At 43.3% G+C, this 71,381-nt stretch overlaps 3 protein-coding genes across 12 annotated transcripts in view; 1 reads left to right on the top strand and 2 right to left on the bottom strand.

Moving 5' to 3' along the window:
* Window positions 1-8,110: 8,110 nt before the first annotated feature.
* LOC109881862 (high mobility group protein B3-like) lies at window positions 8,111-14,503 on the bottom strand. The gene is made up of 5 exons (XM_020473962.2): window positions 14,384-14,503; window positions 11,435-11,656; window positions 10,660-10,799; window positions 10,187-10,361; window positions 8,111-9,641 (listed from the first exon to the last, which is right to left on the bottom strand). The coding sequence occupies exons 2-5, from the start codon at window positions 11,582-11,584 to the stop codon at window positions 9,486-9,488; spliced, it is 621 nt and encodes a 206-aa protein (XP_020329551.1). The 5' UTR covers window positions 11,585-11,656; window positions 14,384-14,503; the 3' UTR covers window positions 8,111-9,485.
* Window positions 14,504-31,729: 17,226 nt separating this feature from the next.
* LOC109881864 (CD99 antigen-like protein 2) lies at window positions 31,730-60,571 on the top strand. Of its 8 annotated transcripts, none has more exons than XM_020473969.2 (10): window positions 31,732-32,145; window positions 38,721-38,783; window positions 43,136-43,171; window positions 44,903-44,977; window positions 48,533-48,613; window positions 50,144-50,206; window positions 52,257-52,301; window positions 52,429-52,548; window positions 52,758-52,823; window positions 55,389-60,571. In XM_020473969.2, the coding sequence occupies exons 1-10, from the start codon at window positions 32,088-32,090 to the stop codon at window positions 55,448-55,450; spliced, it is 669 nt and encodes a 222-aa protein (XP_020329558.2). In that variant the 5' UTR covers window positions 31,732-32,087; the 3' UTR covers window positions 55,451-60,571. The 8 variants fall into 8 exon arrangements, with proteins under 8 accessions (XP_031647668.1, XP_020329558.2, XP_031647667.1 ...); XM_020473967.2 differs by having other exon boundaries at window positions 31,736-32,145; window positions 43,133-43,171; XM_031791808.1 differs by lacking the exon at window positions 44,903-44,977 and having other exon boundaries at window positions 31,730-32,145.
* Window positions 60,572-64,864: 4,293 nt separating this feature from the next.
* Window positions 64,865-71,381, bottom strand: part of LOC109881859 (myotubularin-related protein 1-like) — a 19,721-nt gene continuing 13,204 nt past the window's right edge. For 2 of the 3 annotated variants that reach the window (XM_031791802.1, XM_031791803.1), the window contains 7 exons: window positions 70,853-71,038; window positions 66,860-67,018; window positions 66,371-66,418; window positions 66,190-66,282; window positions 65,965-66,078; window positions 65,257-65,433; window positions 64,865-65,137 (listed from right to left, as the gene is read on the bottom strand). In XM_031791802.1, coding sequence (XP_031647662.1) covers window positions 64,964-65,137; window positions 65,257-65,433; window positions 65,965-66,078; window positions 66,190-66,282; window positions 66,371-66,418; window positions 66,860-67,018; window positions 70,853-71,038 — 951 coding nt within the window. In that variant the 3' untranslated portion in view covers window positions 64,865-64,963. The remainder of the gene's footprint in view (window positions 65,138-65,256; window positions 65,434-65,964; window positions 66,079-66,189; window positions 66,283-66,370; window positions 66,419-66,859; window positions 67,019-70,852; window positions 71,039-71,381) is intronic. The other variant, XM_031791804.1, reaches the window with a different exon arrangement.

Raw genomic sequence — 71,381 nt, 5'->3', positions numbered from 1 at the left:
CAGGTGGAAGTTGAAACTGGAGCAGCAGCATGGCCAGGTGGACTGGGAACAGCAAGGAGTCATCATGTCAGGTAGTCCTGGGGCATGGTCCTAGGGCTCAGGTCCTCCGAGAGAGAGAAAGAAAGAGAGAAGGAGAGAATTAGAGAACGCACACTTAGATTCACACAGGACACCGAATAGGACAGGAGAGGTACTCCAGATATAACAAACTGACCCCAGCCCCTCGACACATAAACTACTGCAGCATAAATACTGGAGGCTGAGACAGGAGGGGTCAGGAGACACTGTGGCCCCATCCGAGGACACCCCCGGACAGGGCCAAACAGGAAGGATATAACCCCACCCACTTTGCCAAAGCACAGCCCCCACACCACTAGAGGGATATCTTCAACCACCAACTTACCATCCTGAGACAAGGCTGAGTATAGCCCACAAAGATCTCCGCCACGGCACAACCCAAGGGGGGGGCGCCAAACCCAGACAGGATGACCACAACAGTGAATCAACCCACTCAGGTGACGCACCCCCTCCAGGGACGGCATGAGAGAGCCCCAGCAAGCCAGTGACTCAGCCCCTGTAATAGGGTTAGAGGCAGAGAATCCCAGTGGAAAGAGGGGAACCGGCCAGGCAGAGACAGCAAGGGCAGTTCGTTGCTCCAGAGCCTTTCCGTTCACCTTCCCACTCCTGGGCCAGACTACACTCAATCATATGACCCACTGAAGAGATGAGTCTTCAGTAAAGACTTAAAGGTTGAGACCGAGTTTGCGTCTCTGACATGGGTAGGCAGACCGTTCCATAAAAATGGAGCTCTATAGGAGAAAGCCCTGCCTCCAGCTGTTTGCTTAGAAATTCTAGGGACAATTAGGAGGCCTGCGTCTTGTGACCGTAGCGTACGTGTAGGTATGTACGGCAGGACCAAATCAGAGAGATAGGTAGGAGCAAGCCCATGTAATGCTTTGTAGGTTAGCAGTAAAACCTTGAAATCAGCCCTTGCTTTGACAGGAAGCCAGTGTAGAGAGGCTAGCACTGGAGTAATATGATCACATTTTTGGGTTCTAGTCAGGATTCTAGCAGCCGTATTTAGCACTAACTGAAGTTTATTTAGTGCTTTATCCGGGTAGCTGGAAAATAGAGCATTGCAGTAGTCTAACCTAGAAGTGACAAAAGCATGGATTAATTTTTCTGCATCATTTTTGGACAGAAAGTTACAGATTTTTGCAATGTTACGTAGATGGAAAAAAGCTGTCCTCGAAATGGTCTTGATATGTTCTTCAAAAGAGAGATCAGGGTCCAGAGTAACGCCGAGGTCCTTCACAGTTTTATTTGAGACGACTGTACAACCATTAAGATTCATTGTCAGATTCAACAGAAGATCTCTTTGTTTCTTGGGACCTAGAACAAGCATCTCTGTTTTGTCCGAGTTTAATAGTAGAAAGTTTGCAGCCATCCACTTCCTTATGTCTGAAACACATGCTTCTAGCGAGATCAATCATTCTTCTAGGAGTAAAGTACAGAGATTAATCATTCTTCTAGGAGAAGAGTTCAATCATTCTTCTAGGAGTACAGAGTTCAATCATTCTTCTAGGAGTAAAGTACAGAGATCAATCATTCTTCTAGGAGAAGAGTTCAATCATTCTTCTAGGAGTACAGAGTTCAATCATTCTTCTAGGAGTAAAGTACAGAGATCAATCATTCTTCTAGGAGAAGAGTTCAATCATTCTTCTAGGAGTACAGAGTTCAATCATTCTTCTAGGAGTAAAGTACAGAGATCAATCATTCTTCTAGGAGAAGAGTTCAATCATTCTTCTAGGAGTACAGAGTTCAATCATTCTTCTAGGAGTAAAGTACAGAGATCAATCATTCTTCTAGGAGAAGAGTTCAATCATTCTTCTAGGAGTACAGAGTTCAATCATTCTTCTAGGAGTAAAGTACAGAGATCAATCATTCTTCTAGGAGAAGAGTTCAATCATTCTTCTAGGAGAAGAGTTCAATCATTCTTCTAGGAGAAGAGTTCAATCATTCTTCTAGGAGTAATGTACAGAGTTCAATCATTCTTCTAGGAGTAAAGTGCAGAGTTCGATCATTCTTCTAGGAGTAAAGTAAAGAGATCAATCATTCTTCTAGGAGTACAGAGTTCAATCATTCTTCTAGGAGTAATGTACAGAGTTGAATCATTCTTCTAAGAACAGAGTGAAGATTTTTTTCATTATTCTTAGAGTAAAGTAGTTCCGTCATTCTGCTAGGTGTAAAGTACAGAGTTCAATCATTCTTCTAGGAGTAAAGTACACTATTCAATCATTCTTCTAGGAGTAAAGTACAAAGATCAATCATTCTTCTAGGAGTAAAGTACAAAGATCAATCATTCTTCTAGGAGAAGAGTTCAATCATTCTTCTAAGAATAGAGTGGGGGAAAAAATAATTATTCTAAGAGTAAAGTACAGAGTTCCATCATTCTGCTTGGTATAAAGTACAGAGTTCTGTCATTCTGCTTGGTATAAAGTACAGAGTTCCATCATTCTGCTTGGTATAAAGTACAGAGTTCTGTCATTCTGCTTGGTATAAAGTACAGAGTTCTGTCATTCTGCTTGGTATAAAGTACAGAGTTCCATCCTTCTGCTTGCTATAAAGTACAGAGTTCTGTCATTCTGCTTGGTATAAAGTACAGAGTTCTGTCATTCTGCTTGGTATAAAGTACAAAGTTCCATCATTCTGCTTGGTATAACGTACAGAGTTCCGTCATTCTGCTTGGTATAAAGTACAGAGTTCCGTCATTCTGCTTGGTATCAAGTACAGAGTTCCATCATTCGGCTAGGTATAAAGTACAGAGTTCCGTCATTCTGCTTGGTATAAAGTACAGAGTTCCGTCATTCTGCTTGGTATAAAGTACAGAGTTCCATCCTTCTGCTTGGTATAAAGTACAGAGTTCCGTCATTCTGCTTGGTATAAAGTACAGAGTTCCGTCATTCTGCTTGGTATAAAGTACAGAGTTCCATCATTCTGCTTGGTATAAAGTACAGAGTTCCATCATTCTGCTTGGTATAAAGTACAGAGTTCCGTCATTCTGCTTGGTATAAAGTACAGAGTTCCGTCATTCTGCTTGGTATAAAGTACAGAGTTCCGTCATTCTGCTTGGTATAAAGTACAGAGTTCAATCATTCTTCTAGGAGTAAAGTAAATCATTCAATAATTCTCCTAGGAGTAAAGTACAGACGTCAATCATTCTTCTAGGAGTAAAGTAAATCATTCATTAATTCTTCTAGTAGTAAAGTACAGAGTTAAATCATTCTTCAAGGAGTAAAAAGTAAATTGTTCATTGATTCTTCTAGGAGTAATGTACAGAGTTCGATCATCCTTCTCAGAGTAAAGTATAGAGTTTAATAATTCCTCTAGGAGTAAAGTACAGAGTTTTGTCATTCTTCTAGGAGTAAAAAGTAAATTGTTCATCATTCTTCTAGGAGTACAGAACAGAGTCCAATCATTCTTCTGGGAGTAAATAGTTCAATCATTCTCCTAAGAGTGAAGTGAAGATTTTTTTTCATTCTTCTAGGAGTAATGTACAGAGTTCAATCAATCTTCTGGGTGTAAACAGGTCAATCATTCTTCTAGGAGTAAAGAGGTCAATCATTCTTCTAGGAGTAAAGAGGTCAATCATTCTTCTGGGTGTACAGAGTTCAATCAATCTTCTGGGTGTAAAGAGGTCAATCATTCTTCTAGGAGTAAAGAGGTCAATCATTCTTCTAGGAGTAAAGAGGTCAATCATTCTTCTAGGAGTAAAGTACAGAGTTCAATCAATCTTCTGGGTGTAAAGAGGTCAATCATTCTTCTAGGAGTAAAGAGGTCAATCATTCTTCTAGGAGTAAAGAGGTCAATCCTTCTTCTAAGAGTAAAGTACAGAGGTCAATCATTCTTCTGGGTGTAAAGAGGTCAATCATTCTTCTAGGAGTAAAGAGGTCAATCCTTCTTCTAAGAGTAAAGTACAGAGGTCAATCATTCTTCTAGGTGTAAAGAGGTCAATCATTCTTCTAGGAGTAAAGAGGTCAATCCTGTCTTCTAAGAGTAAAGTACAGAGTTCAATCAATCTTCTGGGTGTAAAGAGGTCAATCATTCTTCTAGGAGTAAAGAGGTCAATCCTTCTAAGAGTAAAGTACAGAGTTCAATAATTCTTCTAGGTGTAAAGAGGTCAATCAATCTTCTAGGAGTAAAGAGGTCAATCAATCTTCTAGGAGTAAAGTACAGAGTTCAATCAATCTTCTAGGAGTAAAGAGGTCAATCAATCTTCTAGGAGTAAAGTACAGAGTTCAATCATTCTTCTAGGAGTAAAGTACAGAGTTCAATCATTCTTCTAGGAGTAAAGTACAGAGTTCAATAATTCTTCTAGGAGTAAAGAGGTCAATCCTTCTTCTAGGAGTAAAGTACAGAGTTCAATCATTCTTCTAGGTGTAAAGAGGTCAATCATTCTTCTAGGAGTAAAGTACAGAGTTCAATCATTCTTCTAGGTGTAAAGAGGTCAATCATTCTTCTAGGAGTAAAGTACAGAGTTCAATCATTCTTCTAGGAGTAAAGAGGTCAATCCTTCTTCTAGGAGTAAAGTACAGAGTTCAATCATTCTTCTAGGTGTAAAGTACAGAGTTCAATCCTTCTTCTAGGTGTAAAGAGGTCAATCATTCTTCTAGGTGTAAAGAGGTCAATCATTCTTCTAGGTGTAAAGTACAGAGTTCAATCATTCTTCTAGGTGTAAAGTACAGAGTTCAATCATTCTTCTAGGTGTAAAGTACAGAGTTCAATCATTCTTCTAGGTGTAAAGTACAGAGTTCAATCCTTCTTCTAGGTGTAAAGAGGTCAATCATTCTTCTAGGTGTAAAGAGGTCAATCATTCTTCTAGGTGTAAAGTACAGAGTTCAATCATTCTTCTAGGTGTAAAGTACAGAGTTCAATCATTCTTCTAGGTGTAAAGTACAGAGTTCAAGCCTTCTTCTAGGTGTAAAGAGGTCAATCATTCTTCTAGGTGTAAAGAGGTCAATCATTCTTCTAGGTGTAAAGAGGTCAATCATTCTTCTAATAGTAAAGTACAGAGTTCAATCATTCTTCTAATAGTAAAGTACAGAGTTCAATCATTCTTCTAGGTGTAAAGAGGTCAATCATTCTTCTAGGTGTAAAGAGTTCAATCATTCTTCTAGGTGTAAAGTACAGAGTTCAATCATTCTTCTAGGTGTAAAGTACAGAGTTCAATCATTCTTCTAGGTGTAAAGTACAGAGTTCAATCATTCTTCTAGGTGTAAAGTACAGAGGTCAATCATTCTTCTAGGTGTAAAGTACAGAGGTCAATCAATCTTCTAGGTGTAAAGAGGTCAATCCTTCTTCTAGGAGTAAAGTAAAGAGGTCAATCATTCTTCTAGGAGTAAAGTACAGAGGTCAATCCTTCTTCTAGGTGTAAAGAGGTCAATCATTCTTCTAGGAGTAAAGAGGTCAATCATTCTTCTAGGTGTAAAGAGGTCAATCCTTCTTCTAGGAGTAAAGTAAAGAGGTCAATCATTCTTCTAGGTGTACAGTACAGAGGTCAATCCTTCTTCTAGGTGTAAAGAGGTCAATCATTCTTCTAGGAGTAAAGAGGTCAATCCTTCTTCTAGGTGTAAAGAGGTCAATCATTCTTCTGGGTGTACAGAGTTCAATCAATCTTCTGGGTGTAAAGAGGTCAATCATTCTTCTAGGAGTAAAGAGGTCAATCATTCTTCTAGGAGTAAAGAGGTCAATCATTCTTCTAGGAGTAAAGTACAGAGTTCAATCAATCTTCTGGGTGTAAAGAGGTCAATCATTCTTCTAGGAGTAAAGAGGTCAATCATTCTTCTAGGAGTAAAGAGGTCAATCCTTCTTCTAAGAGTAAAGTACAGAGGTCAATCATTCTTCTGGGTGTAAAGAGGTCAATCATTCTTCTAGGAGTAAAGAGGTCAATCCTTCTTCTAAGAGTAAAGTACAGAGGTCAATCATTCTTCTAGGTGTAAAGAGGTCAATCATTCTTCTAGGAGTAAAGAGGTCAATCCTTCTTCTAAGAGTAAAGTACAGAGTTCAATCAATCTTCTGGGTGTAAAGAGGTCAATCATTCTTCTAGGAGTAAAGAGGTCAATCCTTCTAAGAGTAAAGTACAGAGTTCAATAATTCTTCTAGGTGTAAAGAGGTCAATCAATCTTCTAGGAGTAAAGAGGTCAATCAATCTTCTAGGAGTAAAGTACAGAGTTCAATCAATCTTCTAGGAGTAAAGAGGTCAATCAATCTTCTAGGAGTAAAGTACAGAGTTCAATCATTCTTCTAGGAGTAAAGTACAGAGTTCAATCATTCTTCTAGGAGTAAAGTACAGAGTTCAATAATTCTTCTAGGAGTAAAGAGGTCAATCCTTCTTCTAGGAGTAAAGTACAGAGTTCAATCATTCTTCTAGGTGTAAAGAGGTCAATCATTCTTCTAGGAGTAAAGTACAGAGTTCAATCATTCTTCTAGGTGTAAAGAGGTCAATCATTCTTCTAGGAGTAAAGTACAGAGTTCAATCATTCTTCTAGGAGTAAAGAGGTCAATCCTTCTTCTAGGAGTAAAGTACAGAGTTCAATCATTCTTCTAGGTGTAAAGTACAGAGTTCAATCCTTCTTCTAGGTGTAAAGAGGTCAATCATTCTTCTAGGTGTAAAGAGGTCAATCATTCTTCTAGGTGTAAAGTACAGAGTTCAATCATTCTTCTAGGTGTAAAGTACAGAGTTCAATCATTCTTCTAGGTGTAAAGTACAGAGTTCAATCATTCTTCTAGGTGTAAAGTACAGAGTTCAATCCTTCTTCTAGGTGTAAAGAGGTCAATCATTCTTCTAGGTGTAAAGAGGTCAATCATTCTTCTAGGTGTAAAGTACAGAGTTCAATCATTCTTCTAGGTGTAAAGTACAGAGTTCAATCATTCTTCTAGGTGTAAAGTACAGAGTTCAAGCCTTCTTCTAGGTGTAAAGAGGTCAATCATTCTTCTAGGTGTAAAGAGGTCAATCATTCTTCTAGGTGTAAAGAGGTCAATCATTCTTCTAATAGTAAAGTACAGAGTTCAATCATTCTTCTAATAGTAAAGTACAGAGTTCAATCATTCTTCTAGGTGTAAAGAGGTCAATCATTCTTCTAGGTGTAAAGAGTTCAATCATTCTTCTAGGTGTAAAGTACAGAGTTCAATCATTCTTCTAGGTGTAAAGTACAGAGTTCAATCATTCTTCTAGGTGTAAAGTACAGAGTTCAATCATTCTTCTAGGTGTAAAGTACAGAGGTCAATCAATCTTCTAGGTGTAAAGAGGTCAATCCTTCTTCTAGGAGTAAAGTAAAGAGGTCAATCATTCTTCTAGGAGTAAAGTACAGAGGTCAATCCTTCTTCTAGGTGTAAAGAGGTCAATCATTCTTCTAGGAGTAAAGAGGTCAATCATTCTTCTAGGTGTAAAGAGGTCAATCCTTCTTCTAGGAGTAAAGTAAAGAGGTCAATCATTCTTCTAGGTGTACAGTACAGAGGTCAATCCTTCTTCTAGGTGTAAAGAGGTCAATCATTCTTCTAGGAGTAAAGAGGTCAATCCTTCTTCTAGGTGTAAAGTACAGAGTTCAATCATTCTTCTAGGTGTAAAGTACAGAGTTCAATCATTCTTCTAGGTGTAAAGTACAGAGTTCAATCCTTCTTCTAGGTGTAAAGTACAGAGTTCAATCATTCTTCTAGGTGTAAAGTACAGAGTTCAATCCTTCTTCTAGGTGTAAAGTACAGAGTTCAATCATTCTTCTAGGTGTAAAGTACAGAGTTCAATCCTTCTTCTAGGTGTAAAGTACAGAGTTCAATCATTCTTCTAGGTGTAAAGTACAGAGTTCAATCCTTCTTCTAGGTGTAAAGTACAGAGTTCAATCATTCTTCTAGGTGTACAGTATAAGTTCAATGAGAAATGTATGTTCTCTTTATTGCAGATCCACTTTTAGTTATAATAATATTCAGACAACTCTTTTAATAATGATGATATGTGTTTTTTTGGGGGGGGGAGTTTCACGTGACAAGATGAGAAGGTTTTGGTGAGAGAGACTTTCAAGCAGCAAAATGGAAATCATTAATACATAACACCACGTGTAAAAATGTCATACTTTAATAATAATTCCAAACATAGCTTTTTCTAAACATACAAAAAAGAAAACATCTTAGATACAGATAAGTACAGGTTTATTGTCTTCAATAGTCGTGCTTTTTCACTCAGTGTCGTTTTTTGTTTTTCATCATGAGAGATCTTACAACAACGAACGGTTAAAATGCACTTAGCCAAAAAGGAAATGATAGTTTCCATTATATACTGTTGTTTGGATGTTTTCCATCCTCCTCGGTTTCAAAGGAGCGAATCTTAACTTTCACTTAAGTCAAATTTTCACTTTGTCTCCCATTGACATCAATGCATGACTAAGTGAAAATGTGACCGTAGTGGAAGTTACTAAACGACCCTGAACCATAGTATTAAATGACTGTTGGCCAGCATACACTAGCTAACCAGCCACTACTGTTCGTTTACATGGGAGGCTGTTGAACTGGGAGTTAGTTTCACCATGGCAACACTTCCTGGTGCAACAACCAACACACAGCTACACAAACAGCCACCTAGATACAACAACACCACCCCTACTAGATATGTGCAATCAGAAATCACCTTACATCTGGAGGCCTCAGAAAAATAATCATTACAAATTTTAAAAAACAAAAACATGGACTAAAGTCTAAGTCAACCATATACAGTAAAACAACACCTTGCACATTCTTTTTAAAAACAAAGTCCCAGATGGCGCCCTATTCCCTATATAGTGCACTACTTTTAACCAGAGCTCCATGGGATTCCTTATAGGCCCTAGTCAAAAGTAGTGCACTATATAAGGAATAGGGTGTAATTTGGGACGAATCCAAGAAACAAAAAGGTGTTTATATATACTGCAATGCTACCACTGGTTTTAAATGCTTCTCCGTTGAATCGATATAGAGCCTGTTAAAGAGACAATGCTAGGCGGGTTTTGAGGAAGACACTGGACAGTGCTGGTGAGATGGACACGGTAACACAAACACACACACACACGAGCATGAGCACACACACAGCTGTTGGGGGTGGGGTGGGGGTATTAGGGGTCTACTTCGAGTTCAATCACAGTTGCCATAGTAACGTACAGTCTCAACATCTTAACTTGACACAATGTACAAAGAGAACTTTACAGAAGCAGTTAACACAAAATGAACATAATGACAACGTCAAAACAACAAAGAGGTGGAAGGAGGGAATAGAATGAAGGAGGGAATAGAATGAAGGAGGGAAGGGCGCAGAGCAATGTCATTAAGGAACATAAAAAGATATCACCTGTGTTTCTTCTTAACCCTACAAATCGCATTTCAAACTGGAAAGGAAAACGCATGACTTAATAATCATTATCGTCACCATCATAATAAAACACAAAAAACAGAACTCAGGCGATCTACTCGTCATCCTCCTCCTCATCCTCCTCCTCCTCGTCTTCCTCATCGTCGTCATCATCATCGTCGTCCATATTACTCTTCGTCATGGGCTTTGGGGCCATTGCCATGCTCGGAACTACCACCTTGCCCTTACCGGACTTATAGTCAGCAACGTCCTGGGGGGGAGAGAGGGAGGGAGGGAGAGAGAGACAGAGTCAAATGTGTTATTCGACTGGCTGGGACAACATTGGGTGTTGTCCGGGCTACACTGGCTAATCAACAGTGGTGGATATTGGTGTCCAATTTGAGCTTCTCACTTGGGGTCAGGTGACAGAAACACACTGGATTCTATTTAATTTGATTGGTTGATTGGTTGGTAGATGTTTTGATCGGTAGCGATGTTGTCAGGTTATTATTAAAGTGAAAGTTGCTTTTAATAAGGTACCTGGTTGAAGTGTGTGTGTGTGTGTGTGTGTGTGTGTGTGTGTGTGTGTGTGTGTGTGTGTGTGTGTGTGTGTGTGTGTGTGTGTGTGTGTGTGTGTGTGTGTGTGTGTGTGTGTGTGTGTGTGAAAATGTGCAATGTGTGACAGTAAAACGGTGCAGATATCAGATACAAGGTGTAATGTAACCAATCAACTCATCAATCAATATAAATGTTACTTCCTGGTAATTGTCTTTGTGTGTATGTGGTACAATACAATACACAGGTAGGTTAGTTTACCTTCTGGTATTTGTCTTTGAGTTTGTTGGCCTTGATCAGGTAGGGCTGTTTGGTGGCATCAGTCAGGTTGTTCCATTGCTCCCCCAGTTTCTTGGCCACGTCCCCGATGCCCAGGCTGGGGTGCTGGGCCTTGATCTTGGGCCGGTGGTCCGCACAGAAGATGAAGAAACCAGAGCTGTGGAGAAATTATTATTTGATTTATTATTGTGATTTTTCTCCTTCATTTTAGTGTGTCGTGATGTCTGATGTGTGTATTGATATACTTACTGAAAACCAAAACATGGGTGAAGGAGTCTGTGTCTGTGTCTGTCTGTCTGTGTGTCTGTGTGTCTGTCTGTCTGTGTGTCTGTGTCTGTCTGTGTGTCTGTCTGTGTCTGTGTGTCTGTGTGTCTGTGTGTCTGTGTGTCTGTGTGTCTGTCTGTCTGTGACTCCATCCATGTATGTGTGTGCCAGTCTGTGTGTGTGATACGTACGAGGGCCTCTTTGGTGCGTTGGGGTCCTTCTTCCTTCCCTTCTTGCCTCCAGGGGCGAAGTGCATCATCTCGTTGTCGTAACGCACCTTATCCTGCTTCGCCATGTCGTCAAACTTCCCCTTCTCCTTACCAGACATCGTCTGGGGGGAAAAAAATCACAACATTTACACCACTTAAAACCTTCCCAGCAATAGACTTTGAAAGGATGGACACATGGGCAGTGTTCATTTGGTACCATACGGAAAAAAAACATATTCAAACAGAGAGGTCTATTGAAGGTCGCCTAATTGTCATTTAATATAAGAAGCCAGCATGATATGTGGTCTTGTTGCGCCACCTGCAGTACGGAACATGTAACCACACCTTAGTCAACAAATAACTTGCCGTTCTTGATTTGTAAGCTTTAGGCTACCACCCGGTTTGTCCTTTAGGGGAACAATAGATTTGGGAGCAAAAGATTGATTGAATTTAATTGAGGTAAAACTCAATTAAATGAACTTGACCTCTGTCCCAATAACCATTTGTGTGGGCTGCGTAGTGTGATGTATTGGCCAGGCAACACTAAATGGCATGATAGTTAATAATCTCAATCCCATCATCCTCATTATCTCATCTCTAGAACTGTGAAATAAGATGTGAAAATATTTTTTTTTGCATAAAAAACATGATATGTCACCAATCAATTAATCAACTTCATCGTGATAACTAACTAGAAATTGTTATTAATTGTCCTTCAGGGACCAATAAAGTATCTATCCATCCATCCATTCCTCACCTTCCATCTTCCGGAGCACTTCTTGGAGAACTCAGCGAAGTTGACAGGTATCTCAGGAGTCTTCTTCTTGTGCTCCTCACGGCAGGTCTGAACGAAGTAGGCGTAGGAGGACATCTTGCCTTTGGGCTTCCCTGGAGTGCCTTTAGCCATCCTGGTCACTGGGCGGGGCCTAGCTGTGGTCTGGAACTCGTTGATTGGTTAATTGGTTGATTGGGTCAGTATCTGGTGAGAGTGGAGAGAAGATGAAAATGGGTTAATTCAATGTTGTGGTTTGATTTTCTTCTGGGAAAGTGAACCTGTATACTATTTTTTTTCAGGTGATGCAAGTACCAAAGCACATTGACCATGGCATGTTCATTTCAATGAATATTTCAATAAACACTTGATGACATTTGTGAATGGAGAGTCAAACACAATTCATGTTGGAGACTAACTGTGGTCTTTATTGAGAAATTAATTCAGACATAATGTGATTACACAACACCCAACAGATTAATTTAACATCATTGACCACTGGTGATGGGCAACTTCACATTAATGGCAAACCACCTTGATGACACAGTGCTTCGGTCCAAAGACCATTCAAGCCATGAACTTGACAACCCTCTCATGAATTCATGACATCTCATGAATTATGTTGTTGTTTTCTAAATTGCTTGTCTTCTTTTTTTTGTGTTGCTTTAAAGAGCTTTGAGATTCTTTATATAATGAAAAGTACTATAAAAGTTTAATAAATGATGATTATTATGGTAGGTGGTGGAACCATAGAAGGGAACAAGGGAATTAGAATTTAGAAGGAGTTCTAGAATAAGAATCATTTTTAGAATTATAATGAATTCCAATTAGCTCTAGAATAAGAATTGGTTGGAATGCATTTGCATTCTGTAGGTGTGATACGGGAGAAGATGTGGAATTGGCCAAGGAGTCTTAGAATGGAGAAAAATGGGGAATTAAGGAAATGTGGCTAGGAGACTATGTGCTGTTGTAATGTCTGTTTTTACTATGTAATTACAATGGAGTGTAAGGTTTTTATTTTCATTTCTCAAAAATACTTTAAATGATTTAACTAGGCTATTTGAGAAATGTCATTCTTGGGAATGTGAATTGATATTTATATATAAATTCAATTTTGGAAAATAATCTAATTCTAATCTAGATTTAATAACTAGGCTATTTGAGAAATGTCATTCTTGGGAATGTGAATTGATACTTAGATATAAATTCAAATTTGGAAAATAATCGAATTCTAATCTACAAAGTAAATGAGCATTTTTACAAAACACCTCCCATTAGAATCTCAATCAAATAAGAAAGCCCCCACCATATTCTCCCCTCGCCACCGCCCATCTCCTTGTCATTAGCCATTTTCTGCCTTTTATTTTCATATTTTTTAGCTCTCTAAACTTTACTCCATTGCATCCAACGCAACGCGAACTTTACTTTCTTCATACCAGCTATAGTATAGGGAGCGCTCCGACTAGTTACTATGTTGCGATAGAATGAGACGCTTCAACTACACATACAGAGAAAAATAGAGAGGTCATCAACGCGAATTATTCATCTTCCATTTTGTGAAATGCGTCCTCATGAGAGAAACTCCTGTTTATTTTCCACCTTCTTGCCTATTTCAATCTTACTTTGCCAGAAATGTTATTACTTTTTCGGTTTTTAATTCCCCGCTCCGTACGGTAGCTCAGTCCCAGTTCATAGCGCCTAGTATTGGGTAGTGTGGCTGCTATACAGGCGAGGAGAGTGCTGTTCTTCACTGGAGCTCCCATTGAATAAAATGGCTTCTGTAGAGCGAGGGGAAGGCTTACGCGGCTGACTATGTAACAAAGCGATACACACCCCCCTCCGGTTCCAAGAGCTATAACGACTAAATGTGACCGCTAATTAAAAACAAAACAACGTAGTCAGATAAAACAAAGACCGTTCTTTTTATTCGGGTTAATATATTAAAACTGTCATTTCGTATTTCGTGACATTTCACTGTTTTCTGAAGTTATACCCCTGACTGTCGCTTGGTGCATTGCTCTCGGTAACAAAGACAGTGCGCCAGCCATCCTGCTGCAATCGAGAAGTTGCGAAAATGAATAAAAAGGGGAAAATACAAATACTTTAATGCAGAAAGTTAGAGATAAACATTTCGAATGGAAAACGAAAAAGTGCAGTATTTTTCGTCCGTAGATAATTTGTTTTTCTCCAACAATTCCCCGTCCCTTCTCTGCGTTAGCGCTGCCTTTCCTCAATGGTTTAAATCGCCAGCCATTTTACTACATGGTGAGAGCAATCATTTGACTAAGGGCGATAACAAATCTCAAAAACAGCTTTTCGACGATGACATTAACATTTTCTTTACATTGTTGAATAGAGATAAAAGAGTTCAGCGGAAAACAAACGTTTATTCTGAAAATGTATGATTATTTATGTAGATGACATCGAAATCGGGTTGCAATAGAAGAACAGTGTTATTCGTAGACAGGCTATAGCCAGCCATATTCACAGTGTTACACACAGCAGCGATGCGTGTGAGGAATACAAGTCTCAGAAAATTACAGTTGAATAACTTTGGGTTACTTTAAAAATCAGGAAAAAACAGAGTCCACGAGACAACAGTGACATGTTCATTTTCTTTATGATAAATGACCGTGTAAACAATATTAAAATAGATCAAGGCCATTTTCAGCAGATTTCTGTCAATACCACAATAAATCACACATTATGGGGGAAAAAATTATCAAACACTATTTGCCTGCAAAATGAATAACATCTAAGCACATTTAAACCACAATTGCACTAAAATACCACAGAAAGACTTAACAATAACATAATCTCAATTCAAATTATTAAAATAACCATGTCATTTAACACAAGTCAATGTTATAAATTATTCAAATGGTGGTAGTAAAAAATAATGCAATGTTATTATTGTTATAACAAGTAACGTACCTGTATTGTTAAGCAGCAGTCAAGTCAGTCTGGATTCTGGAATCCTACAGTCTCGCCTTTCTCCTGTCTTCTCTATCCATATGTAGACAGCCTCGCGCTAGCTCAATACGAGAACGGCCTGATTGGCTAGCGGCCGGGTCGGTTCAAAACAGCCTCCCAAACTGCTGATTGGACGCTGCTCTACACACATTACGGGTTTCTCGTTGGTGATTGGTCGACAAGGGGAGGCCTTGTCATACCCACGCCTTTGAAAAAGAGCCGCTGAGAAAAGTTTCAGAGTAGTATGAAGAGAAATTCATTGGGTGAGGAAGGTTGGCTGTGTGCAGTAGTACATATGGGTACGGTATATATGATAACATATAAACGTTCAATTGGAGGTGTTTTTAGAAGGTATAAAACTGCTTTTTCTCTCAGGTGAAAGGTTAAAATAGGACACTAGGCTACAGATACAGATCTGTGGACACCTGTCAAGTCATTGGACTTATAAGGGATGGATATTCCTAATAAAATAATACATTTAACTACAGTTTTGTATTCTACCTTATATGTAAGTGAGAAAATGTATAGTGTATTAGAGTTGGTAGGCCTACAAATGATTTCAATAATCACTGTTGGATAATTGCCCGGTTGTAATCATTTAATAAACTTGAGTTAGATGGTGCCTATATATATTTCTCATTCATTTGTGACTGAAACTTGCAGATCTTCAGAACAGAATGTGCTCTTTTGAGGAAAATGGTCAGAATAACTTTCGAGGGAACTATCCCTTGAAAAGAGGGGTCCTTCAGATCCAGTCCTTAAGCTCAACAGTGTATGCTGATTTCAGATCCAGTCCTTAAGCTCAACAGTGTATGTTGATTTCAGATCCAGTCCTTAAGCTCAACAGTGTATGTTGATTTCAGATCCAGTCCTTAAGCTCAACAGTGTATGTTGATTTCAGATCCAGTCCTTAAGCTCGACAGTGTATGTTGATTTCAGATCCAGTCCTTAAGCTCAACAGTGTATGTTGATTTCAGATCCAGTCCTTAAGCTCGACAGTGTATGTTGATTGTCATTCTTTAGAAATGGACTATCCCTTTAAAGGAGGGGTTCATAGGCTGTAGTAGTGTTTGTGGATTTTTATCCTTGACATTTAATCAGAGATTGATTTCAACATGGCAACCAATGTTTAGACTATCAAACCTATCAATGATATTAATTGATGGTTACTAAGTCCTGGGAGGATATGAAAACCAAGCAGAACAACAGCCCTCAAGGCCTGGAGTTGTTTCTCTTTTTTAATATCTTTTAGAAATGTGTTTTAACATACAGTGGGGAGAACAAGTATTTGATACACTGCTGATTTTGCAGGTTTTCCTACTTACAAAGCATGTAGAGGTCTGTAATTTTTTAAATCATAGGTACACTTCAACGATAAGAAACGGAATCTAAAACAAAAATCCAGAAAATCACATTGTATGATTTTTAAGTAATTAATTTGCATTTTATTGCATGACATAAGTATTTGATCACCTACCAACCAGTAAGAATTCTGGCTCTCACAGACTTGTTAGTTTTTCTTTAAGAAGCCCTCCTGTTCTCCACTCATTACCTGTGTTAACTGCACCTGTTTGGACTCGTTACCTGTATAAAAGGCACCTGTCAACACACTCAATCAAACAGACTCCAACCACTCCACAATAGCCAAGACCAGAGGGCTGTGTAAGGACATCAGGGATAAATTGTAGACCTGCACAAGGCTGGGATGGGCTACAGGACAATAGGCAAGCAGCTTGGTGAGAATGCAACAACTGTTGGCGCAATTATTAGAAAATGGAAGAAGTTCAAAATGACGGTCAATCACCCTCGGTCTGGGGCTCCATGCAAGATCTCACCTCGTGGGGCATCAATGATCATGAGGAAGGTGAGGGATCAGCCCAGGACTACACGGCAGGACCTGGTCAATGACCTGAAGAGAGCTAGGACCACAGTCTCAAAGAAAACCATTAGTAACACACTACGCCATCATGGATTAAAATCCTGCAGCACACGCAAGGTCCCCCTGCTCAAGCCAGTGCATGTCCAGGCCCATCTGAAGTTTGCCAATGACCATCTGGATGATTCAGAGGAGGAATGGGAGAAGGTCATGTGGTCTGATGAGACAAAAATATAGCTTTTTGGTCTAAACTCCACTCGCCGTGTTTGGAGGAAGAAGAAGGATGAGTACAACACCAAGAACACCATCCCAACCGTGAAGCATGGAGGTGGAAACATCATTCTTTGGGGATGCTTTTCTGCAAAGGGGACAGGACGACTGCACCGTATTGAGGGGAGGATGGATGGGGCCATGTATTGCGAGATCTTGGCCAACAACCTCCTTCCCTCAGTAAGAGCATTGAAGATGGGTCGTGGCTGGGTCTTCCAGCATGACAACGACCCGAAACACACAGCCAGGGCAACTAAGGAGTGGCTCCGTAAGAAGCATCTCAAGGTCCTGGAGTGGCCTAGCCAGTCTCCAGACCTGAACCCAATAGAAAATCTTTGGAGGGAGCTGAAGGTCCGTATTGCCCAGCGACAGCCCCGAAACCTGAAGGATCTGGAGAAGGTCTGTATGGAGTGGGCCAAAATCCCTGCTGCGGTGTGTGCAAACCTGGTCAAGAACTGCAGGAAACGTATGATGTCTGTAATTGCAAACAAAGGTTTCTGTACCAAATATAAATAAGTTCTGCTTTTCTGATGTATCAAATACTTATGTCATGCAATAAAATGCAAATTAATTACTTAAAAATCACTATAGAGGCCTGTGCTGAACATCCTCAGTATAGAGGCATGTGCTGAACATCCTCAGTATATAGGCCTGTGCTGAACATCCTCAGTATAGAGGCCTGTGTTGAACATCCTGAGTATAGAGGCCTGTGCTGAACATCCTCAGTATAGAGGCATGTGCTGAACATCCTCAGTATAGAGGCCTGTGTTGAACATCCTGAGTATAGAGGCCTGTGCTGAACGTCCTCAGTATAGAGGCATGTGCTGAACATCCTCGGTATAGAGGCCTGTGCTCAACGTCCTCAGTATAGAGGCATGTGCTGAACATCCTCAGTATAGAGGCCTGTGCTGAACATCCTCAGTATAGAGGCCTGTGCTGAGCATCCTCAGTATAGAGGCCTGTGCTGAACATCCTCAGTATAGAGGCCTGTGCTGAACATCCTCAATATAGAGGCCTGTGCTGAACATCCTCAGTATAGAGGCCTGTGCTAAACATCCTCGGTATAGAGGCCTGTGCTGAACATCCTCGGTATAGAGGCCTGTGCTGAACATCCTCGGGATAGAGGCCTGTGCTCAACGTCCTCAGTATAGAGGCATGTGCTGAACATCCTCGGTATAGAGGCCTGTGCTGAACATCCTCGGTCTAGTGGCCTGTGCTGAACATCCTCGGTATAGAGGCCTGTGCTGAACATCCTCGTATAGAGGACTGTGCTGAACATCCTCAGTATAGAGGCCTGTGCTGAACATCCTCAGTATATAGGCCTGTGCTCAACGTCCTCAGTATAGAGGCATGTGCTGAACATCCTCGGTATAGAGGCCTGTGCTGAACATCCTCGGTCTAGAGGCCTGTGCTGAACATCCTCGGTATAGAGGCCTGTGCTGAACATCCTCGTTTAGAGGACTGTGCTGAACATCCTCAGTATAGAGGCCTGTGCTGAACATCGTCAGTATATAGGCCTGTGCTGAACATCCTCAGTATAGAGGCCTGTGCTGAACATCCTCAGTATAGAGGCCTGTGCTGAACATCCTCAGTATAGAGGCCTGTGTTGAACATCCTGAGTATAGAGGCCGGTGCTGAACATCCTCAGTATAGAGGCCTGTGCTGAACATCCTCAGTATAGAGGCCTGTGCTGAACATCCTCAGTATATAGGCCTGTGCTGAACATCCTCAGTATAGAGGCCTGTGCTGAACATCCTCAGTACAGAGGCCTGTGCTGAACATCCTCAGTATAGAGGCCTGTGCTGAACATCCTCAGTATAGAGGCCTGTGCTGAACATTCTCAGTATAGAGGCCTGTGCTGAACATTCTCAGTATAGAGGCCTGTGCTGAACATCCTCAGTATATAGGCCTGTGCTGAACATCCTCAGTATAGAGGCCTGTGCTCAACGTCCTCAGTATAGAGGCATGTGCTGAACATCCTCAGTATATAGGCCTGTGCTGAACATCATCAGTATAGAGGCCTGTGCTGAACATCCTCAGTATAGAGGCCTGTGCAGAAAATCCTCAGTATATAGGCCTGTGCTGAACATCCTCAGTATAGAGGCCTGTGCTGAACATGCTCAGTACAGAGGCCTGTGCTGAACATCCTCAGTATAGAGGCCTGTGCTGAACATTCTCAGTATAGAGGCCTGTGCTGAACATTCTCAGTATATAGGCCTGTGCTGAACATCCTCAGTATAGAGGCCTGTGCTGAACGTCCTCAGTATAGAGGCCTGTGCTCAACGTCCTCAGTATAGAGGCATGTGCTGAACATCCTCGGTATAGAGGCCTGTGCTGAACATCCTCGGTCTAGAGGCCTGTGCTGAACATCCTCGGTATAGAGGCCTGTGCTGAACATCCTCGTATAGAGGACTGTGCTGAACATCCTCAGTATAGAGGCATGTGCTGAACATCCTCGGTATAGAGGCCTGTGCTGAACATCCTCGGTCTAGTGGCCTGTGCTGAACATCCTCGGTATAGAGGCCTGTGCTGAACATCCTCGTATAGAGGACTGTGCTGAACATCCTCAGTATAGAGGCCTGTGCTGAACATCCTCAGTATATAGGCCTGTGCTGAACATCCTCGGTATAGAGGCCTGTGCTGAACATCCTCGGTATAGAGGCCTGTGCTGAACATCCTCGGTCTAGAGGCCTGTGCTGAACATTCTCGGTATAGAGGCCTGTGCTGAACATCCTCGTTTAGAGGACTGTGCTGAACATCCTCAGTATAGAGGCCTGTGCTGAACATCGTCAGTATATAGGCCTGTGCTGAACATCCTCAGTATAGAGGCCTGTGCTGAACATCCTCAGTATAGAGGCCTGTGCTGAACATCCTCAGTATAGAGGCCTGTGCTGAACATCCTCAGTATAGAGGCCTGTGCTGAACATCCTCAGTATAGAGGCCTGTGCTGAACATCCTCAGTACAGAGGCCTGTGCTGAACATCCTCAGTATAGAGGCCTGTGCTGAACATCCTCAGTATAGAGGCCTGTGCTGAACATCCTCAGTATAGAGGCCTGTGCTGAACATCCTCAGTATAGAGGCATGTGCTGAACATCCTCAGTATATAGGCCTGTGCTGAACATCCTCAGTATAGAGGCCTGTGCTGAACATCCTCAGTATAGAGGCCTGTGCTGAACATCCTCAGTATAGAGGCATGTGCTGAACATCCTCAGTATAGAGGCCTGTGCTGAACATCCTCAGTATAGAGACCTGTGCTGAACATCCTCAGTATAGAGGCCTGTGCTGAACATCCTCGGTATAGAGGCCTGTGCTGAACATCCTCGGTATAGAGGCCTGTGCTGAACATCCTCGGTATAGAGGCCTGTGCTCAACGTTCTCAGTATAGAGGCATGTGCTTAACATCCTCGGTATAGAGGCCTGTGCTGAACATCCTCGGTCTAGAGGCCTGTGCTGAACATCCTCGGTATAGAGGCCTGTGCTGAACATCCTCGTTTAGAGGCCTGTGCTGAACATCCTCAGTATAGAGGCCTGTGTTGAACATCCTGAGTATAGAGGCCTGTGCTGAACATCCTCAGTATAGAGGCCTGTGCTGAACATCCTCAGTATACAGGCCTGTGCTGAACATCCTCAGTATATAGGCCTGTGCTGAACATCCTCAGTATAGAGGCCTGTGCTGAACATCCTCAGTATAGAGGCCTGTGCTGAACATCCTCAGTATATAGGCCTGTGCTGAACATCCTCAGTATAGAGGCCTGTGCTGAACATCCTCAGTATATAGGCCTGTGCTGAACATCCTCAGGATAGAGGCCTGTGCTGAACATCCTCGGTATAGAGGCCTGTGCTGAACATCCTCGTTTAGAGGCCTGTGCTGAACATCCTCAGTATAGAGGCCTGTGTTGAACATCCTGAGTATAGAGGCCTGTGCTGAACATCCTCAGTATAGAGGCCTGTGCTGAACATCCTCAGTATACAGGCCTGTGCTGAACATCCTCAGTATATAGGCCTGTGCTGAACATCCTCAGTATATAGGCCTGTGCTGAACATCCTCAGTATAGAGGCCTGTGCTGAACATCCTCAGTATATAGGCCTGTGCTGAACATCCTCAGTATAGAGGCCTGTGCAGAAAATCCTCAGTATATAGGCCTGTGCTGAACATCCTCAGTATAGAGGCCTGTGCTGAACATGCTCAGTACAGAGGCCTGTGCTGAACATCCTCAGTATAGAGGCCTGTGCTGAACATTCTCAGTATAGAGGCCTGTGCTGAACATTCTCAGTATATAGGCCTGTGCTGAACATCCTCAGTATAGAGGCCTGTGCTGAACGTCCTCAGTATAGAGGCCTGTGCTCAACGTCCTCAGTATAGAGGCATGTGCTGAACATCCTCGGTATAGAGGCCTGTGCTGAACATCCTCGGTCTAGAGGCCTGTGCTGAACATCCTCGGTATAGAGGCCTGTGCTGAACATCCTCGTATAGAGGACTGTGCTGAACATCCTCAGTATAGAGGCATGTGCTGAACATCCTCAGTATATAGGCCTGTGCTGAACATCATCAGTATAGAGGCCTGTGCTGAACATCCTCAGTATAGAGGCCTGTGCAGAAAATCCTCAGTATATAGGCCTGTGCTGAACATCCTCAGTATAGAGGCCTGTGCTGAACATGCTCAGTACAGAGGCCTGTGCTGAACATCCTCAGTATAGAGGCCTGTGCTGAACATTCTCAGTATAGAGGCCTGTGCTGAACATTCTCAGTATATAGGCCTGTGCTGAACATCCTCAGTATAGAGGCCTGTGCTGAACGTCCTCAGTATAGAGGCCTGTGCTCAACGTCCTCAGTATAGAGGCATGTGCTGAACATCCTCGGTATAGAGGCCTGTGCTGAACATCCTCGGTCTAGAGGCCTGTGCTGAACATCCTCGGTATAGAGGCCTGTGCTGAACATCCTCGTATAGAGGACTGTGCTGAACATCCTCAGTATAGAGGCATGTGCTGAACATCCTCGGTATAGAGGCCTGTGCTGAACATCCTCGGTCTAGTGGCCTGTGCTGAACATCCTCGGTATAGAGGCCTGTGCTGAACATCCTCGTATAGAGGACTGTGCTGAACATCCTCAGTATAGAGGCCTGTGCTGAACATCCTCAGTATATAGGCCTGTGCTGAACATCCTCGGTATAGAGGCCTGTGCTGAACATCCTCGGTATAGAGGCCTGTGCTGAACATCCTCGGTCTAGAGGCCTGTGCTGAACATTCTCGGTATAGAGGCCTGTGCTGAACATCCTCGTTTAGAGGACTGTGCTGAACATCCTCAGTATAGAGGCCTGTGCTGAACATCGTCAGTATATAGGCCTGTGCTGAACATCCTCAGTATAGAGGCCTGTGCTGAACATCCTCAGTATAGAGGCCTGTGCTGAACATCCTCAGTATAGAGGCCTGTGCTGAACATCCTCAGTATAGAGGCCTGTGCTGAACATCCTCAGTATAGAGGCCTGTGCTGAACATCCTCAGTACAGAGGCCTGTGCTGAACATCCTCAGTATAGAGGCCTGTGCTGAACATCCTCAGTATAGAGGCCTGTGCTGAACATCCTCAGTATAGAGGCCTGTGCTGAACATCCTCAGTATAGAGGCATGTGCTGAACATCCTCAGTATATAGGCCTGTGCTGAACATCCTCAGTATAGAGGCCTGTGCTGAACATCCTCAGTATAGAGGCCTGTGCTGAACATCCTCAGTATAGAGGCATGTGCTGAACATCCTCAGTATAGAGGCCTGTGCTGAACATCCTCAGTATAGAGACCTGTGCTGAACATCCTCAGTATAGAGGCCTGTGCTGAACATCCTCGGTATAGAGGCCTGTGCTGAACATCCTCGGTATAGAGGCCTGTGCTGAACATCCTCGGTATAGAGGCCTGTGCTCAACGTTCTCAGTATAGAGGCATGTGCTTAACATCCTCGGTATAGAGGCCTGTGCTGAACATCCTCGGTCTAGAGGCCTGTGCTGAACATCCTCGGTATAGAGGCCTGTGCTGAACATCCTCGTTTAGAGGCCTGTGCTGAACATCCTCAGTATAGAGGCCTGTGTTGAACATCCTGAGTATAGAGGCCTGTGCTGAACATCCTCAGTATAGAGGCCTGTGCTGAACATCCTCAGTATACAGGCCTGTGCTGAACATCCTCAGTATATAGGCCTGTGCTGAACATCCTCAGTATAGAGGCCTGTGCTGAACATCCTCAGTATAGAGGCCTGTGCTGAACATCCTCAGTATATAGGCCTGTGCTGAACATCCTCAGTATAGAGGCCTGTGCTGAACATCCTCAGTATATAGGCCTGTGCTGAACATCCTCAGGATAGAGGCCTGTGCTGAACATCCTCGGTATAGAGGCCTGTGCTGAACATCCTCGTTTAGAGGCCTGTGCTGAACATCCTCAGTATAGAGGCCTGTGTTGAACATCCTGAGTATAGAGGCCTGTGCTGAACATCCTCAGTATAGAGGCCTGTGCTGAACATCCTCAGTATACAGGCCTGTGCTGAACATCCTCAGTATATAGGCCTGTGCTGAACATCCTCAGTATATAGGCCTGTGCTGAACATCCTCAGTATAGAGGCCTGTGCTGAACATCCTCAGTATATAGGCCTGTGCTGAACATCCTCAGTATAGAGGCCTGTGCAGAAAATCCTCAGTATATAGGCCTGTGCTGAACATCCTCAGTATAGAGGCCTGTGCTGAACATGCTCAGTACAGAGGCCTGTGCTGAACATCCTCAGTATAGAGGCCTGTGCTGAACATTCTCAGTATAGAGGCCTGTGCTGAACATTCTCAGTATATAGGCCTGTGCTGAACATCCTCAGTATAGAGGCCTGTGCTGAACGTCCTCAGTATAGAGGCCTGTGCTCAACGTCCTCAGTATAGAGGCATGTGCTGAACATCCTCGGTATAGAGGCCTGTGCTGAACATCCTCGGTCTAGAGGCCTGTGCTGAACATCCTCGGTATAGAGGCCTGTGCTGAACATCCTCGTATAGAGGACTGTGCTGAACATCCTCAGTATAGAGGCATGTGCTGAACATCCTCGGTATAGAGGCCTGTGCTGAACATCCTCGGTCTAGTGGCCTGTGCTGAACATCCTCGGTATAGAGGCCTGTGCTGAACATCCTCGTGTAGAGGACTGTGCTGAACATCCTCAGTATAGAGGCCTGTGCTGAACATCCTCAGTATATAGGCCTGTGCTCAACGTCTTCAGTATAGAGGCATGTGCTAAACATCCTCGGTATAGAGGCCTGTGCTGAACATCCTCGGTCTAGAGGCCTGTGCTGAACATTCTCGGTATAGAGGCCTGTGCTGAACATCCTCGTTTAGAGGACTGTGCTGAACATCCTCAGTATAGAGGCCTGTGCTGAACATCGTCAGTATATAGGCCTGTGCTGAACATCCTCAGTATAGAGGCCTGTGCTGAACATCCTCAGTATAGAGGCCTGTGCTGAACATCCTCAGTATAGAGGCCTGTGCTGAACATCCTCAGTATAGAGGCCTGTGCTGAACATCCTCAGTATAGAGGCCTGTGCTGAACATCCTCAGTACAGAGGCCTGTGCTGAACATCCTCAGTATAGAGGCCTGTGCTGAACATCCTCAGTATAGAGGCCTGTGCTGAACATCCTCAGTATAGAGGCCTGTGCTGAACATCCTCAGTATAGAGGCATGTGCTGAACATCCTCAGTATATAGGCCTGTGCTGAACATCCTCAGTATAGAGGCCTGTGCTGAACATCCTCAGTATAGAGGCCTGTGCTGAACATCCTCAGTATAGAGGCCTGTGCTGAACATCCTCAGTATAGAGGCCTGTGCTGAACATCCTCAGTATAGAGACCTGTGCTGAACATCCTCAGTATAGAGGCCTGTGCTGAACATCCTCGGTATAGAGGCCTGTGCTGAACATCCTCGGTATAGAGGCCTGTGCTGAACATCCTCGGTATAGAGGCCTGTGCTCAACGTTCTCAGTATAGAGGCATGTGCTTAACATCCTCGGTATAGAGGCCTGTGCTGAACATCCTCGGTCTAGAGGCCTGTGCTGAACATCCTCGGTATAGAGGCCTGTGCTGAACATCCTCGTTTAGAGGCCTGTGCTGAACATCCTCAGTATAGAGGCCTGTGTTGAACATCCTGAGTATAGAGGCCTGTGCTGAACATCCTCAGTATAGAGGCCTGTGCTGAACATCCTCAGTATACAGGCCTGTGCTGAACATCCTCAGTATATAGGCCTGTGCTGAACATCCTCAGTATAGAGGCCTGTGCTGAACATCCTCAGTATAGAGGCCTGTGCTGAACATCCTCAGTATATAGGCCTGTGCTGAACATCCTCAGTATAGAGGCCTGTGCTGAACATCCTCAGTATATAGGCCTGTGCTGAACATCCTCAGGATAGAGGCCTGTGCTGAACATCCTCGGTATAGAGGCCTGTGCTGAACATTCTCGTTTAGAGGCCTGTGCTGAACATCCTCAGTATAGAGGCCTGTGTTGAACATCCTGAGTATAGAGGCCTGTGCTGAACATCCTCAGTATAGAGGCCTGTGCTGAACATCCTCAGTATACAGGCCTGTGCTGAACATCCTCAGTATATAGGCCTGTGCTGAACATCCTCAGTATATAGGCCTGTGCTGAACATCCTCAGTATAGAGGCCTGTGCTGAACATCCTCAGTATATAGGCCTGTGCTGAACATCCTCAGTATAGAGGCCTGTGCTGAACATCCTCAGTATATAGGCCTGTGCTGAACATCCTCAGGATAGAGGCCTGTGCTGAACATCCTCAGTATAGAGGCCTGTTGGGATGTAGCCTACTGGGTTTTTACACCTGAATACGTCTAGACTCTTTCTACTTGTTTTAAAAGCACCATGTTACTTCCATTTTCATTGGTCCTGTTAATGCCAATGAAGAATAAATACATAAATACAAATAGGTCACATTGAAGGGTCACAAATAGGTCACTATAAGACACATTTGTTATTTTGTGCCAAATCATTGCATTGTAGTTAATAGAAAGGTATTTAAAATGTTGCCAATAGACAGTACCAGTCAACAGTTTGGACACACCTACTCATTCCAGGGTTTTTCTTTATTTGGACTATTTCTTTATTTGTACAATTTTCCAAAATGTAGTAGAATAATAGTGAAGACATCAAAACTATGAAAGAACACATATGGAATCATGTAGTAACCAAAGAAGTGCAGCTGAAAAACATCCCCACACTATGATGTTGCCACCACCATGCTTCACCGTAGGGAGGGTGCCAGGTTTCCTCCAGACGTGACGCTTGGCATTCAGGCCAAAGAGTTCAATCTTGGTTTCATCAGACCAGAGAATCTTGTTTCTCATGGTCTGAGAGTCTTTAGGTGCCCTTTGACAAACTCAGGGTGGGCTGTCATGTGCCTTTTACTAAGGAGTGGCTTCTGTCTGGACACTCTACCATAAAGGCCTGTTTGGTGATGTTGTCCTTCTGGAAGGTTCTCCCATCTCCACAGAGGAACTCTAGAGCTCTGTCAGAGTGACCATCAGGTTCTTGGTCATCTCTCTGAGCAAGGCCCTTCTCACACAATTGCTCAGGGTAGAGTCTTGGTGGATCCAAACTTCTTCCATTTAAGAATGATGGAGACCACTGTGTTCTTGGGGACCTTCAATGCTGCAGACATTTTTGGTACCCTTCCCCAGATCTGTGCCTCGACACAATCCTGTCTCGGAGCTCTACGGACAATTTCTTCGACCTCATTGCTTGTTTTTTTGCTCTGACATGCGCTGTCAACTGTGGGACCTTAAATAGACAGGCGTGTGCCTTTCCAAATCATGTCCAAACAATTGAATTTACCACAGGTGGACTCCATTCAAGTTGTCGACACATCTCAAGGATGATCAATGGAAACAGGATGCACCTGAGCTCAATTTCGAGTCTCATAGTAAAGGGTCTGAATACTTACAGTACCAGTCAAAAGTATGGACACACCTACTCATTCAAGATTTTTTCTCTATTTGTACTATTTTCTACATTATAGAATAATAGTGAAAACATCAAAAATATGAAATAATAAATAACACATATGGAATCATGCCGTAACCACAAAAATCTAAATATATTTTATATTTGAGATTCTTCGAAGTAGCCACCCTTTGCCTTGATGACAGCTTTGCACACTCTTGGCATTCTCTCAACCAGCTTCATGAGGTAGTCACTCAGGAATGCATTTCAATTAACAGGTTTGCCTTGTTAACAGTTAATTTGTGGACTTTCTTTCTTTCTTATTGTGTTTGAACCAGTCAGTTGTGTTGTGACAAGGTAGGGGTTGTATACAGAAGATTTGGTAAAATACTTTGTCGATATTATGGCAAGAACAGCTCAAATAAGCAAAGAGAAACGACAGTCCATTATTACTTTAAGACATGAAGGTCAGTTTCTTCAAGTGCAGTCCCGAAAACCATCAAGCACTATGATGAAACTGGCTCTCACGAGGACTGCAACAGAAATGGAAGACCCAGAGTTACCTCTGCTGCAGAGGATAAGTTCATTAGAGTTACCAGCCTCAGAAATTGCACCCCAAATAAATGCTTCAGAGTGTTTAAGTAACAGACACATCTCAACATCAACTGTTCAAAGGAGACTGCGTGAAAGGATGATTTCCATATGTGTGATTCCCACCGTGAAGCATGGAGGAGGAGGTGTGGGGGTGTTTTGCTGATGAAACTGTCAGTGATTTATTTACAATTCAAGGCCCTTTTAACCAGCATGGCTACCACAGCAGTCTGCAGCTATATGCCATCCCAATGACCCAACACACCTCCAGGCTGTATAAGGGCTATTTGATGAAGAAGGAGAGTTTTTAAAAATGTTTTATTTCACCTTTATTTAACCAGCTCTCATTTACAACTGCGACCTGAACAAGATAAAGCAAAGCAGTGCGACACAAACAACAAAACAGAGTTGCACATGTAATAAACAAACATACAGTCAATAGCACAATAGGAAACAAAGTCTATATACAGTGTGTGCAAATGAGGTAGGATAAGGGAGGTAATGCAATAAATAGGCCATAGTGGCAAAATAATTAAAATACAGAAATTAAACACTGGAGTGATAGATGTGCAGAAGATGAATGTGCACGTAGAGACACTGGGGTGCAAAGGAGCAAAAAAATAAAAAACAGTATGGGGATGAGGTAGTTGGATGGGCTATGTACAGATGGGCTATGTACAGGTGCAGTGATCCTGTGAGCTGCTCTGACAGCCGGTGCTTATATTTAGTGAGGGAGATATGAGTCTTCAGCTTCAGTGATTTTTGTAATTCGTTCCAGTCATTTGCAGCAGAGAACTGGAAGGAAAGGCGGTCAAAGTAGGAATTGGCTTTGGGGATGACCAGTGAACTATAACTGCTGGAGCGCGTGCTACGGGTGGGTGCTGCTATGGTGACTAGTGAGCTGAGATAAGGTGGGGCTTTACCCCAAAGACGTATAGATGACCTGGAGCCAGTGGATTTGGTGACGAATATGAAGCGAGGCCCGGCTTTGGTGACAAAACAGATGGCACTGTGATAGACTGCATCCAATTTGCTGAGTAGAGTGTTGGAGGCTATTTTGCAAATTTATTTAACTTGGCAAGTCAGTTAAGAACAAATTCTTATTTTCAATGACAGCCTAGGAACAGTGGGTTAACTGCCTGTTCAGGGGCAGAACAAAATATTTGTACCTTGTCAGCTCGGGGAGTTGAACTTGCAACCTTTCGGTTACTAGTCCAATGCTTTAACCACTAGGCTACCCTGCCACCCCAATGACATCGCCGAAGTCAAGGATCGGTAGGATAGTCAGTTTTACGAGGGTATGTTTGGCAGCATGAGCGAAGGATGCTTTGTTGCAAAATAGGAAGCCTATTCTAGATGTAATTTTGGATTGGAGATGCTTAATGTGAGTCTAGAAGGAGAGTTTACAGTCTAACCAGACACCTAGGTATCTGCATCAGATGACCTGGCATCCACAATCACCCATACTCAAACCAATTGAGATGGTTTGGGATGAGTTGGACCACAGAGTGAAGGAAAAGCAGCTAACACTTGCTCAGCATATGTGTGAAATCCTTCAAGACTATTGGAAAAGCATTCCAGGTGAAGCTGGTTGAGAGAATGCCAAGAGTGTGCAAACCTGTCATCAAGGCAAAGGGAGGCTACTTGGAAGAATCTAAAATCTAAAATATATTTAGATTTTTTAAACACTGTTTTGGTTACTACATGATTCCATATGTGTTATTTCATAGTTTTAATGTCTTCACTATTATTGTACAATGTAGAAAATAGTAAAAATAAAGAAAAACCCTTGAATGAGTAGATGTGTCCAAACTTTTGACTGGTACTGTATACTGTATCAGGAGAAATAATTATGGTCACATGTCTGATGAAGTGAGTTTGAAACCTTTATGTTAGAAGAGATAGTAATGAATGATTAAATGATAGAAGGAAGTGATCAAACAATAGAATTTATCAATCAATGAATTTAATCAATTAGTCAAATCAATGATCAAGCAGAATCATCAGAGACTTTATTGTGATTTTAGTCTGGGGATTTAATTATGTTTTGAGGTAACAATGTTATGATTTAATTATGTGATTTTATAGGCGACAAATACATGGTAGCCTAAATCAAACTAATTCCCCCTGCGAAATGTATAAAGTAGCCTATATTTATTCCATTCTACAGGAGACTAAGGCATATGATCAAGCTGTGAGACAGGGATAGACAGATATCTGTCAGGACTGATCTATCAATAGACCATTCAGGAAAAGGAGAAAATGCAACCAGACAGTGAGTCAGAAGGCTCCCTTCTTACTCTCTCTTTCTTTCAACAGTTCATTTTAACCCATTATATTGTATGGTATTGTATTCTATTCTCTTCTAGCACATCTACAGTTGAAGTCGGAAGTTTACACACACTTAGGTTGGAGTCATTAAAACTAGTTTTTCAACCACTCCACAAATTTCTTGTTAACAAACTATAGTTTTGGCAAGTCGGTTAGGACATCTACTTTGTGCATGACACAAGTCATTTTTCCAACAATTGTTTACAGACAGATTATTTCACTTATAATTCACTGTATCACAATTCCAGTGGATCAGAAGTTTCCATACAATAGGTTGACTGTGCCTTCAAACAGCTTGGAAAATTCCAGAAAAGGATGTCATGGCTTTAGAAGCTTCTGATAGGCTAATTGAATTCATTTGAGTCAATTGGAGGTATTTCAAGGCCTACCTTCAAACTCAGTGCCACTTTGCTTGACATCATGGGAAAATCTAAAGAAATCAGCCAAGACCTCAGAAAAAAAATTGTAGACCACCATAAGTCTGGTTCATCCTTGGGAGCAATTTCCAAGCGCCTGAAGGTACCACGTCAATCTGTACAAACAGTAGTACGCCAGTATAAACACCATGTGACCATGCAGCTGTCATATCGCTCAGGAAGGAGACGTGTTCTGTCTCCTAGAGATGAACGTACTTTGGTGCGAAAAGTGCAAATCAATCCCAAAACAACAGCAAAGGACCTCGTGAAGATGCTGGAGGAAACATGTACAAAAGTATCTATATCCACAGTAAACAAGTCCTATTTCGACATAACCTGAAAGGCCGCTCAGCAAAGAAGAAGCCACTGCTCCAAAACCGCCATAAAAAAAGACAGACTACGGTTTGCAACTCAACTGCACATCGGGACAAAGATCATACTTTCTGGAGAAATGTCCTCTGGTCTGATTAAACAAAAATAGAACTGTTTGGCCATAATGACCATCGTTGTGTTTGGAGGAAAAGAGGAGACGCTTGCAAGCCGAAGAACACCATCCCAACCGTGAAGCACGGGGGTGGCAGCATCATGTTGTGGGGGTGTTTTTCTGCAGGAGGGACTAGTGCATTTCAGACAATAGATGGCCTCATGAGGTAGGAAAATCACGTGGATATATTGAAGCAACATCTCAACACATCAGTCAGGAAGATAAATCTTGGTCGCAAATGGGTCTTCCAAATGGACAATGACCCCAAGCATACTTCCAAAGTTGTGGCAAAATGGCTTAAGGACAACAAAGTCAAGGTATTGGGGTGGCCATCACAAAGCCCTGACTTCAGTCCCATATAAAAAGTGTGGGCACAACCAACCTGACTCAGTTACACCAGCTCTGTCAGGAGGAATGGGCCAAAATTCCCTCAACTTATTGTGGAAAGCTTGTGGAAGGCTACCCGAAACGTTTGACCCAAGTTAAACAATTTAAAGGCAATGCTACCAAATATTCATTGAGTGTATGTAAACTTCTGACCCACTGGGAATGTGATGAAAGAAATAAAAGCTGAAATGAATAATTCTCTCTACTATTATTCTGACATTTCACATTCTTAAAATAAAGTGGTGATCCCACCTGACCTAAAACAGGGTATTGTTACTAGGATTAAATGTCAGGAATTGTGAAAAACTGAGTTTAAATGTATTTGGCTACGGTGTAAACTTCCGACTTCAACTGTATTTCATTCTGATTTCAAGGTTGGTCTAATATGGCTACCTCTTGACTGAGGTTGGTCTAATATGGCTACCTCTTGACTGAATAAGCTACAATAAGTCTGAAGGTCATTATGTCATTATGCATTACGAGCTCATATGAACAACAGTCCTCTGAGTTTATCCCCTCCACATCACCAGACGCCTCTGGCTAAGCAGCTGTAGTCTGTAGCTGTAGGGTAAGTGTAATGGGGTGGCAGGTAGCCTAGCGATTAAGAGCATTGGGACAATAACTGAAAGGTTGCTGGTTTGAATCCACGAGCCATCTAGGTGAAAACATCTGTCTATGTGCCCATGAGCAAGGCACTTGCCCCTAATTGCTCTTGATACCAGCGTCAGCTAAATGACTCAAATGTATATTGAACTTGTACATCATGCATTGTATTACACCCTTTAAAGCCTAGAGGCCAATATGGTAAAACCGTATAATTCATCATAGAGATTATGGAATGGGATATAACTATTAAAATCATCACCATTCTGTCTGCCTGCCTGTCTGTGTAATAGCTGTAGGCTAATGAAAGTTCAACATCATGCATTGTCTATTAGCCTTCACACCCTCACTAAATCACCATTCTGTCTGTCTGTTGTCTGCCTCTGTAAAAACGGAGAGGAACCGCCCTACACCGCCACTGTAATGTGATTCTCGCTGTACCTGCTGCGCCTACCGACCGCTCTCTCGTTTCTCTACATGCGCACAGCGGCACTACTCTCATTCTCACTGCAGACTTTCCGTTCAGTTGTAGCCAACTGTTCGCCACTGTCGCACAGGCGCCGCCAAACAAATATTTTTTAGGATCAATATAGGCTTTCAAGCGGCTCAACGCCCAACAATTCGCTACATTGTAGCAAGCAGGCAGCGAGATAAGAAGATACATCGATTTATCGATACAGTGTAACGTTATTTTATCTCTCGCTTCAGAACCAGTCTCGATACAACGCCGGAACGACAAATCTCAAACATGAAGAAATGTTCGGCGTGGTCGCTCTTTCTAGTGGTTTCGCTGCTAACTGTGAAAGGTAAGCGTTTTGCCCAACCCCTCTCTCAATTCAATTCAAAGGCCTCTCTTTCTCTTTCTTCTTTGTTGCTGTTCACGCCATTGCCGAGTTCATCCGTTTTTTGTTTCCTCGGTCTATTGTGTGTGTTTTTAGCGGTATTCCTTTATTCTACACCGAATAACGGTGCGGTAGCAAGCCGCTGCATCGATTACAATGGATACCTATTACGTCTACATAACAACACGTCGCGGTAATACATATGTTTTAACTACCGAACCCAGTCATACCAATAAGTAGCCCACATGTGTCACGTTTGAACCTAGTCATATTGACCAGCCAGTCTGGTTGCGAACTGATCTACCACATGTTCGATTCCACAATTTAAATGGATCTCTTTCTATCACACATTTAGCCTACTGATGTGAATTCTAATGTTACCAGACGAAACTTTATATATAGAAGTGTGAGACAAAAAAAAAACTTCTCCGAGAGGCTAATGTCTATGCAGTCTAGTCACATATCAGTGCTGGTAGATGATTTGTACATTTCAGCGGACGAGCGATTTTACAGTAGTGACTGCATCCATTTTCATACTTTCGTTCATAGTAGTCCCCCATGGGAATCGAACCCACAACCTTGGCATCGCAAGTGAGCTGCCAACTGAGCCACACAGGACCAGACTATTAGGACATCGTGGTAGCAGAGATACATCCTATGGCAGAGACAGATATTATAATAGAGATTTGATAAAGGATTGGTGTTATTTTGGGATTATATACATGTATTTAAACAGGTAAAGTAATCCTTGTTTATCACAAATAATCAGCATGAATTAAAGAGATATGCAAATAAGCTAGACTACTGATGATAATTGTCTCGAAATAATTTACAGCCTATGGTTTTAATTTGTTGTGGCTCACTTAGACTATACACATAAAATAGTGTGGTTGTGATTGACTGAATGGTGAGATTATGAGGTTTGGTTTAGTGAGTCGAGTCTTTATTTCTTTCTCTTCAAAGGATCACTCTTCCGTTCTCTCTATCATGGCAAGCGCAGGTTCAAACCTCCAGGGTGCCCATGTCCTCCCTACACACACACACACACACACACCGAGCGTGTCATTGTAAGACAATGAGGACATGTTGAGTCCCTATTCTGTTATTCTGTTTTGTTCACATTATTACTCCTTCAATGACGTGAAAGCATGTTTAAAGTTCAGTCTGTCGGCCCTGACACCGCCCATAGATTAGTGCATACTTGGCAAATTTTAGCTAGCAGGGTTTGGATTTAGAGATGAGGGAATGGAGGAGAGAGGGATGGAAAAGAGGGGAGAGAGGGAGGATGAAAAGGAGGGGAGAGAGGGATGAAAGGAGGGGGAGGAAAAGGACTGGGAGGAAAGGAGGGGAAGATAGGGATGGAAAAGGAGGGGGAGGAAAAGGGGGGGGGGGGGTAGGGATGGAAAAGGAGGGGGGGAAGGGGGGGGGGATAGGGATGGAAAAGGGGGGGGAGGAGAGGGAGGAAAAGGGAAGGGGGGAGGAAAGGAGGGGGAGAGGGAGGATGAAAAGGACTGGGAGGAAAGGAGGGGAAGATAGGGATGGAAAAGGAGGGGGAGCAGAGGGAGGGAAGGGGGGAGGAAAGGAGGGGGAGAGGGAGGAAAAGGGAAGGGGGGAGGAAAGGAGGGGGAGAGGGATGAATAGAGGGGGGAGAGGGAGGAAACATTTGTAGAGAAAAGGAGGGAGAGGGAAAAAAGGAGGGGGAGAAGGGGAGGTCGATAAACAGAGGGTGGGAAGGAGGGAGGATACAAGGGAGGGAGAGGGATGAAAGGAGGGGGAGAGGGAGGAAGAAGAGGGGGAGGAAAAGGAAAGGGAGAAGGAGGGGGAGAGAGGGATGAAAAGGAGGGGGGAGGGGGGTTAAAGGCAGGTAAAGAAGGGGGAGAGAGAGAGGAAATTATGGGGAGGGGGGGAAAGAGGGAGAAAAAGGAGGAGGGGAGAGAGGGATGGTAAAGGAAGGGGGGCGAGGGAGGGAAGAAGAGGGGTGAAGCCTCAGCTGCACTGTTTTCTTTGGGAAAGGGGATGAGGGGTGTGTGTGTGTGTGCAGCGTTCAAGCTTTTGGGTTATATTACACCCTGCCACACCCTTAATGAAGTGTAATGAGATCAGTCCCAAGTCATTGAACAGAGGAATGTGATTATTTATTCTCTTTGATGCACAACAGCTGAGGATCCATGCAGGAGCCCTCTATACAGTCTCTATAGAGATGACTGTTGGGAATTCAATATTGACATGATGAGTTATATCTAGCTAATTTACTCCTTTTGGTGTAGAAAGTAATGAGTTAAAAGTAAGATCTATATATGTGGAAAAGGAAAACCTCACTCACTGGTGATCAGAAGTCACATGGTTGGTTCTGTGGCCATCATGTGACAGAGAGACAAAGGGCTGTTTCCCCTATATTCTGTAGGGGAGGGAAGGAGCGAAGATATGTGGGGGCAGGCTGGGTGCATGGGGACGGGCTGGGTGCATGGGGGCGGGCTGGGTGCATGGGGACGGGCTGGGTGCATGGGGGCGGGGTGGGTGCATGGGGGCGGGCTGGGTGCATGGGGGCGGGCTGGGTGCATGGGGCCGGGCTGGGTGCATGGGGCCGGGCTGGGTGCATGGGGGCGGGCTGGGTGCATGGGGCCGGGCTGGGTGCATGGGGCCGGGCTGGGTGCATGGGGCCGGGCTGGGTGCATGGGGCCGGGCTGGGTGCATGGGGGCGGGCTGGGTGCATGGGGGCGGGCTGGGTGCATGGGGCCGGGCTGGGTGCATGGGGGCGGGCTGGGTGCATGGGGCCGGGCTGGGTGCATGGGGACAGGCTGCATAGCAATAGTTATACCAGGTGAAATAAAGCAATAGTAATATCAATAATGATAGCAAACAGAATATCAATAACTATAGTAATAACATTATAGTGAAGCTTCATTGACCAGGGTGTGGTGGTGGTGGCCCTGGCTGGCCTGCAACACCTTCACAACACAGCCATGTCTTACAGGGGGTTTGGACAGGACAGGGGTGTGTGTGTGTGTGTGTGTACATGATCTAGCTTGTATGCGCCTGTGAGTGTGTGTGTTAGAAGGAGCTGTGACTAGGGCTGTGGCTGTCATGACATTTCATCAGCTGGTGATTGTCAAGCAGATAACTGTTGGTCTCACGGTAATTAACTGTTAATTAACATAAAGGCGTTTACCATCTCCTGGCTTCCACATAGCCACTGATGCAGATCTAAATACATGTAACTCTGAATGATCCAATGTTGACCTAAATGACTAATGATGATAAATACAATCCACCTGTGTGTAATCAAGTCTCCGTATAAATGCACCTGCACTGTGATAGTCTCAGAGGTCCGTTAAAAGCGCAGAGAGCATCATGAAGAACAAAGAAGACACCAGGCAGGTCCAAGATACTGTTGTGAAGAAGTTTAAAGCCGGATTTGGATACAAAAAGATTTCCCAAGCTTTAAACATCCCAAGGAGCACTGTGCAAGCGATAATATTGAAATGGAAGGAGTATCAGACCACTGCAAATCTACCAAGACCTGGCCGTCCCTCTAAACTTTCAGCTCATACAAGGAGAAGACTGATCAGAGATGCAGCCAAGAGGCCCATGATCACTCTGGATGAACTGCAGAGATCTACAGCTGAGGTGGGAGACTCTGTCCATAGGACAACAATCAGTCGTATATTGCACAAATCTGGCCTTTATGGAAGAGTGGCAAGAAGAAAGCCATTTCTTAAAGATATCCATAAAAAGTGTTGTTTAAAGTTTGCCACAAGCCACCTGGGAGACACACCAAACATGTGGAAGAAGGTGCTCTGGTCAGATGAAACCAAAATTGAACTTTTTGGCAACAATGCAAAATGTTATGTTTGGCGTAAAAGCAACACAGCTCATCACCCTGAACACACCATCCACACTGTCAAACATGGTGGTGGCAGCATCATGGTTTGGGCCTGCTTTTCTTCAGCAGGGACAGGGAAGATGGTTAAAATTGATGGGGAGATGGATGGAGCCAAATACAGGACCATTCTGGAAGAAAACCTGATGGAGTCTGCAAAAGACCTGAGACTGGGACGGAGATTTGTCTTCCAACAAGACAATGATCCAAAACATAAAGCAAAATCTACAATGGAATGGTTCAAAAATAAACATATCCAGGTGTTAGAATGGCCAAGTCAATGTCCAGACCTGAATCCAATCGAGAATCTGTGGAAAGAACTGAAAACTGCTGTTCACAAATGCTCTCCATCCAACCTCACTGAGCTCGAGCTGTTTTGCAAGGAGGAATGGGAAAAAATTTCAGTCTCTCGATGTGCAAAACTGATAGAGACATACCCCATGCGACTTACAGCTGTAATCGCAGCAAAAGGTGGCGCTACAAAGTATTAACTTAAGGGGGCTGAATAATTTTGCACGCCCAATTTTTCAGTTTTTGATTTGTTAAAAAAGTTTGAAATATCCAATAAATGTCGTTCCACTTCATGATTGTGTCCCACTTGTTGTTGATTCTTCACAAAAAAATACAGTTTTATATCTTTATGTTTGAAGCCTGAAATGTGGCAAAAGGTCGCAAAGTTCAAAGGGGCCGAATACTTTCGCAAGGCACTGTATATGAAATACAAATGGTATAGAGTGAAATAATCCTATAATTCCTATAATAACTACAACCTAAAACTTCTTACCTGGGAATATTGAAGACTCATGTTAAAAGGAACCACCAGCTTTCTCATGTTCTGAGCAAGGAACTTTAGCTTTAGCTTTCTTACATGGCACATATTGCACTTTTACTTCTCCAACACTTTGTTTTTGCATTATTTAAACCAAATTGAACATGCTTCATTATTTATTTGAGGCTAAACTGATTTTCTTGATGTATTATATAAAGTTAAAATAAGTGTTCATTCAGTATTGTTGTAATTGTCATTATATATTTTTTAAATCGTCCGATACTGATCCGGTATCGGCTTTTTTTTGGTCCTCCAACAATCGGTATCGGTGTCGGCGTTGAAAAATCATAATCAGTCGTCCTCTAGTTCTGACTATTTAGATGGGGGGGGGGGCCTGATACATGTCATTGTTCTGACTATTTAGATGGGGGGGCCTGATACATGTCATTGTTCTGACTATTTAGATGGGGGGGCCTGATACATGTCATTGTTCTGACTATTTAGATGGTGGGGGGGGGGGGTCTGATACATGTCATTGTTCTGACTATTTAGATGGGGGGGGGGTCTGATACATGTCATTGTTCTGACTATTTAGATGGGGGGGTCTGATACATGTCATTGTTCTGACTATTTAGATGGGGGGGCCTGATACATGTCATTGTTCTGACTATTTAGATGGTGGGGGGGGGGGGTCTGATACATGTCATTGTTCTGACTATTTAGATGGGGGGGCCTGATACATGTCATTGTTCTGACTATTTAGATGGGGGGGCCTGATACATGTCATTGTTCTGACTATTTAGATGGGGGGGCCTGATACATGTCATTGTTCTGACTATTTAGATGGGGGGGCCTGATACATGTCATTGTTCTGACTATTTAGATGGGGGGGGGGGGGGGTCTGATACATGTCATTGTTCTGACTATTTAGATGGGGTCTGATACATAATGATGATCAAAAGCTGATCCTCTAATCCTAAACAGGTCATTCATTTGTCTTATCGGGGGAGGGGGGTGAAGGAGGATGCTAAACTGGCCTTAGATCAGTGTGTAGGTAATGAGGCTGTGCAGGTTTCATCTACATAATGGTAATGAGAGTATGCAGGTTTAATCTACATAATGATAATGAGAGTATGCAGATTTAATCTACATAATGGTAATGAGAGTATGCAGATTTAATCTACATAATGGTAATGAGAGTATGCAGGTTTCATCTACATAATGGTAATGAGAGTATGCAGATTTAATCTACTTAATGATAATGAGAGTATGCAGATTTAATCTACATAATGATAAGGCTGAAAAATACCCCTTATAGGTCTTCAGATTCATGATTATCACTAATTGTGAGGAGAAACTTGAAAAAGAGACGTGTTGCTGTATGGACACAATAGCTCTTCTGTTCCATGTGTTTGAGGAATGCAAGGAGTCTTTGTTGCCATCGAGATACGACAGAAACCACTGCATTCATCACTACACTGGAACGTTGATCATGGTAAGGAATGAAGAAGGGTTGATTGGCAGCAGACCTATGGCCATATGGTTCCATTGTGTCAGACGAGCTCGGCTACAGCATTTGACATGATTTCAAATAGTATTTGAACCCATGTCTGTTTGACCGCACTGAAAATCGAAGAGCTGTGCATAACGTTACTGCACAGCTGTTTGATAAATGGATGCTCCATTAGTGTGTGTGTTCCAGATAGAATGTAGTATGGATGTAGATATAGCTGCATAATCTCGGATGGAGGTAAGAGAAATGTGGACTGACTAGAGCAAAGTTCCTGTCCTTTTCTCTGCACTGCATTGTGTAAAAACCCTCAACTCCTACCTGTTTCTCTCCTCCCCCTGCCTCATTCCCTGTCTTCTTCTTGCCCTCCCTGTCTTCAGCTCTGTCCCAGAATTCAGATGGCTTTGACCTGTCTGATGCCTTGGATGACGTGTCTATAGCAAGTAAGTACAGAAAGAGAGTCTGACTGTAAAATACACAACATTCATAGACTTCAGATTTACTACTGCAGTATCTACAATACAGTCTGGATGCTTTATGTCTATGAAATCATACATCACTACCATGAATTCAACGTCGATGGATTCATGTACAGTGCCTTCAGAATGTATTCACACCCGTTTGCTTTTTCCATTTTTTTACAGCCTGAATTTAAAATGGATTAAATTGCATTTTTGTTTGTTACTGGTCTGCACACAATACCCTGTAATGTCAAAGTGGAATTGTGTGTTTTTTTTGTTTTGTTTTTTACATGAATGAAAAGTGGAAATGTCTTGAGTCAAGCCACATAAGTTGCATGGACTCACTCTGTCTGCAATAATAGTGTTTAACATGACTACCTCATCTCTGTACCCCACACATAGAATTATCTGTAAGGTCCCTCAGTCAAGCACTGACTTTCAAACACAGATTCAACCACAAAGACCAGGGAGGTCTTCCAATGCCCCAATAAAAAGTGCATGGAACTCCCTTCCATCTTATATAGAGCAAGAGAGCAGCAAATCTGGTTTCAAAAAACTCCCCCGTGTGACTTACTTATTGTGTGTATGTACTGATGTATGTGTAACTGATAGATGCACACACGCACGCACGCACGCACACACACACAGTAAATGTTTTTAAATGTATGTAAAATTGTTAGTTTTTTTTGTCTGTCTTTTCCATTATGTTTCCGACCTCAGTAAGACGTTGGCCAATGGGGGTCCCTAATAAATAAAACCTGTTGGTAGATGGGTAAAAACTAAAAAGCAGACATTGAACAGGGTGAAGTCATTAATTCCACTTTGGATGGTGTATCAATACACCCAGTCACTACAAAGGCTGTAGCCTAAACAGTTAAAACACACACCCTATCCCCTCAGCCCTCAAATGAAGTGGACACTTCTGTTAACGTGTCATGACGTCTGTCGATTATACACTTACAGGGCAAGGGAGGAAGGAATGATTTTTAAATGGACCACCCTTGGCCTGAAATTCGTCATTTGTTCATCCCGCGTGTCACACCCTGACCATAGTTTGCTTTGTATGTTTCTATGTTTTGGTTGGTCAGGGTGTGATCTGGTTGGGCATTCTATGTTGGATGTCTTGTTTGTCTATTACTATGTCTGGCCTGATATGGTTCTCAATCAGAGGCAGGTGTTAGTCATTGTCTCTGATTGGGAACCATATTTAAGTAGCCTGGGTTTCACTGTGTGTTTGTGGGTGATTGTTCCTGTCTTTGTGTTTGCACCAGATAGGGCTGTTTTGAGTTCTCACGTTTATTGTTTTCGTTAGTTTATTCATGTATAGTTTTTTTCTTCATTAAACAAACATGAATCATCATCACGCCGCATTTTGGACCGCCTCTCCTTCAACTAAAGAGAACCGTTACAGAATCACCCACCACAACAGGACCAAGCGGCGTGGTAACGGGCAACAGCAACGCAAAGAGGAATGGACATGGGAGGACGGTTTGGACTGCAAGAGTATGGACTGTACTTCTTGGGAGGAGATAGACAGGTGGGCGGTCGACCCAGGGAGAGTGCCGGAGCCCGCCTGGGATTCGATAGAGCAGTGCGCGGAAGGTTATCGGAGAATGGAGTTGGCGAAGCAAGCACGGCGGCGCGGACGGAAGCCCGAGAGTCAGCCCCAAAAATTTATTGGGGGGGGGGGGGCTCACAGGGAGTATGGCTATGCCAGGTAGGAGACCTGCGCAAACTCCCTGTGCTTACCGGGGGGCTAGAGAGACCGGACAGGCACCGTGTTATGCTGTGAAGCGCACGGTGTCCCCAGTGCGGGTGCATAGCCCGGTGCGGTACATTCCAGCTCCGCGTATCGGCCGGGCTAGAGTGAGCATTGAGCCAAGTGCCATGAAGCCGGTTCTACGCAGCTGATCTCCAGTGCGTCTCCTTGGGCCGGCTTACATGGCACCAGCCTTGCGCACGGTGTCCCCGGTTCGCCTGCATAGCCCAGTGCGGGCTATTCCACCTCGCCGCACTGGCAGGGCGACCGGGACCATTCAACCGGGTAAGGTTGGGCAGGCTTGGTGCTCAAGAGCTCCAGTGCGCCTGCACGGTCTGGTCTATCCAGTACCACCTCCACACCCCAGCCCTCCGGTAGCAGCTCCCCGCATCAGGCTTCCTGTGCGTGTCCTCGGCCCAGTACCACCAGTGCCAGCACCACGCATCAGGCCTACAGTGCGCCCCGCCTCTCCAGCGCTGCCGGAGTCCCCCGCTTCTCCAGCGCAGCCGGAGTCTCCCGCCTGTTCGGCGCTACAAGAGCTACTCATTCCAGCGCTGCCAGAGCCTTCCTCTCCAGCGTTGCCGGAGCTTCCCGTCTTCCCAGCGCCATCTGAGCTTCTTGTCTGCCCAGCGCCGCCTGAGCCACCCGTCTGCCCAGCGCCGCCTGAGCCGCCCGTCTGCCCAGCGCCGCCTGAGCCGCCCGTCTGCCCAGCGCCGCCTGAGCCGCCCGTCTGCCCAGCGCTGCCTGAGCCGCCCGTCTGCCCAGCGCCGCCTGAACCGCCCGTCTGCCCAGCGCCGCCTGAACCGCCGGTCTGCCCAGCGCCGCCTGAGCCGCCCGTCTGCCCCCGTCTGGGGGACTAAGACTATGGTGAAGTGGGGGCCACGTCCAGCACCAGAGCCGCCACCGCGGACAGATGCCCACCCAGACCCTCCCCTATAGGTTCAGGTTTTGCGGCCGGAGTCCGCACCTTGGGGGGGAGGGGTTGTACTGTCACACCCTGACCATAGTTTGCTTTGTATGTTTCTATGTTTTGGTTGGTCAGGGTGTGATCTGGTTGGGCATTCTATGTTGGATGTCTTGTTTGTCTATTTCTATGTCTGGCCTGATATGGTTCTCAATCAGAGGCAGGTGTTAGTCATTGTCTCTGATTGGGAACCATATTTAGGTAGCCTGGGTTTCACTGTGTGTTTGTGGGTGATTGTTCCTGTCTTTGTGTTTGCACCAGATAGGGCTGTTTTGAGTTCTCACGTTTATTGTTTTCGTTAGTTTATTCATGTATAGTTTTTTTCTTCATTAAACAAACATGAATCATCATCACGCCGCATTTTGGACCGCCTCTCCTTCAACTAAAGAGAACCGTTACACCGCGATGATTGTGTTTTCAGCCACCGGTAGCTTGTTTGTGCTTTATATACGCTACAGTCAATTATGAGTGCATGTCTACTTATATTAAAATATGCCTACTGTATGATAGATAACTAATTAATTAGCTAACTAATGTTAGCCTGCCTAGCTGGAACTTCTGAAGAAGGAATTTTTATTTCTACATTTTCCAAAAGAAACATATTTACTTTTTACAAGACATGTTTGTGCCGTCATTAGTAGCACAATTTCAAACTTATTTGCATTTGTTTTTACTTGTATGTTGACTAATCCATTGATGTTGTTTTTAAGTTTTCGCTGACTTTTCTTAGCGGATGTACAATCGTCGCAAATTAAATTATGGGTTTCAGGCCCCGGAGTCAACCTAATTGTACACTCGCAAAGCCGACTAAAAACGAGGGCTGAGGGGCTTACGTCGCAAACTTCCCTTGCTTAGCTAATCATTTGGACCGCCCTCCAAGGTGGCGACGGGATTCCCACAAGGGCACAAGGCGAGGCTATGTGGACGAGGGTGTCTTTTTTTATGAGTTTGAACCGCAGCCAAAGATACAGGTGTCCTTCCTAACTCTCTTGCTGGAGAGGAAAGAAACCACTCAGGGATTTCACCGTGAGGCCAATGGTGACTTTAAAACACTTACAGAGTTGAATGGTTCTGATAGGAGATAACTGAGCGTGGATCAACAACATTGTAGTTACTCCACAATACTAACCTAATTGACAGAGTGAAAAGAAGGAACCCTGTACAGAATAAAAATATTCCAAAATATGCATCCTGAGTACAACAAGGGGATACTTTCTGAAGGCTCTTGTATGCCATTATCTAACAATGTATTTCTGGTCCCTGAGTATGAAGTCTACTGACTACTAATTTAGGTACATTCTGACTGTGTTGATGTAGCTATATTCTGCATGACATTTTTCTAACAATACGTTTGTATGCGCTGGCTATGACGTCGTTCATTTGCAAAAAAAAAATCTAAATTGAGGTACCAGTTGCTGATTGTAGCTTCAATGCACTGTCTGACTGCATGTTTTATATGAATTAATATCATCAGTTTGACTGTATTGATGTAGCTACATTCTCTATGATGACGTTGTTCTCTTCTGTTCTTCTTCTATTCATCTCTAATCTTCTTCTGTTCTTTTCTTGTTCTCTTCTCTTCTTCTCTCATTGCTTCTCTTCTCTCAGCAGCAGCCACCCCCAAAGCAGTAGAAGGGGCAGGAGCAGGTAAACGATCCCAGATTCACAGATCAGTCTGAATATAGACTTTCTCTGCTATTGATTATATCTGCCTGTGCTGTAGCAACTGTGCTCACATGAGTAAGCACAAGGCTCCTCATTTATTTACATCTATTAACCTGGCAGGTATTTAATCAGGTATTGACCACATGAAAGACTACTAATAAAGATGTAGTGTATTTTCTATTATTGATTATATCTAAGGTTCTAACGTTAGTACAAGCCATAGGAGGTTGATAGCACCTTAAATGGGGAGGACGAGCTCGTGGTAATGACTGGAGCGGAATGGGTGGAATGGTATCAGATACATCAAACACATGGTTTTCAGGTATCTGATGCCATTCCATTTGCTCTGCTCCGGACATTATTATGAGCCGTTCTCCCCTCAGCAGCCTCCACTGGTGCCTTGGATTTCCCCTTTTAATCAGCATAATTCAGAGACTGTGTATAGGCTTACTTTTTATTCTCTACTGTAGCTATGCTCTATAGGCCTACTTAGCACATGCTTAAGCACAAAGCTGGTAAATCATACTAATCTCCTAAGCAGGTATTAGGCATTGGCACAGTGGTCTAAGGCATTGCATCTCAGTGCATCTAGAGGCATCACTACAGACCCTGGTTAGATTCCAGGCTGTATCACAACCGGCCGTGATTGGGTGTCCCATAGGGCGGCGCACAATTGGGCCAGCGTCGTCCGGGTTTGGCCGGAGTAGGCCGTCATTGTAAATAAGAATTTGTTCTTAACTGGGATGCCTAGTTAAATAAAGGTTAAATAAATCAAATGTTATGGCCTAGATTCAATCCGGACCGTGGCAGGGTGCTTGACATTTTAAAGGTCTCGGACAGTCATTCTGATTTCCATGTAAAATTGTCCATAATAATATCACAATAATATCACCCATAATATTTGTTTTGGATAGAAATGCTCAAAATCTGAGAAACTATCAGGAAGTTTTAAAAGACAGGCGGAGTGGGTGGGGAGCTTATATTAATTCATAGTATTTGATCAATGTCATTTATACATTTCCTGTTTGGCATGTCTCTTGTGATGCTGTTCACAGCAGTGCTGATTGATGTGTTGTTCCATGCTGGCTGAAGACCTAGCTAGTCAGTAACTAGCTAACACCAGACACAGGTGAAGACCTAGCTAGTCAGTAACTAGCTAACACCAGACACAGGTGAAGACCTAGCTAGTCAGTAACTAGCTAACACCAGACACAGATGAAGACCTAGCTAGACAGTAACTAGCTAACACCAGACACAGATGGAGATCTAGCTAGCCAGTAACTAGCTAACACCAGACACAGATGAAGACCTAGCTAGTCAGTAACTAGCTAACACCAGACACATATGAAAGGGGAAACATACACTGAGTGTACAAAACATTAAGAACACCTTGCTAATATTGAGTTGGTTTTCTTGCTGGGAAACATAACAATATAATAAAATATCATCCAATTTTAATAAAAAACTTTGACTGTTCCGATTGAGCCAACATATGCAGCGTTTACCCCCAAACTCTGTCTCTTCGAATGCGGGAACATTATCTTTCAATGTCAATCGCACTATAACGCGGATGTTCCACGGTCTGGATTGAATCTAACCCTGGTTTGACTGTACTGACCTCGGCTATTGTGATGACGTTCCTCATGTGCCATTGTGATGATGTTCCTCATGTGCCATTGTGATGACGTTCCTCGTGTGCCGTCTTTGGAGAAGATGAGGAGATCACCCCCACTAAGGCTCCTCCTAAAGCCCCAGCCACTAAGGCCCCGTCACACAAGCCCAAGCCACGTAAGATCACACACACCTCATAAGGGTCCTCCTAAAGCCACAGCCACCAAGGCTCGGCTCAAGCTCAAACCAGAGGACACATGAGGAAGAAACCACCATAACATACAGGCTTTCTAATCAGACCCTTCACACTTAACAAGTGAATGGAGAAATGCCTACTTACTACAGTTATGTCTGCAACTATATACTACTTGCTAACATACTAAGACTGCTACTCTATAATACTACTAGCTAACATACTAAGACTGCTACTATATAATACTACCATACTAAGACTAAGACCATACTAAGCCTGCTACACTATAATACTACTAGCTACCATACTAAGACTGCTACTATATAATACTACTCGCTAACATACTAAGACTGCTACTCTATAATACTAGCTAACATACTAAGACTGCTACTCTATACTACTACCATACTAAGACTAAGACCATACTAAGACTGCTACACTATAATACTACTAGCTACAATACTAAGACTGCTACTCTATAATACTAGCTACACACTAAGACTGCTACTCTATAATACTACTAGCTACCATACTAAGACTGCTACTATATACTACTAGCTAACATACTATGACTGCTACTATATACTACTACTAGCTAACATACTATGACTGCTACTATATACTACTACTAGCTAACATACTAAGACTGCTACTATATACTACTACTAGCTAACATACTAAGACTGCTACTATATACTACTACTAGCTAACATACTAAGACTGCTACTATATACTACTACTAGCTAACATACTAAGACTGCTACTATATACTACTACTAGCTAACATACTAAGACTGCTACTATATACTACTACTAGCTAACATACTAAGACTGCTACTATATACTACTACTAGCTAACATACTAAGACTGCTACTATATACTACTACTAGCTAACATACTAAGACTGCTACTATATACTACTACTAGCTAACATACTAAGACTGCTACACTACTAATCCAGCATTAATTTAGTCTCTCGTTTAGAAGAGACTTTTACCCAAAGTGGCTCACAGGTAGGCTATAGAGACGGCAGGGGATGTACTTCGCAATAAAATGGCTACCGTAGACAGACCTAGTTTACAGTCAGTGCTTGTCACTAGATAATGATTATGTTAAATGCAGTCTGAGGTTTGACTTGGATGGAACAGCCTTTTACCTAGTTGATGGGTAAACTATTTGACAACATAGTCTAGACGATGCTTAAGATGGATCACGACACGAACACCCTTTTGAGAACCACTGCTGTGCCACCATGTTTCCATCAACACATGTATGTCTGTACCTCTCGTGTGAATCAAGTTGTCCCTTATTTGGTTGGTCAGTCTTGCCCTTGAAAACCTTGTCTATGTTGTGGTTTTAACTTGAATGTAGATTGCAGTCAACCTACTATTCTCTCTCTCTCTGTGTGTGTGTGTGTGTGTGTGTGTGCGCGTGCCCTAAACCTCACAAGCACCTCTACTACAGTGCTGTATGTGACTCCATTAACCCTACTAGAGCGATCACTACACTAAAAGACCTGTCCACAATTTGTAGTAACACTACTACTCTAGATATAACCCGAAGTGTGGAAGATCCACATTATACCTCAATTGAAATGTAAAAGTAATTTAAGATTGAGCCACCATCTGCAGCCTTTACTTTGAATGCAGTCACCGCGAACGCAGGAACAGTGCCATTCAATTTCAATTACGCTATTGCCTAATCTTCCGCGCTCCAGATTGAATCTAGCCGTAAGCCTAGCATGAAGCCTAGCCTGGTTAAACCAGACTGAATGTTAACCAGGCTATACTAACCCCTGAGCACTCACTACACTAACAGATGAGTTCCAGGCTGATTTTGACTTTGGGCCCAGCCTTCACCCTGTTCTGCTCCCCCTCGCCACCATGGGTCCCCGTACCCCACCGAAGCCCCAGCCCGGTTGGTACCCCACCGAAGCCCCAGCCCGGTTAGTACCCCACCGAAGCCCCAGCCCGGTTAGTACCCCACCGAAGCCCCAGCCCGGTTGGTACCCCACCGAAGCCCCAGCCCGGTTGGTACCCCACCGAAGCCCCAGCCCGGTTGGTACCCCACCGAAGCCCCAGCCCGGTTGGTACTGCTCGCTTAACGAACAGACCTGGATTCAAATCATATTAGAAATGTTCAAGTTGAGCTTTTTCTGTAGCCTGCCTAGAGTGCCAGGAAAGCTCAATCAAGCACAGATAAAGTATTTGAAATGATTTTGAGTAGTACTTGAACACAGGCCTGTTAACGAACCATCCCCATTCCCCAATTAGAACCATCGTCCTGTTGTTGTCAAGTCTGGGTTGTGTCCCAAATGGCACCACTATTCCCTACGTAGTGCACTACTTTTGACCAGGGCCCATAGTGCACTACTTCCTATGTGGGTAATAGGGTGCCATGTCAGATGCTGCCTATCAATATCAATATATCCCCCCCCCCCCCCCCCCCCCCTCCCTTCAATCTAAAACAGAGGTATAGTGTTTGGAAAATTCAGTTTGAGATTGTATCATTTTTATTGGTGGCCATTTTGACACCAGATGTGTTCAAATTAGAAAGGAGATTAGAAGGTTAATGTCATGGAATGTTTAGAACCAACATGGAGGCTAGTTTGCCAAACTCTCTCTATTGTATGGCTCTGATCTAATCTAGCTTCCTTGTTCCTGGTATCTGCTTTCTCTCATGACCAATGATCTGATTGGACTGGACAGATGACAACTCCTATTGGTTATAATGGCGGAGATGAGGAAAGGAAGCCGGTGAAGACTATTGGGACACGGTCCACGTATAGACATTCACACACATTGTAGTGATATCTTGCCTGCGTCAACGACATCCTGTGTAGCATGCTATTGTAGACTGTCGTAGAATGTCGTGTTGTGTGTTTGCATCTCATTATCTCGGTTGTTTATTTAGCCACAGAATGCTGTCATTTTCTTGAATTCAACAAATGGGCAGTGTGACTTTTGAATGACCTTTGGACATTCGGTATCTATTGAGTACCAAAATAGAGTAGATGTGAGTGCTCCTGGATGTGGATTCTAGTTTCGGAGATGTTTTCTCGACTGTGTGGCTACTGGAAGCTGTGAAAGCAGTGACGTCCCATCTTCTTTTGTGTTCGTATTTGTCTGTATGTATCTATGGATCTGTACAATGTATGGGAAACTGATATTGTAGACCCAGGGGTACTCAACTCTGACCCTACGAGGTCCGGAGCCTGCTGGTTTTCTGTTCTACCTGATCATTAATTGCACACACCTGGTGTCCCAGGTCTAAATCAGTCCCTGATTATAAGGGAACAATGAACAAATACATTGGAACTGGCTTAGAGGCCCAGAGTTGAGTTTGAGGGCTGTAGACATTAAGTTACCATGTATAGAATGTATCTCTTCACAGATGCTGTATATTGTGACTATGCTGTTTGGTTTTCCTCCTGGTTGAGACATGTTAGATATACTGTAGATTCATTTTTTGTTGTTGTTTGCCTGACTCGCATTTGAACTTTTACCCATGATCTTTGACCTGTGACCTCTCCCTGCAGCCTCTGATGAGTTTGACCTGAGTGATGCTCTGGATCCCAACAATGACATTGGAGGGAAGGACAAGAACAAGGGACAAGCAGGTTATTGTTTATTTTTGTTATAATTTATTTATGTATGAATTACATAATTACATTACTTTTGTTCTTATTTTTCTTATTTTGTTTGTGTAGAGTATGTCATTCAGAAGTGTGGGTTTGCAGTAGGTATTATGGTATACATATTGTAGTGGAGCAGCAGTAGATATGGTATACATATTGTAGTGGAGCAGCAGTAGGTATTATGGTATAAATATTGTAGTGGAGCAGCAGTAGGTATTATGGTATACATATTGTAGTGGAGCAGCAGTAGGTATTATGGTATACATATTGTAGTGGAGCAGCAGTAGATATTATGGTATACATATTGTAGTGGAGCAGCAGTAGGTATTATGGTATACATATTGTAGTGGAGCAGCAGTAGGTATTATGGTATACATATTGTAGTGGAGCAGCAGTAGATATGGTATACATATTGTAGTGGAGCAGCAGTAGGTATTATGGTATACATATTGTAGTGGAGCAGCAGTAGGTATTATGGTATACATATTGTAGTGGAGCAGCAGTAGGTATTATGGTATACATATTGTAGTGGAGCAGCAGTAGGTATTATGGTATACATATTGTAGTGGAGCAGCAGTAGATATGGTATACATATTGTAGTGGAGCAGCAGTAGATATGGTATACATATTGTAGTGGAGCAGCAGTAGGTATTATGGTATACATATTGTAGTGGAGCAGCAGTAGGTATTATGGTATACATATTGTAGTGGAGCAGCAGTAGGTATTATGGTATACATATTGTAGTGGAGCAGCAGTAGATATTATGGTATACATATTGTAGTGGAGCAGCAGTAGGTATTATGGTATACATATTGTAGTGGAGCAGCAGTAGATATGGTATACATATTGTAGTGGAGCAGCAGTAGATATTATGGTATACATATTGTAGTGGAGCAGCAGTAGGTATTATGGTATACATATTGTAGTGGAGCAGCAGTAGGTATTATGGTATACATATTGTAGTGGAGCAGCAGTAGGTATTATGGTATACATATTGTAGTGGAGCAGCAGTAGGTATTATGGTATACATATTGTAGTGGAGCAGCAGTAGGTATTATGGTATACATATTGTAGTGGAGCAGCAGTAGGTGTGGTATACATATTGTAGTGGAGCAGTAGTAGATAGCTGGTGTAGAAAACTGTAGCAGTTTTAGTTGTAGTAGAGTAGCAAATACTAGGAATAGCAGTCATAGTAATAGGCTGTAGTATTAGTGTATTAGGTTTGATAGTCTTTATACTACAGTCACAGTAGTAGAATGGTAATATTATATTAGGGTTTGATAGTCTGTATACTACAGTCACAGGAGTAGAATGGTAATATAGTATTAGGGTTTGATAGTCTGTATACTATAGTCACAGTAGTATTATAGTACAGTGGTGGTATAGTATTAGTATATTAGGGTTTGATAGTCTTTATACTACAGTGGTATTATAGTATTTTGGTTTGATAGTCTGTATATTGCAGTAGTAGCCTAGTATCAGAGGGTTGATGTGGTGTCATGTCTCGTCAGATAAAGGTATTGGAGGAGGAGGCAGGGGAGACAGAGCCCCCAACAACAGAGGAGGGAACGGGGGTAAGAACCCTGCCTGACCTACCCGACCTGACCCTAACCTACCTGGTCAACCTGGATAAACTAAACCATGCCTGTCTACTGGGCCTACCCAAATCAACCCTAACCTGCCTGTCTACTGGGCTGGGGACCAGCTTTCTGCTCTGTTCTTGGATAATACCTAGTTCTATTTAACAGCATCCCTTTTAATATCCAATCTCTGTCCTTCTTTATATCACTCTATATTTGATCTATGTGTAAATGTGTAGAATTGCAGGAAATAAGCTTTAAAAGATAAATATTTTCAGCCTCATCTCAGCATCATGGTGTACTGTGTGTGTACTGTGTGTGTACTGTGTGTGTACTGTGTGTGTACTGTGTGTGTACTGTGTGTGTACTGTGTGTGTACTGCGTGTGTACTGTGTGTGTACTGTGTGTGTACTGTGTGTGTACTGTGTGTGTACTGCGTGTGTACTGTGCACAAAGCATAGCTGATGGTCTATATCCTGTTAATGTGGTGATAATATCTGGCAACTCCGATCCTTCTCTTTCTCCTTCCTGAATGACATCTGGCAACCCCGATCCTTCTCTTTCTCCTTCCTGAATGACATCTGGCAACCCCGATCCTTCTCTTTCTCCTTCCTGAATGACATCTGGCAACCCCGATCCTTCTCTTTCTCCTTCCTGAATGACATCTGGCAACCCCGATCCTTCTCTTTCTCCTTCCTGAATGACATCTGGCAACCCCGATCCTTCTTTCTCCTTCCTGAATGACATCTGGCAACCCCGATCCTTCTCTTTCTCCTTCCTGAATGACATCTGGCAACCCCGATCCTTCTTTCTCCTTCCTGAATGACATCTGGCAACCCCGATCCTTCTCTTTCTCCTTCCTGAATGACATCTGGAAACCCCGATCCTTCTCTTTCTCCTTATTACATCTGTACACTAGAAGACCAGCGCTTGTCCTCTATATACTGTGACTGACTCCCTCGTCTACTGAACTTTCTCCTCTTTCTGGAGACCCTCCTTTGGGGGTGTTGGCTGTGTTTGAGCGGGGGCCGTCCCTGGCTTGGAGCCTGGCAGGTTGGGGACGTTGGCTGTGTTTGAGCGGGGGCCGTCCCTGGCTTGGAGCCTGGCAGGTTGGGGACGTTGGCTGTGTTTGAGCGGGGGCCGTCCCTGGCTTGGAGCCTGGCAGGTTGGGGACGTTGGCTGTGTTTGAGCGGGGGCCGTCCCTGGCTTGGAGCCTGGCAGGTTGGGGACGTTGGCTGTGTTTGAGCGGGGGCCGTCCCTGGCTTGGAGCCTGGCAGGTTGGGGACGTTGGCTGTGTTTGAGCGGGGGCCGTCCCTGGCTTGGAGCCTGGCAGGTTGGGGACGTTGGCTGTGTTTGAGCGGGGGCCGTCCCTGGCTTGGAGCCTGTCAAGTTAGGGTTGGGGGTGTTGGCTGTGTTTGAGCGGGGGCCGTCCCTGGCTTGGAGCCTGTCAAGTTAGGGTTGGGGACGTTGGCTGTGTTTGAGCGGGGGCCGTCCCTGGCTTGGAGCCTGGCAGGTTGGGGACGTTGGCTGTGTTTGAGCGGGGGCCGTCCCTGGCTTGGAGCCTGGCAGGTTGGGGACGTTGGCTGTGTTTGAGCGGGGGCCGTCCCTGGCTTGGAGCCTGGTGTGTCAGGTTAGGGTTGCCAGTTAAAGCTGATTCTATATCCCTTAAGTGGATCTTTCTCAAATGATGATCTGCTTGACGTTAGGAAAGACGACCCCTACAACCCTGACAAAGGCAAAGGTAATGGATGATCTTAAAAAGGGGAAATTATTAGATAAACAAACATAATAAAAGAGCGTGAGAACAGACTTCTGAGTTCAGACCTTTACGATTGCTTGTTTAAATGAAGATACTCACTCTGTTTAAATCCTACTTAAAGGTAAATGTCTTGTTTTATTTGGACGAATACGTAAACAGTGTTTACATCTGGGTAGGTAGTTAATGTTTTCAATCAGGACACAGGGACCTTTATTAAAGGCATTTACATTGATTGCACATTATAATAGAATGTAACTGACTAGCTGACATGCATCATTCCTGTAGGTGGACATGGTGGAGGCCAGTCTGCCGCCGATGACAACAACCTTGGTATGACGACAACAACAATATTTTATGAAACAACAGGTTATGCATGGCAAAGGTCTGTGTCTAATATTGATTATTGGCTATCAGTTATTGACAATTTATTACACCTCTGTGTTCCTCTGTGCTAAAGACACCATGGCTGAGACCGGAACCATCGCCGGGATCATCAGTGCCATTGGCTTGGCGCTGGTTGGCGCGGTCACCAGTTACGTCTCCTACCAGAAGAAGAAGCTCTGCTTCAGCATACAGCGTAAGAAGCCAGATGGGGTTGACGTAATCTGACGTAATATGACGTAATCTGATGTAATCTGTGATCTAGATCTTGTGGTATAATGTGGATATGATTCTATATAGTTTTGATAACAGTGTAATGATTACCTGGGATTACAATAATCTATATTCAGATAATCGTATCTAGATAAATTCTCAGATTTACCAGACTGCTGTGTCCTGTTACAGAGAGCCTGAATGCGGACCTGGTGAAGACTGATAACCCAGACGCTGTGGTGGCCACAGAACCACAAGGTAACCACCAAACCACCCATACAGGTCCCATCTCCAGTGAATTTGGAAAGTATTCAGACCCCTTGACTTTTTCCACATTTTGTTACGTTACAGCTTTATTCTAAAATGGATTCAATAGTTTTTCCACCCTCATTAATCTACACACAATAACCCATAATGGCAAAGCAAAAATAGTTTTGGGGGAATTTTTGCAAATGTATAATTTCTTTTGTTTGTTGAAATATCACCTTTACATAAGTATTCAGACCCTTTACTCAGTACTTAGTTGAAGCACCTTTGGCAGTGATTACAGCCTCAAGTCTTCTTGGGTATGACACTACAAGCTTGGCACACCTGTATTTAGGGACTTTCTCCCATTCTTCTCTGCAGATCGTCTCAAACTCTGTCAGGTTGGACGGGGAGCGTCACTGCACAGCTATTTTCAGGTCTCTCCAGAGATGTTTGATCAGGTTCAAGTCCGGGCTCTGGCTGGGCCACTCAAGGACATTTAGAGACTTGTCCTGAAGCCACTCCTGCGTTGTCTTGGCTGTGTACTTAGGATAGTTGTCCTGTTGAAAGGTGAACCTTCACCCCAGACTGAGATCCTGAGCGCTCTTGAGCAACTTTTCATCAAGGATCTCACTGTACATTGCTCCGTTCATCTTTCCTTTGATCCTGACTAGTCTCCCAGTCCCTGCATCTGAAAAACATCCCCACAGCATGATGCTGCCACCACCATGCTTCACCATAGGGATGGTGACAGGTTTCCTCCAGACATGACGTTTTGCATTCAGGTCGAATAGTTCAGTCTTGGTTTCATTTGACCAGAAAATCTTGTTTCTCATGGTCAGAGTCCTTTAGGTGGCTTTTGGCAAACTCCAAGCGGGCTATCATGTGCATTTTACTGAGGAATGGCTTCCATCTGGCAGCTCTATCATAAAGGCCTGATTAGTGGAGTGCTGCAGAGATGGTTGTCCTTCTGGAAGGTTCTCCCATCTCCACAGAGGAACTCTGGAGCTCTGTCAGAGTGACCATCGAATTCTTGGTCACCTCCTTGACCAAGGCCCTTCTCCCCTGATTGCTCAGTTTGGCTGGGCGGCCAGCTCTAGGAAGAGTCTTGGTGGATGCCACTGTGTTCTTGGGGACCTTCAATGCTGGATGAATGTTTGGGTACCCTTCCCCAGATCTATTCCTCAACACAATCCTGTCTCGGAGCTCTACGGGCAATTCCTTCGACCGTGGTTTTTGCTCTGACATGCACTGTCAACTGTGGGACCTTATACAGACAGGTGTGTGCCTTTCCAAATCATGTCCAATCAATTGAATTTACCACAGGTGGACTCCAATCAAGTTGTAGAAACATCTCAAGGATGATCAATGGAAACAGGATGCACCTGAGCTCAATGTGGCGTCTCATAGCAAAGGTTCTGAATAGTTATTCACATAAGGTATTTCTGTTTTCATTTGCAAACATAAAAAAAACTGTTTTCACTTTTTCATTATGGGGTATTATGTGTAGATTGAGTAAAAACATTTATTTCATCCATTTTAGAACAAGGCTGTAACGTAACAAAATGTGTAAAAAGGGAAGGGTCTGCTATCCTATGTGTGAGATTCAGTTAATGAAGTCATTTGTTTGATCTGTTTGGATGAAGATTAATGTAGAGAATGTCTGTTCTCTGCTGCATTGATGGTACTGCAGTGTTGTTGGAGTGAAATATGAAACATTATTCTCTCCAGTTAAAGGGGTCTGTCAGGGAAAGAGAGAGAGTAGGAGACGGAAGAGGAGGAGACGGAAGAGAGGGAGAGAGGAGGGGGAAGAGAGGGAGGGAATGGGATCGATGAGAAGTGAGAGGAAGAGGGGGGAGGGAAGAGCAGGATGGAGTGGGAGAAAGAGAAGAGGGAGGGAGAAGGTGCGGGAAGACAGGAAGTGGGAGAGTGGGAGGAACTTAATGTTTGGTGAAGAAAAGAGGAAAAGTCATCTCCACGACCAACACCTCTCTCCTCATGGAAAAGTAGTCTCCACGACCAACACCTCTCTCCTCATGGAAAAGTAGTCTCCACGACCAACACCTCCCTCCTCATGGAAAAGTAGTCTCCACGACCAACATCTCTCTCCTCATGGAAAAGTAGTCTCCACGACCAACACCTCTCTCCTCATGGAAAAGTAGTCTCCACGACCAACACCTCCCTCCTCATGGAAAAGTAGTCTCCACGACCAACATCTCTCTCCTCATGGAAAAGTAGTCTCCACGACCAACATCTCTCTCCTCATGGAAAAGTAGTCTCCACGACCAACATCTCTCTCCTCATGGAAAAGTAGTCTCCACGACCAACACCTCTCTCCTCATGGAAAAGTCATCTTTGTGGCTATGTTTAGCCTTTTGTACTTTACTTCAAATGAAGTAGATTTGATTAGAGTAGATGAAATTCCCTTCCATTGAAAATTGCCACAAGGCTGATTCTAGTTGTAAAAGGTTTATGAAGGCATTATGAAGCTTTAGAAGTTGCAGTTTGTTGAAAGTGTGATCAGGTTTATTACCGTCAGTTTAATCTCCCTCTCCTCTCTCCTCTCTCTGTCTCCAGTTCAACAGACTCTTCTGGAGCCCCCCAACGCTGAGCCTCCTAGTCAGGATAACACTGTCTAATATCCCACCCGTCCGTCCGGCCTCATCCCCCAACGCTGAGCCTCCTAGTCAGGATAACACTGTCTAATATCCCACCCGTCCGTCCGGCCTCATCCCCCAACGCTGAAACTCCTAGTCAGGATAACACTGTCTAATATCCCACCCGTCCGTCCGGCCTCATCCCCCAACCTACACACACACACCTGCACACACACACGAAGAGGGTGTGACAACACACACTTACACGCCCTCACATTGGGAATACCCCCCCCCCCCCCCCCCACCTCCTACGCCAACACACACTCACCACTTTTGAAGGATAGTTCCATCCCCGTTATACCTTAAGAATTGTAGATAGACGGTGATCAGCAAACTCTGTCTGAAATGTAGAGTTCCACTGACATCCATGTTGACGCCACCAAGTTCCATGTCATTCTAGAATCTTAATGTCATTCTAGAGTGGGAATGGTATTGTGACATCACTATGGTTCGCCGACCTCTGTAGACCTACCCCCGCCACACTGTGTGTACATATCATTTTATTTATTTTAACTGTTTTAAACACCACTAATATGCCTGTTTACAATTTGATTATGAAGGAATGGTAGCCTAATCCTAGATCAGTTTTTATTTAACAATGATAGTCAGAGGATTTGCTATACTTAAGCACATACAGATCCTGGACCAGGCTTTCATCTTGGTATATCTTGAAAGATAGTATGGTACATAGTATAACCCACATACTTTCCCCCTAACTCTGTTATCCAATCAAAAATCTTAACCAAATAATTACCCCCCCCCATTCACCCCTAGTACATATATCCCCCCCTAGTACATATATTCCCCCCATTCCCCCCTAGTACATATATTCCCCCCATTCCCCCCTAGTACATATATCCCCATCATTCCCCTCTAGTACATATACCCCCCCCCCATTCCCCCCTAGTACATATATTCCCCCCTAGTACATATTTCCCCCTCATTTCCCCCTAGTACATATATCCCCCCCATTTCCCCCTAGTACATATATCCCCCCCATTCCCCCCTAGTACATATATCCCCCTCATGTGATTTTTCTACCATTTCTACCTTCATGTTATTGTCCTAAAGAAACAGTTTTGCAGTGGTTTCTTCCATAAGTTAATGTTTAGAAGCTGCATTTTTATAGCCTGGTTGTCAGTCTGTTTGTGCTTTCTTGCCAACTCCTTATCACTCATTGAAATGGCAGTCGTATGTACTGCATGACGATGACAGAAATAGAATTGATAAGAGCACAACCAGATCTGGGAACCAGGCTAGCACTTTTCTAGTGTTGATTTTAGGATGATGTTTTATTTTTTATGAAGCGATGTTCATTTGAAGAACTCAATGACTTACTTACTCCAGAGCTGCTGCGTAAATGTCCATGATGTGATTTGCGTTTGTTTTAAGAAACTGAAGAGAATAGAAGCTCTTTTCCAATGTCCATACTAGCATACTACTTAGGGAACAAACCCGTGTATTGGGTCCTAGCATTCTAAGTAGTATGCTAGGATGGACATTGGAGCACACTCAAAGGCTCTGTTCCAATAGCCACACTAGTGTACTGCTTAGTGAACGATACCAGTGAATTTGGCGTGCATTCTAAGTAGTATGCTAGTATGAATATTGGGAGTGTAGCCTTTAAGTCCACTTGTGTGGAACATGGGAATGTGATGAAGATACACAATGTATAAAGACTAGTTAGTATCTGTTTTGTCTTATTGAGATAATGCCTGTGCTAGAGAAAGTGAAGTAAACGTGAAATCGAAGCCTAGTCGAACTTAAAACTTCTTGATATTGAAGTAACGTAACGGTTGCGTCCCAGACTGCATTGCATCAACCAACGGTTGCGTCCCAGACTGCATTGCATCAACCAACGGTTGCGTGTCACGTCAGCGAGTGCGTAGTCGGGCATCGCATTGCTATATCAATGAGTTGTTTAGCAGATATGGGACAGAATTACACACCTATCCAGGCGTTGTGACTTCTGGCAAGCTTCTGCAATGTAGTCATCCTGGAACGAGCCCAGTGGTTCTGTAGACTGGACATTTGTTTGACTGGACATGGCTATACATAGACTTGTGAAGTTCTTCAGATTGAGCTATTTGCTATATGATATCAGAGTTAGTTCATCTCTGTGATTTGGATAGTGTTTATACTAGCTGTTGCTTGTTGTTAGGAAAGGTCGAGGTGAATTACATTTCAATTCACTTTAGTTCATTCAAGAAGCAAATTCAAATTCCATGTCAAGAATTTAGAAAATCTTTCATTAAAAAATAAATGGCACATTTCAATTTGATTTTGAATTTAAAATCACGCCTTTGAATTGAATGATTTGAAATGGAATTGGCCCGAATCCTGATTAGGAGACTAGTAAGTGGAAAGTGAAGCTTGTAAATTGCAGCGTGAGCATATTTCTGTGTTTTTACTATTTAATTGTTGTATGATCGTATTCCTTGATATTACAGTGTATCGTAATGATCTATACACTCGTTCCTAAGTGTGTTTTTATTCAAATCGTTTCCGTCTCTGCTCCCCCACTCTTTCTAAACGAACGTTGCTTACAAGAGTGGCTTTTGTCTTAACTACTTAGCTGAACTTATCTAAATATTGTTTTAGATATAGAAGGTTTCCAAGTGATTTTATTCCAGATAACAAAACAAACCTTTTTAGGGCAGATACTCAAATGACACCCTCTTCCCTTTGTAGTGCACTATTTTATTCTATATAGGGAATAGGGTGTGATTTGGGATGCACTCTCACTGGAACCTGCGCCCTGTTCTGTTCGGCTCCCTTGTTGCCTTGGAAACGCAGCTCTAGAACCACTCCTCCTGTGAGGTTGAGGCGCTCTCCCTACCTGCGTATACTCTCCGCCTTTAACACCTGCACCAGGATCAGTTACTATCTTACTTATAATGGATAAGAAAGATTTAGGTTGGAGGAACTGTTGTTAACCCTTTGATAAATAAGGACAGAACATTCCATCCTTTGTCAATCGTTCTTATTAATTCTAGCCGTTGACATCATGAAGGACCGTAGCATTCCGGGATAGGACAATAGAACTGTCCAGAACTTCCACTCTACAAAGGGTTAATAACTGTTAGTCAACCTTCTCCTCTCCTGTCATCCAGATGCAGGTGCTGCAGTACTGATGGTGCTTCTCTCTATGCCTTATAACCTGCTGGCTCCCGCAATACTAAACACACAGAACTAGAACCAATAGAATGGAATGTTCAATGAGTAGAATTCAGATTCTATTAGTGCTTTTCTCAGTGTTCTACACATGAAACAGTGTGGGAACCACCAACCAAATATCAGTGGTTTGGTTTGTCTTTCTATGGCTAAAAAACACCTCCCATGACAGAGCTGTGCTCACACAAAAGAAACAATGAATGTTAAACGAATGTACTCTTTCTCTAAATCTGTTGCGATAGCGATCGCTCGTAGCAAATGTTCTTAAAGCCCACCAAAGATATGTTGAATTGCTGATTTTAAGATAGGACAATATTGGACCTTGGTGTTGTGCTTTGGGTTGAATGTTTCACTCATTGACTGGCACTAAACAGAGTAGAGGAAGACACCCCTTCAATTTTTAAAAATAAGATTGCACATGTGGTAGTTTTGGGAACATTCAAAAATAATGAAAACATAAGTGAAGACCTTTCAATACAGACCAATTGAATGCTTACAAGTGTCTTCCTGTACGCTAATAACATCACATACAAATCTAAACATTAAAATTACATAGAAATTCCTTACAAATATGACCTTTTTTTAAACACGGATTCAGACTGTTAGAACTAAGAATCCCCCACCCCCTATCCTTAGAGACAAAGCTTGGTAGAAATTAGACAATTTGAAGAGCACAGAGTTGTGTGAGTGAGATTTGCCTGTGTGGTGAGTACCATCTTCTAGCACTATGGTTCGGAATGGTATTATGGTGCCTCTTGGTTGCAGTATGGATAATTTGCCTGATTTTGAAAATTAGAGGTGTTTCGAAGATGTAAAAAAACGAATAGTTCATACAGTAGTCCGTGAACTAGGAGTTGCTGCATGCCCAATAGTTTGCAGTCTTAAGGCTTTGAGGTTGCCCTTTTGTTTATATGTTTTACGGTAACAGACATATCAGCAGTTGGATCCCCTTAAATCTTGGGTGCTCCTCTACTACACACATGACGGTAACGGGCTATAACAGAACTGTACAGAAATGAAAAGCATGTTTTTGGATATTTAGCTGTAGTCTTTGGAAGTTTTCCTCATTGGGTTATCATTGGGATGGCCTGGGTGCCAGTCTATTTCTGCTCTCTTGCCAACTCCTTACGGCTTGAAAATGACAGCAATGGAGTTGGCAAGTAACAAGAGCACAAACAGATTTGGGACTGGAGTGAAGTTGGACCAGAAGTAGTGGTTGGTGAATGTGAGGGTATTTATACACTGCCAGTAAAGTCTAGGATAAGAACATTAAGAATTGGACTGTTATGTCAAGAGAAACCAGGAAGGAACTATTCATATGAGCCGATAAGTTCCAATCCAGCTCTAGTCACCGCTGGCTCTGTTCAGAAGTATTTCACTAGTATCTAGGGAATATGCTGTTATTTCAGACACCTCAATTTGGTTATCTGTGCAGATATACTTCCCCTAAGATACGTTGTGACATCAATGTCCCATCCTTCTTAATCCCGTTCTAGTGTGATGTCATCCAGTCCTTACACTAGCGTTACTCCAACCCCACTGACCAGTTAGAACACAGGGCTCTTATGACATGACAATGTACATGATGTATTCCGACTGTATTCAATTCAGATATGTACACAGAATGGCCTTCTGCATGCATGGAATCCACGCCTGATTCACTAGTGCCTGTCAATTGACCCACACAATTTGACATGTATGCATATACACATACTTATGCACGCAAACACACAGTTAACAAAGAGCCACTGGTAACTTGGACAACTTCTTATAATACTAAACAGATATGTAATGACAGATTATTCCTATACTGCTGCAGTTCTATACATCTATATTTCACTGCTGTCTCGCTCACTGGCAAATACATTGTGGAACGACGACATTCATACGATCAATCAATGAAACCCAATAAAATTTGAAAAGAAAGAAGACTGTTTCTTTTCTTGTATCAGTGCAATGTAAGATGTTTTTACTTGCGATGAGCCGTGAGAAGCATATTAGATTCATGTTGGTCACCCACAGAAGCACCAAGGCATAATGCTAACTGCTTGATATCTTAAGATGACAGACAGGCATGTAAAATACACGTGGTAAAGGCTTAAAAATGTTTGAGATGAACACATTTACCACAGAATCGTTTAATGACGGTGCAGCACAGTGTTGAGAACATTAAGCATGACATAGGAAACCGTTATTGTTATAACCACTATAATACAGCAGAACACATGCATAATGTCAAAGGTCAGGTAGGCTTAACCAATCAGTGAAAGGCATGTAAAACATTTAGGTTCGGTAATGGCGTGGGTATAGGGTCAACCAATGCAAAAACGTACCTATGTCCACATATGGGTATTTGATTCAATTGCCACTCAAATAATGAGCATATTTTTTTCTTCCTTCATAGTTGAGAAAAGGATGGTCAGTTTTGTTATTTGGCTTAAAGGCCACAAGAGGGCCCTATGAGTTGAACATTACCAGTGACTACCATTACCATCTTGTTAGGCCTTGGAGAGTAAAAACCAAGGGAGCAACTTCGGTTTTAGAAGTGTGTGGGGGGGGAGGGGGGTATTTACAGTACCAGTCAAAAGTTTGGACACCAACTCATTCAAGGGTTTTTCTTTATGGGGCGGCAGCGTAGCCTAGTGGTTAGAGCGTTGGACTAGTAACCGGAAGGTTGCGAGTTCAAACCCCGAGCTGACAAGGTACAAATCTGTCGTTCTGCCCCTGAACAGGCAGTTAACCCACTGTTCCCAGGCCGTCATTGAAAATAAGAATGTGTTCTTAACGGACTTGCCTGGTTAAATAAAAGGTCAATTTTTTAAATTTTTTAATTTGAACTATTTTCTACCGAAGAATAGTGAAGACATCAAAACTGTGAATTAACACATATGGAATCATGTAGTAACCAAAAAGGTGTTATCAAAATATATTTTAAATTCTTCAAAGTAGCCACCCTTTGTCTTTTGACAGCTTTGTACACTCTTGGCATTCTCTCAACCAGCTTCACCTGTAACGCTTTTCCAACAGACTTGAAGGAGTTCCCACATATGCTGAGCGCTTGTTGGCTGCTTTTCCTTCACTCTGCTGTCCAACTCATCCCAAACGATCTCAATTGGGTTGAGGTCGGGTGATTGTGGAGGACAGGTCATCTGATGCAACACTCTAGCACTCTCCTTGGTCAAATAGACCTTACACAGCCTGGAGGTGTGTTGGTTATTGTCTTGAAAAACATATGATAGTCCCACTAAGCACAAACCAGATGGGATGGCGTATTGCTGCAGAATGCTGTGGTAGCCATGCTGGTTAAGTGTGCCTTGAATTCTAAATCAATCAGTTTCATCAGCAAAGCACCATCACACCTCCTCCTCCATGCTTTATGATGGGAACCACACATGCAGAGATCATCTGCATCTCACAAAGACAAGGCGGTTGGAACCAAAATCTCAAATTTGGACTCATCAAGACCAAAGGACAGATTTCCACTGGTCTAATGTCCATTGCTTGTGTTTCTTTGTCCAAGCAAGTCACTTCTTCTTATTGATGTCCTATAGTAGTGGTTACTTTGCAGCAATTCGACCATGAAGGCCTGATTCACATCTCTGAACAGTTGATGTTGAGATGTGTCTGTTACTTAAACTCTGTGAAGCATTTATTTGGGCTGCAATTTCTGAGGCTGGTAACTCTAATGAACTTATCCTCTGCAGCAGAGGTAACTCTGGGTCTTCCTTTCCTGTGGCTGTCCTCATAAGAGCCAGTTTCATCAATAGCGCTGATGGTTTTTGCGACTGCACTTGAAGAAACTTTCAAAGTAATGATGGATTGTCATTTCACCAAATAGTGCTATCTTCTGTATATCACCCCTACCTTGTCACAACAGTCTCAAACGCATTAAGGAAAAAGAAAAGTCCAGAAATTAACTTTTTACAAGGCACACCTGTTAATTGAAATGCATTCTAGATTACTAACTCATGAAGCTGGTTGAGAGAATGCCTTGACAGATTTGCACACTCTTGGCAAAGGGTTGCTACTTTGAAGAATCTCAAATCTATTTAGATTTGTTTCACTTTTTTGGTTACTACGTGATTCCATATGTGTTAATTCATAGTTTGTCTTCACTGTTATTCTACAATGTATAAAATAGTACAAGTAAAGACAAACCTTTGAGTAGGTATGTCCAACATTTTTCTATCCAGTCAAAAGTTATATCTCCAGTACCATTCGGATCAACACTCCAAACAGCCTACCCGACCGCTCAGAGGCGTCCGCATGGTCCTAAAGCACACTGGTTGTCTCATTTTGTATCACATTCAAATGATATGTGGGGGGTGGGGGGCAAAAATGTCTGTCCCAAGTGAAAGTTCCACCCCTGGTAAAAACACCAGTAGAAATTGCACAATCTAATACAAAAGCACCACTGGGTAAAAGGTTCAAACACTAAACAAAAGGATTTGGCATCAGCAGAGTAGAAGTAAATCACGTGGGGGAAAAACAAACATGGTTGCATTTACACAGGCAGTCTAAATCTGTTCCACTGATTCATCAGATCAGATTTGTCAACTGAGCAAAAGATCAGAATTGCGCTGCCTGTGTAAACACAGCCTATGACCAATAACAGTGTGGATAAGCAACAAATACACATTGAATAGAAAGGCAAAGATGACATTTTTTAAGAGTGCACAGACTTTGAATGGAACATGTTGATAGGAACACATGACAGGGTGCATTAAAAGGGAAGGACAGGAATAGGGGACACATATTACAAGGTACCAGTTATGGCACAGCTGGATAAGGTGAAGTAGTACATACAGCGCTCCTATTTAGGTTATGTCCCAAGTGCCACCCTACATAGTGCACAGCTTTTGATCAGGCTAAATAGGGTACCATTTGGGACGTATCCTTAATGATCCACTTGATATAACATGCTTACTCGAATGTGTTTTAAAAAAGTGCACTTGATATTTCAAATTTCTACACATCTATGAATTCAACACATTTCTAATATTGGAAACTGTCGTCAATTGTAAAGAGCATAATACCTTAGGTAGGTAGAAATGTTAGTTCAATCTATTCATATGTTCTATGTTAAAATACACACCAAATACTATGGTGCTTTTTTCTCAACAATTTCATTACCTCATTTCTTTTCCTTTATTTTAAATACAACAAAAAAAGAATGAAACTTTGTTAAAAACGTGTACCTCGTTTCTCAAGTTAAACTCTTTCTAGTTCTTTATGATAAAAACATGAAGTGAAAAAGTGATTCAGGAATACAAAGACGAACAAACAAGTGGTTACGTGTGTGTGTTCAGTTCTGTGTTGGGGACTGCATTCAGTTCTGTGTTGGGGACTGCATTCAGTTCTGTGTTGGGGACTGCATTCAGTTCTGTGTTGGACTGCATTCAGTTCTGTGTTGGGGACTGCATTCAGTTCTGTGTTGGGGACTGCATTCAGTTCTGTGTTGGGGACTGCATTCAGTTCTGTGTTGGGGACTGCATTCAGTTCTGTGTTGGGGACTGCATTCAGTTCTGTGTTGGGGACTGCATTCAGTTCTGTGTTGGGGACTGCATTCAGTTCTGTGTTGGGGACTGCATTCAGTTCTGTGTTGGGGACTGCATTCAGTTCTGTGTTGGGGACTGCATTCAGTTCTGTGTTGGGGACTGCATTCAGTTCTGTGTTGGGGACTGCATTCAGTTCTGTGTTGGGGACTGCATTCAGTTCTGTGTTGGGGACTGCATTCAGTTCTGTGTTGGGGACTGCATTCAGTTCTGTGTTGGGGACTGCATTCAGTTCTGTGTTGGGGACTGCATTCAGTTCTGTGTTGGACTGCATTCAGTTCTGTGTTGGGGACTGCATTCAGTTCTGTGTTGGGGACTGCATTCAGTTCTGTGTTGGGGACTGCATTCAGTTCTGTGTTGGGGACTGCATTCAGTTCTGTGTTGGACTGCATTCAGTTCTGTGTTGGACTGCATTCAGTTCTGTGTTGGACTGCATTCAGTTCTGTGTTCAGTTCTGTGTTGGGGACTGCATTCAGTTCTGTGTTGGGGACTGCATGCAGGTGTGTGTGTGTGTTCAGTTATGTGTTGGGGACTGCATGCAGTTGTGTGTGTGTGTGTGTGTGTGTGTGTGTGTGTGTGTGTTCAGTTCTGTGTTGGACTGCATGCAGGTGTGTGTGTGTGTGTGTTCAGTTCTGTGTTGGGGACTGCATTCAGGTGTGTGTGTGTGTGTGTTCAGTTCTGTGTTGGGGACTGCATTCAGGTGTGTGTGTGTCTGTTCAGTTCTGTGTTGGGGACTGCATTCAGGTGTGTGTGTGTGTGTACTGTATTAAACAATGGTGTGTAGGGGCGTGCCCCCGCTGTGTGAGGGTGATGATGTGTGTTCCGATGAAGACGAGAGAGAGCCGCGTGATGAAGATGCTTCCCTCTCCAACTCGTCTACCTTCCTCTGTAACTCTGCTCTCAGGAACAACAGCTCCTTCAGGTTCTGGTGCACCGGCATCTGATGAGAGAGATGCAGAGTTAGAAACATGTACGGATACACATGCAGATAGACGCACACAACAAGCCGTAAAGCAACACACAGTCAGGTCTGTCTTCCTTCACAACACCCACCCCTACCTGCGGCCTCATACGGGGGTTCCATCGTACGTAGTACCCAGTCCACAGCTCCAGGTGTCTGACACTAGCTAGAGGGTACAAGACCTGGTGCTCATAGTCCACATAGAACGGGTTGGTGAAGTCCTCTGGTTGACTGTTGATATAGGACCACAGAGAGACTGTCTTTGTCTGGACTTCCTGTTGAGGAGGAGAGAAAGAGAGACAGGCATGAGTTAATCAACATTCCACACATGGCTTTAAATCAAATCAAATGTATTTGTCACATACACATGGTTAGCAGATGTTAATGCGAGTGTAGCGAAATGATTGTGCTTCTAGTTCCGACAATGCAGTAATAACCAACGAGTAATCTAAGTAACAATTCCAAAACTACTACCTTATACACACAAGTGTAAAGGGATAAAGAATATGTACATAAAGATATATGAATGAGTGATGGTACAGAGCGGCATAGGCAAGATCCAGTAGATGGTATCGAGTACAGTATATACATATGAGATGAGTATGTAAACAGTGGCATAGTTTAAAGTGGCTAGTGATACATGTATTACATAAGGATGCAGTAGATGATAGAGTACAGTATATACGTATACATATGAGATGAATAATGTAGGGTATGTAAACATTATATTCAGTAAGAGACCAGATGAGAACTTCATTCATTGTGACCCAACCTCCCACCCCCATCAGCAAAGAAATGGTCCGTACCTTGGCTATTCTTTCCTGTTCGCTGTCGTAGAGGAATGTACCAAATAGACAACTATAGAGGTGGTCCAGAATGGTTATCAGGAACAACTCATTAAACTCAAACGCTGCAGGAAACTAGGAACAAATAGACAGAAAGAAAAAAGTATAATTTGTTTGTGTGTAGCATGGAAAAATCATCAGATGTGTGTACATGCATGTACTGTGTGTGTGACAGTTGACACTCACCTGTCTGTTCATCTGCCAGACACAGTCTATAAACTGGATAAAGAGAGGCGATCTCTCAGAGTTGGCATGGTTCTCATCCCCATGACCCACACGCTGAAAAACACAGGTTATTACACAAAGAGCCCCTCACACACCTGTATAAAAACCCGCAGGAAACCATATAAAAACACACAATCCTCACCGCAGCAAACTTGTGTCCGAAGCTGATCCATTCCTTCTCCAACAGCACCTGAGGAGACACAGCTCTTATACTTTACAGAACTGACCACAGAAACCTCCCTCACCAACAAGGCACTACACAAGTTATAGTGATCTTGAGATCTTTCTTCTTGTAATAATGAATCAAAAGTAGTGAAGTTAAGATGTTGTCAGCTAGGCTCTGAGCAGTATTAGCTAGCTGACAAACTAGAAACTAACCAACACATTGTTTAGACAGTTGATTTTGGGTGCTAGATTGACAAACTAAAATAATTTGAAAACGGATTATTTGTGTTAAAATACAGCAGGTATGCCCTTTGGACCACACGTTTTTGTGTTTATACTTTTCAAAATGACAAGGACAATTTTGATGTCGGACGACTATAGAATGTTCCAAGCTGCCACTGTGACAATTGTCCACAGACAGCCTTTACCCCTTCTCCCCCCCCCTTCATCCATCCCTCCTACCCACCTGGAATCCTCTCAGGGTGCGGTAGTGGCTGTCCAGCATCAGCATCGCCAGAGAGGTGAGCTGGGCCGTCCGGTCCCACCCATCACTACAGTGGACCATCACAGAGGTCTTACCAGACTCCAGCTTGTCAGCTATACGCACGGCGCCCGCCAGGAGCAGCTAGGGGGATATTTAGTGACAGTAAGCCTGATCTATGAACCACCCCCTGTGTGTGTGTGTCAAATCAAATCTTATTTGTAACATGCACAGAACACAACAGATGTTGACCTATCCGTGAGATGCTGAACACAACAGGTGTTGACCTATCCGTGAGATGCTGAACACAACAGGTGTTGACCTATCCGTGAGATGCTGAACACAACAGGTGTTGACCTATCCGTGAGATGCTGAACACAACAGGTGTTGACCTATCCGTGAGATGCTGAACACAACAGGTGTTGACCTATCCGTGAGATGCTGAACACAACAGGTGTTGACCTATCCGTGAGATGCTGAACACAACAGGTGTTGACCTATCCGTGAGATGCTGAACACAACAGGTGTTGACCTATCCGTGAGATGCTGAACACAACAGGTGTTGACCTATCCGTGAGATGCTGAACACAACAGGTGTTGACCTATCCGTGAGATGCTGAACACAACAGGTGTTGACCTATCCGTGAGATGCTGAACACAACAGGTGTTGACCTATCTGTGAGATGCTGAACACAACAGGTGTTGACCTATCCGTGAGATGCTGAACACAACAGGTGTTGACCTATCCGTGAGATGCTTACTGACAAGCCCTTAACCAACAACGCAGTTCAAGAAATAGAGTTAAGAAAATATTTGCTAAATAAACTAAAAGTAAAACAAAACATAGTAAAATCTAAAAGTAACAAGAAAATGACATAACAATAACGAGGCTATATACAAGGGGTACCGGTGGTATGCATAGATAATAAACAGCAAATGGTGTAAATTGGGGGGGGGGGGGGGGGGGGGTCTAAATGTAAATAGTCTGGGTGGCCATTTGATTAATTATTCAGCAGTCTTATGGGAAGCTGTTAAGAAGCCTTTTGGTCCTAGAATTGGCGCTTCGGTACCGCTTGCTGTGCTGTAGCAGAGAGAACAGTCTGACTTGGGTGTTTGGAGTCTGACAATTTTTTGGGTTCTTCCTCTGACACTGCCTAGTTTACATACACCTTAGTCAAATATATTTAAACTCAGTTTTTCACAATTCCTGACATTTGATCCAAGTAAAAATGCTCTGTTTTAGGTCAGTTAGGATCACCACTTTATTTTAAGAATGTGGGCACAGGGACTATGATGGCTCACGGCTGGGTTTCCCTTTGTAGTCCGTAATAGTTTTCAAGCTCTGACATTTCCAACAAGCGTCAGAGGCGGCATAGTAGGATTTAATCTCAGTCCTGTATTGACGCTTGGCCTGTTTGATGGTTCGTCTGAAGGCAAGGCCAGGCTGTGGCCAGGCTGTCCCCAGTCCACCTGGCCATGCTGCTGCTCCAGTTTCAACTTCCACCTGACTGTGCTGCTGCTCCAGTTTCAACTGTTCTGCCTTATTATTATTCGACCATGCTGGTCATTTATGAACATTTGAACATCTTGGCCATGTTCTGTTATAATCTCCACCCGGCACAGCCAGAAGAGGACTGGCCACCCCACATAGCCTGGTTCCTCTCTAGGTTTCTTCCTAGGTTTTGGCCTTTCTAGGGAGTTTTTCCTAGCCACCGTGCTTCTACACCTGCATTGCTTGCTGTTTGGGGTTTTAGGCTGGGTTTCTGTACAGCACTTTGAGATATCAGCTGATGTACGAAGGGCTATATAAATAAATTTGATTTGATTTGATTTGCATAGCGGGATTTCTTATAAGCTCTAGCCTTTCGCTCAGTGTGGATGTTGCCTGTAATCCATGGCTTCTGGTTGGGGTATGTACGGTCACTGTGGCGATGACGTCGTCGATGCACTTTTATTTAACTAGGCAAGTCAGTTAAGGACAAATTCTTATTTACAATGAAGGCCTAACCCGGCCAAACTCTAACGATGCTGGGCCAATTGTGAGCCTCCCTGTGGGACTCCCAATCACGGCCGGTTGTGATACAGCCTGGAAACAAACCAGGGTCTGTAGTGACACCTCTAGCACTGAGATGCAGTGCCTTAGACCGATGTGCCACTCTGGAGCCCCCAAAATATATTGATGAAGCCGGTGACTGAGTGGTATACTCCTCAATGCCATTGGATGAACATATTCCAGTCTGTGCTAGCAAAACTGTCCTGTAGTGTAGCATCCCCGTCATCTGACCACTTCAATATTGAGCGAGTCACCACTTTAGCTTTTGCGCGTAAGCAGGAATCAGGAAGATAGAATTGTGGTCATTGCCAAATGTATGCGTCTCGGTGTGGAGTAAAGGTGGTCTGGAGTTGACATGTTGACATGCTGGTAGAAATGAGGTCAAACGGATTTAAGTTTGCCTGTATTAAAGTCCCCGGCCACTAGGGGCGCTGCTTCTGGATGAGCATTTTCTTGTTTGCTTCTGGCCCTATACAGATTGTTGAGTGGGGTCTTAGTGCCAGCATTGGGTTGTGGTGGTAAATAGATGGCTACGAATAATATAGATGAGAACTCTCTTGGTAGATAGTGTGTATTCTACCTCAGGCAAGCAGTGGTGTAAAGTACTTTTAAGTACTACTTAAGTCGTTTTTGGGGGTGTCTGTACTTTACTCTTTATATTTGACAACTTTTACTCCACTTCACTCCCAAAGAAAATAATGTACTTTTTAATTCCATAAATTTTCCCTGACATCTAAAAGTACTCGTTACATTTAGAATGCTAAAGCAGAATTATGGCACCAATATAATGCTAATCAATATAATGCTAATCAATATAATGCTAAAGCAGAATTATGGCACCAATATAATGCTAATCAATATAATGCTAATCAATATAATGCTAATCAATATAATGCTAATCAATATAATGCTTTGTCATCCATACTGCCTCATCTGGCAGACTCACGAAACACAAATACTTGTTTGTACAGGAGTGTTGGAGTGTGCCCGTAATTAAATATAATATGAAAATTGTGCTGTCTGGTTTGCTTAATATAAGGAATTTGATGTATAGCATGTACTTTTACTCAAGTATGACGTTTTGAGTACTTTTCCCACCCCTGTACTTAAGTACATTTAAAACCAGATACTTTTACTGGGTAACTTAGTATTTTACTGGGCAACTTTCACTTTTACTTGAGTCATTTTCTGTTAATTATCATCCTTGAGTATTTTTTCCACCACTGCAGGTGAGCAATACCTCGAGACTTATTTTATATTAGACATCGCACACCAGCAGTTATTGACAAATAGGCGCACACACCCCCGCACCTCGCTTTACCAGATGTAGCTGCTCTGTTCTGCCGAAACACGGAGAAGCCAGCCAGCTCTATATTATCCATGTCGTCTTTCAGCCAAGTCTCGGTGAAACATAAGATATTACAGTTTTTAATGTCCCGTTGGTAAGATAGTCTTAATCGTAGATCGTCCAGTTTGTTTTCCAATGATTTCACGTTGGCCAATAATACGGAGGGTAGTGGTGGTTTACCTACTCGTCCACAAATTCTTACAAGGCACCCCGCCCTCCTCCTCCTTCTTTGGTCTTTTCTTCACGCTGATGATGGGGATTTGGGCCTTGTCTCGACAAAGCAGTATGTCCTTGGCGTCTGACTCATTAAAGAAAAAAATCTTAGTCCAGTTCGAGGTGAGTAATCGCTGTTATAATGTCCAGAAGCTCTTTCCAGTCATGAGACGGTAGCAGCAACTTTATGTACAAAATGAGTTACAAACAATGTGAACCCCCCCCCCCCCCCCCCCCCAAAAAAAACAGCACAGTTGGTTAAGAGCCTGTAAAATGTCAGTCATTCCCTCCGGCACCATTATCATAGTGTGTGTACAAAATAGAGAGAGCAAAACTCAGAGAAAAGACAGAGAGTCCTCCTTACCCGTATGTACTCTAGCCAGTGTGTCTGGTCGACTGCAGAGTGCCAGTGAGCCTCATCTATACTAGGGTAGACCACTTCCTTCAGTTTCCTCAGTGACTCTCTCATCACGTGGATGTTGGGGATCTCCAGGAAGTTGAGTTCTACGTTGGGATAGAAACTCTCACTCTCATAACCACCATCCTTAGCCTGGGAGAGAGGAGGGGAGGGGGTGGAAGGAAGAAAGGAGGGAGGGGTAGATGGAAGGAAGGAGGGAGGGGTAGATGGAAGGAGGGAGGGAGGGGTAAAAGGAAGGAAGGAAGGAGGGGTAAAAGGAAGGAAGGAGGGAGGGGTAAAAGGAAGGAAGGAGGGGTAGAAGGAAGGAAGGAAGGAAGTAGGGAGGGGTAGAAGGAAGGAAGGAGGGGTAGAAGGAAGGAATGAAGTAGGGAGGGGTAGAAGGAAGGAAGTAAGTAGGGAGGGGTAGAAGGAAGGAAGGAAGGAAGTAGGGAGGGGTAGAAGGAAGGAAGGAAGTAGGGAGAGGTAGAAGGAAGGA

Source organism: Oncorhynchus kisutch, linkage group LG16 (assembly GCF_002021735.2).
Source record: "Oncorhynchus kisutch isolate 150728-3 linkage group LG16, Okis_V2, whole genome shotgun sequence".
NCBI lineage: Eukaryota > Metazoa > Chordata > Actinopteri > Salmoniformes > Salmonidae > Oncorhynchus > Oncorhynchus kisutch.
This window is presented reverse-complemented; position numbering and strand designations above follow the sequence as displayed.

Excerpts from the sequence above, each read along its gene's own strand:
- LOC109881864 (XM_020473967.2), top strand. The coding sequence starts at position 32,088 with ATGAAGAAATGTTCGGCGTGGTCGCTCTTTCTAGTGGTTTCGCTGCTA. Across the intron at positions 52,302-52,428 it reads CGCCGATGACAACAACCTTG|ACACCATGGCTGAGACCGGA; the intron begins GTATGACGACAA and ends TCTGTGCTAAAG. Across the intron at positions 52,549-52,757 it reads GCTCTGCTTCAGCATACAGC|AGAGCCTGAATGCGGACCTG; the intron begins GTAAGAAGCCAG and ends GTCCTGTTACAG.
- LOC109881862 (XM_020473962.2), bottom strand. The coding sequence starts at position 11,584 with ATGGCTAAAGGCACTCCAGGGAAGCCCAAAGGCAAGATGTCCTCCTAC. Across the intron at positions 10,800-11,434 it reads AGTGCTCCGGAAGATGGAAG|ACGATGTCTGGTAAGGAGAA; the intron begins GTGAGGAATGGA and ends TTTTCCCCCCAG. Across the intron at positions 10,362-10,659 it reads AACGCACCAAAGAGGCCCTC|CTCTGGTTTCTTCATCTTCT; the intron begins GTACGTATCACA and ends ATTTCTCCACAG.